A 72,089-nucleotide genomic window follows, 5' to 3' on the forward strand; every position below is an offset into this window, starting at 1 on the left:
TCAATAGATTTAGGCTCAGGATCCTCATTTTCTTTGCTATTTCAATAGCAATATTATAAGCAAAATTATTGTCGACAACTATATTTTCTTGGTTGCATCTTTTTCTGAAGTAACATAACTTATTGAGATTTCTTCGTTAGCACCATTTTCAAGTACCTGAACCTCTTCTGGGGTTTTTTGATTAGCTATATCTTTGGCCTCTTCTGGGGCACTTGCCTCCACAATATTGTCATCTTGAATAATTGATCATTTCCTTTTACGAGAATTTTTATCTTTGGAACCGATTGGCCTTTCATGTAACACCCCCTTACTCGAGACCGTTGTCGGAGTCGAGCACGAGGCTTTAACAGACATAAATTATCATTTAAACAACTTCAAACAATTTATTTCACCTTTCGTAATAAACTGTCCATCTGCATCACAGTGGCTAAAAAATTCATATATCAAGTTACAAAACTTGAAATTCAAATCCATAAATTTTCCCTGAAACTATACTCATATATCTATTTACTAATTTTTTTTCAGAATTTTTGGTTAGGCCAATTAGTACAGTTTATTAGTTAAAATTTCCCCTTTTTCAGTGTTTGACTGCTCTGACCTCTGTTAACTTCGAATCACTTTTCTCTCTGTACAGAATTTAGATGACTATGATGTTTGTTTCTCTTAAAATTAGACTCAATAAGGAATTTATACATATAAAGTATGACTCCTAATTATTTTTTTACAATTTTTAGTGAATTTATAAAGTCAGAACAGGGGATTCAAAAATTGCTCTGATCCTATTCCACAAAAACTCAAATTTCTCATAAAATACAACTCATTTACCTGTTTTGTTTCTTTCATATGAAAAATACTCAATAAGCTTCAATTTCATATTTTATTCATCATACAATTATATCTCTACTATTTTTAGTGATTTTTCAAACTCATGTCATTGCTGCTGTATGATACTATTTTATAGCAAATTTCACCTTTTTATGAATTTCCATAGATTATATAACACATTAAGCATACATAACACCAAATATGCTCTTGATTAGCCATTGGCCATTCCAATGGCTAACCATTACCAAACATTTTCTTACCACCCAATAGCCATATCATAAGATCATATACACAAAATGATTATAATGCTATACATGCCATATTCAAAATATACAAGCCACTATACCAAAATGGTCTTCGGATAGTGTGAGCGAACCTCCGACCGTTCCCGATTTTTGAGCTGGCTTGTCAAAACTACAAAGAATGGAAAGGAGGGAGTAAGCATAAATGCTTAGTAAGTTCACATGTAAATAGCAAGTAACATAATCATGCAATCCAACATAAAACATCATTTGTATAAATATCACCAAGACATTCATGTTACATTTGCATTTACTATCTTACCACGATTTCCTCATACCAAGTTCTCAACCCGAGGGTTTAAACGCATACATGTCCAAATTTTCTCATTCACCACACTTACCAACATGTCACCTTTGTCTTAAGTATTCTCCTTATTCACTTAAGATTCGCCCGTTGAACACATCGGAATATAATTTGGATACACGGATTGCATGCACATAAGTGCCATACCTGTAGCTAGACAAACTCAATAGCCTGCGGAAATTATGTAGCCAAGCTATCATGTAACCCGCCCATAAGCGAACTCGGACTCAACTCAACGAGCTCGAGCGTTCGCATCCATAAGTGAACTCGAACTCAACTCAACGAGTTTGGATGCCTAGTTACATCTCACGAACTCGGACTCAACTCAACGAGCTCGGAACTCAAATATCCTAGTGACATTCACTTGTATCCTAATCTATTCCCAAGGTTGAAATGGGATTTTCCTCAATCACGCATCTTTGCTGTCTTCCACGGAATGTCGGAACCGATACTTGATAGCATTTCATATTTATCAAGTAGCTCACACAATTTGCATATTACTAAATAATAATCCAAAAAGCATAATATTTCATGATAATAATCATCATATCATATAAATAACATTAAATTACTTAAAATGACAACTATGTTACTACATTTACACATGAACTTACCTCGGTACAAAATGTTAGAAATCGAGCCTATTCCTCGTAAACTTTATTTTTCCCTCGATCACAACTCGAATCTTGTTTCTCTTGATCTAAAATAAAAAATTTAGCTTATTTAATACTCACATTTATTAAAACAGTCCTTGACTCAAACTTTGGAAAAATTACATTTTTGCCCCTAAACTTTTACATATTTACACTTTTTCCCCAAGGCTCGGAAATTAAACTTCATCATATTTTATTATGTTTTATGACATGCTCATCATTTTTCCCTTCTATGGAAACATCAAATTCTCACTCTAACATGTACTTATGAATATTGGGTATTTTTACCGATTATGTAGTTTTACTCATTTTCACGTAAAATTACTTTTTTAACACAATTTCAAGCTTCACATTCTACCATAAAACATAAAAATAAACACATTTCACCTATGGGTATTTTTTCAAATATAAATCCTAGGTTAAATTATTGCTAGAATAAGCTTAATCAAGTTATCTGGACTCGAAAAACGTAAAGAACATTAAAAACGGGGCTAAAATGGACTTACAATCGAGCTTGGAAGCTTGAAAAACCCTATCTATGTCTTCCTCATGTGAAGGCTTTTAATTTTGTTTTTAATTCATTTTAATAACTAAATGACCAAAATGCCCTTAATTAAAAACTATGGTGTTTTATCTTCCTTTAGGTATTTTTGTCCAAACTGGTATAATGGTCTAATTACTATCCAAGGACCTCCACTTTAAAAACCCATTACTCACAAGTACTTATTACCTTTTTGAACTAGAACACACATTTTACAACTTTTGCAATTTAGTTCTAAATATTAAATTGGACCCTCTATCGATAAAATTTCTAAACGAAATTTTCACACAATCATGAAATCATGCCATAGACCTTAAAATGATAATAAAATAATTATTACTATCTTGAATTTTTGGTCCCGAAACCACTATTCTTATTAGGCCCTAATTCGGGATATTACATTTCACGCTTCAGTCGTGGATTACTTTCTTTTGCACTAACAATTTGCCTTATTGGGATATCAATTCGTATTGGAGCATTTTCAGCCGATATGTGAGATTTTGTAATTCTCTTTAGGTCAGTAAATAAATCTGGCAGTTGATTGGCAATGTTTTCCAAATGTATAATCCTTTGAACTTCTTGTTCACATTGACTTGTACGAGGATCTAATTGAGATAATGATGATCCATTCCATATAATTTCTTTGACCCGTTGTAGTTTCTCTTCCCCTAATGTTGGGAATGTTGTTTCATCAAAATGACAATCAATAAATCATGCAATAAATAAATCTCCAGTTAATGGTTTTATAGAAGGAGATTCAAAACCAACATATATTCCCAACCTTTTTTGAGGACCCATCTTTGTGCGTTGTGGTGGAGCAATTGGAACATATACTGCACATCCAAAAATTCTAAGATGGGAAATATTTGGCTCCTGACCAAAAGCAATTGTAATGGGGAGTACTTATTATAACATGTTGGCCTTAAGCGTACAAGTGTTGTTGCATGCAAAATAGCATAACCCCAAGCTGTAACAGGGAGTTTTGTTCTCATGAGTAATGGCCAAGCTATTAGTTGGAGGCGTTTGATAAACAATTCAGCTAAACCGTTTTGTGTATGAACATGAGCTACAGGATGTTCAACTTTTATCCCAATTGACATACAATAATCATTAAAAGCTTGAGATGTAAACTCACCAGCATTATCAAGATGAATAGTTTTGATTGCATAATCTGGAAATTGTGCTCTTAATCGAATTATTTGAGCAAGTAGTCTCGCAAACGCCAGGTTGCTAGTCGATAATAAGCACACATGTGACCAACTACTAGATGCATCTATTAATACCATAAAATATTTGAATGGTCCACATGATGGATGAATGAACCTACATATATCACCTTGATTACGTTCCAGAAATGCAAGAGATTTAATCCCAACTTTAGCTGGTGATGGACTAATAATCAATTTTCCTTTAGAACAAGTGACATAAGATAAATCCTTGAATTCAAGAATCTTTTGGTTCTTTAATGGGTGTCCAATTGAATTCTCGATGATTATTCGCATCATAATAGATCCGAGATGGCCTAATCGGTCATGCCAAATAGTAAAAGTATGTGGTTCTACAAACTTCTGGTTTGTAGTAACATGTGACTCAATTGCACTAATATGTGTATAATATAAACCTGATGAAAAAGCAGGTAGCCTTTCCAAAACATATTTCTTTCCACAGTCAACATTTGTAATATATAGATATTCAACATTTTTCTCATTCATAGTCTCAATATGATATCCATTAAGAAGAATATCTTTGAAACTCAATAAATTTCTTTGAGACTTAGTGGAATATAAAGCATCATCAATGATAAATTTTGTACCTTTAGGTAATAATTTAATAGCTTTTCTAGATCCTTCAATAAGTTTTGAACTACACGATATTGTATTAACATGGGCATTACTCATTGTCAAATGAGAAAATTATTATTTATCTTTGAGTATCGTATGTGTTGTAGCACTATCTGCAAGACACATGTCTTTATTGATTTCGAGTCCATCGAGATTTTGTTGAATATTCAAATTCTTCATAAAAACAAACAAAATATAATATGAGAAACATTGCAAATATTTTTTAAATATATAAATTATTCTTTATGCAAGAAAATAAAATATACTTAAAACAACATAAAAATGTCAAAATAAAATCAATTTTTCTAATGATTCTCAAAGAAATCTGCCCCATCTAGGTGAATTATATTATTAAGGTCATTAAATTTATCCCCCTCGTAGGCATGGTCAATTTTAGTATTATAGTGAATATCTTCATCTTTTGCCTCCATTTCATCATTTTGGGATATAAAATTTGTCTCCATATGCTTTCCCTTCCTTTTAATGGATGCTTGATAAAGTTTCACTAAATGCTCAGACGTACGACAGGTATGTGAGCAATGCCCCTTCATACCACATCGGTAACATATATTCTCAACAATCTTTGAAGGATTATTCTGACCACTTCTTTCTTGTTTTTCATTGTTATTCTTTTTCTGGTGGTTAGAAGTATCATTGTTATGAACACCATGATAACGATTACTAATACGTCCTTGACCACGTCCCCCACTACGTCCACAACCACGGCCACAACTTCTATATTTTCTATTTTCATAATTATTGTGTACTGCTACATTCACTTCAGGGAATGGTGCAGAACCAATGAGACGAATTCCATGATTTTTCATCAATAACTCATTATTTTGTTTAGCCACCAAAAGGCATGAAATCAATTCAAAATACCTTTTAAAACCTTTTTCACAGTATTGCTGCTGCAGGAGCACGTTAGTAGCGTGAAAGGTTGAAAATGTTTTCTCTAACAAGTCCTCATCAGTTATGTTTTCTCCACATAATTTTAGTTGAGAACTAATTTTGTAAAGTTCTGAATTGTATTCACTTACAGTCTTAAAATCTTGCAACCGTAAGTGCATCCAATCATAACAAGCTTTAAGGAGTATCACGGTTTTTTGATGGTCAAATTGTTCTTTCAAATTTTTCCACAACTCAATAGGGTTTTTCACAGTGAGATATTCCATTTTTAATCCTTCATGCAAATGATGACGGATGAAAATCATTGCTTTTGCCTTGTCTTGATTAGATGCTTCTTTATCTGCTAATATATATTTCCTAGACCTTTAGCATCTAGGTGAATTTCAGCATCTAACACCCATGACAAATAATTCTTGCCTAAGATGTCTAAGGCCGCAAATTCAAGTTTGGCAAGATTTGACATTATAATAACTTGAATCAAAATAAAAAATAATATTAGTAAAATAATAAGTATTCTCAATCGTAAAATAATTCAATTATATATACTAAATTTGCTAAATAATAATATGTATGTCAAATATTGGCATAAAGAGGAATAGTCATAATAATAACTTAACACAAATTAAATTAATTGAAATTTCTTTTAATAAAAAAATGTATATATAATTATCATTATTAGATTTTAGTTGTAAAAATAAATGTGCAAATGTTACCCAAAGTAAATATTTCATCTAGAAAATAAAATAAAAGAATTATAAAAATATGTATACAGTATATAGTTTAAGGGAGTTATACGGGCAAATTATATAAAGACGAAATGACTTGAACTTCACTATGAACTCGTAGAAGCTCATGCTGGTAACGTGTTATGAAATAATGAAAGGAAAGAACAAACTAAAGAGAAAATATCAATACAATGAAGTAATATAATAGAAGATAAACAAGAGAACTTTTTATTTTATTTATTGTGCATCCCTACAAACCTTGTACTACAAGTCATGATTTATATGTTACGAATTCATTTTTCTCATTTCGTTTTCGCACAAATATCCATTTATATCCTACCGGCTTTACATATTTAGGTGTTTTTACTACAAGTCCAAAAACCTCACGTTTAGAAAGTGGATTTAATTCTACTTGAATTGCGTCTTTCCATTTTGGTCAATCTTTTCTATTTCTACATTCCTTAATAGATTTAGGCTCAAGATTCTTATTATGCCGCCTCACCATTTAATTTAGGTTTATTTATTTCTTAAGTTGTTCCTTATTTATTAATAAGCCATTTAATCACTTAATTACTATATTTAACAAATTTTGTATCTATTTCAATTTAGTCCTTTGTAATTAATTAACTATCAAAGCGTTAAAATTTTTCAACAAAACTTTAATACTACCATAATAACACCCTATAAATATTTATAAAAATATTTACAGCTCGGTTTATAGAAAAGAGATCCCAATACCTGACTTTCTAAAACCACTTGGCTTAGGGTTTGACCACTTGAACATAATAAATCATTATAAAACATAAATTACCAATTCAAAAAAAATTTTAAAACCATATTTGACTTGTAAATATTAAGTAATAAAATTTATGAGCTTACTCGCCAGATTTGGTGGCCTCGAACCACTGTTTCCGACACCACTGAAAAATTGGACAGTTACAACCCTATTCTCAAGGCACAACTGGATTGCAGACAGAGTCTTTTCATTAAGCTCTTTCCATTCTGTTTGATCTAGATTCTCAGGATTTTTCTTGGTAACGACCTTTTTCAGGTTAGTCTGAACTAAAATTGCCATCATCCGAACTTGCCACAGATTAAAATTTGTGACACCATCGAACTTCTCAATATCAAACCTTGTTACTGTCATCTCTGAATGAGATGATCTACGAAAATTGAACTAGCTCTGATACCACTTGTTGGGGTTTGACCTGATTAAACAACGAACAAGTAAAAATAGCGGAATAAATTGAGAAATTGAACATATAAATTTAACTCTTCCAAAGAAGATAGAAAAAACTATGGGAAAAGATAATTTTACTATAATGGAAAAATAATGAAAAGTATAAAAGATGGAGATAAAAACTAAACATTAAAACCTGATAACAAAAAACACTCAAAATGTAAATACAAAATTCTCCAAAAATGTTATGAGTTCTAATGTTTAATAGGTGTGTTTTCTAAGGTTGTGAAAAAGCCTATTTATAGGCTAAATTTATAGTTCAAATAATAAAAAAAATAATCTAGACTAATCAGAGTTCGATTGAAACACATAAACAGAGTTTAACTGGGAGATTATCTCTTAAATTTGACTAAGTCATACTCAACACCTTATAAATAAGTGATAATTTCTTCACTATTTTCCTTAAAAAAAAAGTTAATTTTAATCCCATATTGACTAAAGAATACTCTTATAACTCACTTCACTATTTTCATTAAAAAATTTATTTTTAATTCCACACTGATTAGAGAATACTGGATAACTCATTTCTTCACTATTTTCATTAAAAATTAATTTTAATCCCTCATTGGCTAGAGAATACTCCCAGGCTCCAACTTACCCTATAAAAAGACTCTCATATCTTACATTTACCTTATAAATAAGTAACACTTTCTTCATTATTTCATTAAAAAGTTAAATTAAAAAGTTAATTTTAATCTCACATTCACTAGAGAATACTCTCACGGCTCACTTCTGCACTATTTTTATTAAAAAATAATTTTAATCAGTTGAAAAGTTAATTACAATCTCACATTGGCTACAGAATACTTTCAAGCTCACACTTACCCTATAAATAAGTGCCAATTTCTTCACTATTTTTATTAAAAGTTAATTTTAATCCCACATTTTAATCCCACATAATTAAAACATAAAATATTAAAATCTATTATCTTTTAAAACTTAAGTATATTTTTCAAATATTGTTTCATCAATAATTTTAATTAATATATTATTTAAATAATAACAATTTTATAAAACACATGAGTAATCCGTACATCGCATGGGATAGAAAACTTAAATATTATATAATATAAACATAGGTTTTAAAAATAATTATATTATATAACTAGTTTTTTCACCTTGCATTTACTGTATGTATTAATGAAAATATAATTAATAATTTTGTGTAAACTTTTTCAACATGTATATTATTATTAAAGACCGTACTTTAATAAAATTATAATGAAGTTGCTAACTTTTTGACTAATATATTTATTTTAAAACAAAAGAGTTATAAATTTTTTAATATTTAATTTTATAAAAAATCCATTAACAAATTCTAACATTTGAAAGGATAATAATTCCTAGAATGTTTGCAAATAATAATATTATATTTCAAAATGGTTTAGAAATTCAAAGTAAAATTTCATGTTACTCGCAAAAGAATTTGACAAATATGTATTTTAGACAAGTAATTTTAAAATAGTTTGCATAAAAATTTGTTCCAATTGCTTTATTTTGAAAACAAATTTTTACAAATGCAATTAATTTTTATTGTTTAACTGATATTAATTTTAAATTAAAAATATGATTTTAAAACTGGTCTTTTTACTACTCAGTTTCCAAGCTTATATTTAAATCATTATTTTCAAAATAACAGGACTTTATTTAATTAATTATTTATGGAAAAATGACATTTTTTAATTATGTTTTAAAGTATGTGAATTTTATGTTAGATTTTATTTATTTATTTTTCCTTTAAAATAGTATTTCAAATATTCCAGAAAATTGTATTTGAAATAATTTTTATTAAAATTTAAATATATAAATAAATGTCTTTAAAATACTTAAATTGGTTTAATCTTTCTTTTCAAATCACTGATGTGTCAACAATACGTAAAGCCAAATCAGGCTTTTATTAAAATAACAAAGTTAAAGGCTTAAATTAGGAACAATATTTTAGAAGTTGCTTACATAATGGTCAAATCTTTTAAAATATTATATAATGACCTAATATTTATAAAAGTGCTTAAATAAGGGGTTTTTCACGCACTTTAATCCAATTTGTAGTAATAATTAGGTGAATGTTGACGTGTTTAGAATAAAACACAGAACAAGCTGAATCAAAATTATATCCTTATTTGTTGCTTTATAAAAAATATTTAAAAAAAAGAATGAGTGTTATTCGATATAGATATAGATAGATGTTATAATTTTTTAATACGATAATTTAATAAATATATAATTATAATAAGGAATAGTTTTAATTTATTTTACTAATAAATTTTAATATAAGATATAAATTTAATATTTATTTAATATTAAATAATTTGATTTTATTATCTATATAGCCATTTTAATATATTACCTTTTATTATCATTTTCTACTTTGTTTTGTCGCCACTCTAAATTTCGAGCAATTTATTAAAAAGTCATTTTATATCATTATTTACCGAAATGGGCCAATTTTTTGATTATTTACCGGAAAGGGTCATTTCCCCCGAAAGTGCGTCCACGTCGTAGCGAAGTCGGGGCGATGTAAAGCAAAAGCGTCCTTGGGGGAGCGTTTTGTCCACGTCAGCACCAAGCACTTCCTTGAGGGTGCGCTTTGTGCTGATGTGGACAAAACTCTCCTCTAGGGACGCATTTTGCCCTTTTTTTAAGGTTAGGGTTTTTCTTATTGGTGTAGGGTTAGGGTTTAGTTTAAGGTTCTTAGGGTTTAGGGTTTTAGTGTTTTTTAAGAAAAAAATTAATTAAATTAGGGTTGAGTGTTAATTAATTAAATTAACTATTAAATTAAAAAAAATAACTAAATTAGGGTTTAGGGTTTTTAGGGTTTATTAATTAAATTAACTATTAATTACGGAAAAAAGCTCTCACGTGGACACTCTTTTGCTACAGTAGTATCTGAAAAGATAATTTTAAAATGTTTCTGAACAAATAGTGTCAAAATGTTTAAAGTAGGATGCACTGTCAGCAAAATTATGGAAAAAAGCTCCAACGTGGACGCTCTTTTGCTACAGTAGTATCTGAAAAAGTCTTAGACTATAAATGAGTCAAATTTCATTCTCAGGTTTCATAAGTTACAACAAGAGAAATTAAGGCTAAAGTAAAATAGAAACTGAAGATGAGTGAACGTATTAGTGTTGTTATTTACTATGATGGTGAGGTCCGTGACACCGATAACGGTATTGTTTTTTATCGAAAAACACAGTGCTACTGGTTTTTAACCAGAACATAGATTTGACAGAACTTCATAAAAAAATTAGGCGTAAAATCTTCGGAACAGCGCCAATGAAAGTTTTATCTATTAAGTATCGATTTTGTACTTCGGTTGATCCCATGAGATATGACTCATTCGACATCAAAGGTCCTCGTAGCTTGGAAGCAATGGTGCAGACTCATCTCGCTAGTGGATCACCCTATCTTAAGTTATATGTACAATTTTCCTGTTCGAGAGAAATACATGACCCCTACCCGACACTCCATTAGTGGGTGGCAATACATGGAAGCGCTCGTGTTTGGTAGCAGTATGGAATACACAACCCCTGCACGACACTCCATTGGTGGATGGGACATGCACCTCGGTGAGTCGATGTTTGATACTAGAAATACTTACTGGAGAATGACATCAACTTCTAGTGGCTGGCAATCCACATCGGATTGGGGACGTTATGAAACGTCTAGAAGAAGGGATGATATACTCCCTACTACATCCACCGGCGAGGGGATCTCGTTCATTGCAGATGATGAGTTCGATGTGGATCCACCTCGAGAGCCCAGCCCCGATGGTACAGAAGTTGGATTATTTTCTGAACCGGAGCCTGTTCCAACCATACCTGAAGATGTTGCAGGGGGTTCAAATGAAAAAGAAAAAAATTCACGATTCAGGGCGTACTCGCCTCCAACCCATATACATAATGTCGATCTATCTCAAGATAATGCGTTAGAGTTTCTAGATCTACCACACAGAAGGTGTGACCGTACAAGTTCGTCATTGGATTCGAGTGAAATGGAAGTTGGTAAGAAGTTTTTCAATAAAGATAGTTTTCTTGGTACATTGAAACAACATAGCATCATGAACGGGGTTAGCTACAACGTGGTTAAATCCAAATCCTATAAGTTTAAGGCCAAGTGTGCAGTGCAAGATGATATATATTCATGGAAAATCACAGCCTCATTGAGAAAAATGGCAGGCTTGTGGGAGATAAAAAAGTACAAAGGTCCACATACATGTGTTGGCGGTAAAGTATCACTAGGTGTTTAGGGTTTTTGAATAATACTGTTATTACGTAATGTTGCATTATTTAACATACTTCGTTGATAGATGTTTCACAATATCATCCCAAGATAGATTCAGATATATTAGATAGCTTAATACTACCGACGATGAAGGCGGATCTGAAGACTTCAGTGCCGGTCTTAATTGTAAATGTTCGTAGCCAATTGAAGTATACGCCCTCTTACCGCAAGGTTTGGATAGTTAAGCAGAAGACGTTGGAAAAGATACATGGTAGGTGGGACGCTTCATATAATGAAGTGTGACAGTGGTGTTAGGTGCTAGAGAGATATGTCTTAGGTTCCATACCAGACCTTGAAATGACACCTGCATACTACAACAACCGATTGCTCTGTGGATGCCAAGTGTTCAAGCATCTATTCTGGAGCATTAAGCAATGTCGTGATGTATTTATATATTACAAGTCATTGATACAAATTGACGGTACCTTTATGTATGGTAGATAAACCCATCGGCTATTGCTAGTTGTGGCATAGGGTGGCAGTGGGAGAATCATTTCAATTGCGTTTACAATAACACCGGGGGAGTCAGCTGATGACTTGGATTTCTTTCTTTCTAGGTTAATGAGGCATGTCTGCCCCCAACCTGATATATGCGTTATATCAGATCGGGGCACTGAAATACTAGTCGCAATTGAGCGACAAGGAAGCCAATGGCATCGTACACACCATCGGTATTTCCTAAGGCATGTTGCGTCCAACTACTACGGGCAATATCAATCTACAACTGAATGACGACAAGTGACCAACATGGGTATTTAATCTCTATTAATATAATTTTATTTGTAATATTCAATTTATTCTGAATGGAAGAGTGGTATGTAATTTTCGCTATCAACTTATATTGGCAGGGTATGAGATAAGTAAGAACCGTTTTTATGAGATGTTAGCGGTTTTACATTCAGTTAACGAAGAAGGCACAGACTACCTTTGTAACAAACCTTTCGAACAGTGGACACAAGCATACGACGACGGTCTACGATATGGTCATATGACATTAAACCGGCTGAATGCATAAATTCTGTTCTAAAAGGAACACGTTATTTACCGATAACAGCCGTTGTGCGGAGATATATTTTTGTTTAACGGCACTATTTCCAAAGCGAGCAGCGAGTTATAAAGGCCAAATGTAAGGAGGCCATATATGGTGCACGACGGTATTGAGAAAGATTAACAAGGCAAAGGCACGAGCCAACACCATGCACATAGTGTGTTACGATCGCGACAACCTATGGTTTCCTGTGACGGAGTTTGACAAACCGAACCAAGGTATTATTGGTGGGCAATATCGTGTACACTCGAGAAATAGGACATGCGACTGTGGGGTGTTTGACACACTATGTTATCCATACGCTCATGTAATTGCAGCTTGTCAGAATCTCTGTCTGGATCCCATGACGTATGTCGACCAAGTGTACAAAATAGAATACATGTACAACGTGTGAAGACACTTATTCCCACCGATCCTAGATGAATGTAAGTGGTCGTATAGATCGGTTGCTCCGTTTAAGCTGTGGATAGAGAATTACATCACAAACCAAAAGTTCGACCTTACTCGACTAGAATACGTAACAATATGGATATCCAAGAAACAACAAACCAACAGAGGTTGTGCGGATGGTGTAGGAACCCAGGCCATATAACTTGATCATGTCCAAATCGAAATAACTGATAGTTGTTGTAATAAAATTATGTTGCATTATTTATATTTTATTAAAATATTAAAAATATTAAAAATGTTACCGTATTCAAAATAACATTTATTTTAATAAAAATTATTGGCTAATTTAAAAGAACATTTATTGTATTAAAATTAAAAAAAGTAAAGTACAATTAAAATATTAAAAACAACTTTTATTTTATTAATTAAAACTATATAAAAAATAAATATAAAAATAATAAAAAATATTGACTAATTTAAAAGAACATTTATTTTAATAAAATTAAAAAATTAAAGTAAAATTAAAATATTAAAAACAACTTTTATTTTATTAATTGAAACTATATAAAAATTAAATATAAAAATAATAAAAATATTGCCTAATTTAAAAGAACATTTATTTTAAAAAATTAAAAATTAAAGTACAATTAAAATATTAAAAACAACTTTTATTTTTTAATTCAAACTATATAAAATTTAAATATAAAAATAATAAAAATATTGGCTAATTTAAAAGAACATTTATTTTAATAAAATTAAAAAATTGAAGTACAATTAAAATATTAAAACAAATTTTATTTTATTAATTGAAACTATATAAAAATTAAATAAAAATAATAAAAAATATTGCCTAATCTAAAAAACATTTATCTTAATAAAATTTAAAAAAAGTAAAGTACGATTAAAATATCAAAAACAACTTTTATTTTATTATATGAAACTATATAAAAAGTTTCTACAAATATATTAAAAAATCAATGTTGGTGCCAGTCGAAATCAGTGCCACATGGGGGTCATCGACGATTACGCACTGGATTCCTCCTTGGTTCAGCTTCCGACAGGGGTTATAGTTGTTCCGGTGGGAATTGTGGTTCCTCTGGTAGGGGATCTGGTTGTGGGTGTTGGGAAGATGACCCACCTTAATAGAATAATGAATGCGGAGGTATTTACATCACCCATGGTGGAGGTGTTTAAATCCTATAAGGCGATAGGGAATGGTAAAAAGAAGAGCTCCCTGACGGCGCCTCGTGCGATCCCTCATGCGACAGCGGCCTATTGATCGGCGGTTGACTTGGAGTAATTGGGAACGAAGATGAACGGGGTCATGTATCCCAACCTGCCATAGGACCAGGAAAAGAAAACATAAAAGGGTTAGGATACATATAAGGGCTAGGATACGCAACTGGCATAATCTGAAAAGGCTGTGATATGAGTGTCGTCGGTTGAAGTGTTGGGCCAGGTGGCTGTGTAGGCACTGTTGATGAGCCCGATGATTGTATGGACGCTGCTGATGGGCCCGTGTCGTCATCCCTTCTTCTTGGATTTAAAGTGCCCGTCGTTTCCTTTGCACACGAATTTGCCGTCGCCTCTCCTCTTCCGATAGTAAATGTGACTTGCCATGGATCCTAAACCATGACATATATTCCGACACGCATGCTAACTCAGGAACGATAATCGATTCCCAAGTAGGTATATAGTCATACCGATTTTCCCACATTTCGATATATTTTGACCAGTGTCTCGACCAATCCGTATTCAATAGCCGTAAGTCGACTTTGTGCTCATCATCAAACACCTCAGGTGCCACGGAATCGGTTGTTAAAATTCAAATTGCTGCAATACTCTATCTGAATGGTGCTTCTCCATGATAGCATAGTTGACCAATGGGACCTTCACATGCCAAATGTTCTGATTTTGAAAAAATTCATCCAGAATTATTGCTCGAATTGCCGAATCCTTGTATGGTGTCCATTGAAACTATATGAATATGATAAAAATATTAGTTAAATCCTAAATACTAAATCCTAAATACTAAACACTAAATACTAATACTAAATACTAAATACTAAATACTAAATACTAAATACGAAACGACTATTTTATTATGTATATATATTTTATTTAATACTTGCTTATGCTTTCGACCGTTGGTCTAATAGAAGCCGTATATCTTTAGAATATGTGGGTATTCCAACATAACTCGCTGAATGGTTTCACCTAACTAAATAATTTTTTAGCATGCAGTTATATTTTAAATCTACGTAATAATTGTAAAATCTAATATAAAATTTACCTCGTTATTAGTGAGAATGTATATGGGTGGTTCACTCGAGGACGTAAAAATGGAAAGCGAAACCGTGCCCATGATTGCAGTAGTGATAGGCATCCTCCGATTTTGGCTTTATTCGATCTCGTCGCCCCGCACATCTCCCGGTACAATGTTGCTAACACAATAGACCCCCAACTTAATTCACCTGCTCTCTAAAATCAACAAGTTTTAGCAGCCATCTCAGATGTACGCGGTTTCGTGACAAGTCCGGCATCAGATAACCTCCAATCATCTCAAGAATGTATGCCCAAGCATATTGTATTCTTTCTAATTCAGTCGAATCATTATCCGGCTCCGAAAATGTGTCTCATAACCAGCCCATCTCGATCCGACCTCTGTTAATATTATCTAGAATAGCACCCAAAAGCTCGTAGCATACGGTTCCCCAATCAGCAGATTGAGCAGACCCATGACTGCGTACACATCGGCCTGCAATCCCAATTGCATTTGCACGTCTTCTAGAGTGATAGTACACTCTCCGCATGGAAGATGGAAAGTGTGCGTCTCGGGTCTCCACCTCTCTATCAACGCACTGATTAGTTTCAGGTCTAACTTGCACCCCCGGCCTATCATGGGCACGTGTTAAAAAACCGCTTCCCGCAGGTAATTCTCTATCAATAGCGATGGAGGACCAGACATATTACGGATATAGCATTGCAACACTCGATCTACAAATTGTTATAAAAAAATTATAAAATAAATATTAATTAAAATTGCATAAATGAAAAAAAGTTAAATACTATTCAAAAATTAATTAAACTTATCACTTACCATTGTTATTTGATCGACAAAGATGTGTTTCGTATCGAGAAGAATTAATTCTTCGACCATTGCTAACATGATCAAATATTTTTGTAATTTAAAAAATAAAACTAATTTAAAAAAATTTAAACAGAGCTTTTTTGCAAAAATTAAAGAGAGCTTTGACAAAAATTGAGAGAAATTTGAGAGAATTTGGAGAGAATTGTGAGAGAATTGTGAAAGGACTATTGTGTGAAAAAATGAAAGCGGGAGGGGCCTTTTATATATATATATTTTTTACCGTTGGAGTTCAAACGGTCAAGTGACCATCGGAAGCTGGACAAAACGCTCCCCCAAGGACGCGTTTTGCTGACACGTCCCCTGACTTCGCACTGAAGTGGACGCACTTTCGGGGGAAATGACCCTTTCCGGTAAATAATCAAAAAATCGACCTATTTCGGTAAATAATGATATAAAATGGTTTGCTTTAGTAAATTGCCCCCAATTTTCAGACATATATCTCATTGCTATAGTAACGAGCCTTAACATTGAGCTCTAAATCAAGAAATATCAAATTCAAGGTTTATATAAAAAGTTAAAAATATGTTAATTTTTTCAATATTTTATTATACTTTTATAAGATATTTTTGTGAAGTTTAAAATTCTGCAGATAGTGTATTAAATAATTTTCTTAAAGAAAATAGTTGTTCGATTATTATCTTTTAAATAGTAGTTTTAACTTTAAATTATTTTATTTTAAAATATTGTATAAAAATTAAAAAGAAAGATATATTTAAAATATTTTTGAGTCAATTTGATTAAATTCACTTAATTCAATAACATATAAAATTAATTTAAATATAAAATTATCTTTTATTTATTTATTTTTTCCTTTCTCTTTTGTTGGGGTTTATTTGGAAGCGGTGAAAGTGGAATAATGATGATACATCATCAGATGATTGTAGAAAGAAGGCGGTAGATTATCGAAAAGAAAGGGTAGAAAAGAATAGATATAAATATAGGAAATGAATTCTTTTGATTGGACTAGGCATCACTTCTTGTATTCGATGTGGATAAAAGATCTTCATATGTTATACTATTCAATTCTCGAAGGTGAATCGATTTGATAGCCTAGATATTGTTATTCATGATATTGATCTGATTCAATGTCATTGAAATGTAAGTCATTGATTGAATTTACAAACGACAAATTTATCATCTCCATGAGATTAAATCCCGAGTTATTGCGAAGTTAAAAAAAAAAAGAAATTATGGAAGTAAATATTCTCGCATTTATTGTTACAGTGTTGTTCATTCTAGTTCCTACCTTTTTTTTACTTATAATATACCTAAAATCTATTAGTCAAAGTGATTAATTTGGATGAAGCCTGACTTTTTATCAAGGAATTGAAGAAAAAAAATTCAAATCTCATGTCTTAAATAAAATGAATGGACTAGAATTAACAGTATCCTACAAAACTCGATAGTATGGTAGAAAAAAAAAACATGAATCTTTCTATCATACAATGTATATCTGCATACATGTCCATATCTAATTAAATATATCTACTATATATAGTATCTCAATTTTATTTCTTGGCTTCATCTATTTTATTTATGTTGATTTCAATTAATCTGAAATAATTGGAAGGTAAGTCTTACAATTTTATAATTTTTTCATTTTATGGATTTGATTTTTTTGGTGGATACCGAGATCCTTCTTAAAATAATTAGAAATGAAGGAAAAATGGAATGGAATAGGCATATATTAATTAAATTAATAATAAAAAAAAACAAAACAAAACCAAGTAATTTTTTTTCTTGTACATTCCGAAGAAGTAATTCGTTGGCAGGGTTTAACGTATGTTTTCTTAGGAAACACGAAACCATTAAGTTTGGGTCAATGTATCTACCGAGTTAGTTCCCTTTCTAACAACTGTGATATATCCATACCATATATGAAAAAACAAATTTGCAGGTTCCAGTTGGTTCTTATAATCAAAATTTCCCTTTTATACTAAAGTTTTCCATATAATCCAATGTCCAAATAAATAAATACAATCTGTCAAGACCTATAATCCAAAGTCTTTAATATAAATAAATACCTTCTCTCTCATTATTATCCATCCACACCTTTCTTTCCTTGGGTGTATTTTTACGATGACCGCCATCACCATAGAAACTCTCAAAGAGCAGCAGCAGATTATCCAACAACAAAGCGAGTCAGCCGCGGAATCAACTCAGCCGTTGCCCAGTCTGGATGAAGTGGAGCAAATTCTGGGCTATGAGTTTAACAACAAACGGTTATTAGAAGAAGCTTTCACGCATGCTTCTTTAGGACTGGGTTTCTCCAATGAGCGGTTAGAGTACGTGGGAGATTCTGTCCTTAATTTACTCTTCACCAAACAGCAGTTTTTTGAATACCCTGATTTGCCACCGGGGGCTTTGACTAGGCTACGAGCCGCCAATGTCGATACCGAAAAGTTGGCTCGTGCCGCCGTCAAACATGGTTTGCATCGCTATTTGCGCCATAAGAAACCTCTTCTCAAAGAACAAGTAAGCAATCGAAACTCTTTTTTGAATAAAATTAATTTTAGATAGAAAAGGAATTTGTTTGATGAACCCAAATTTCACAATTTTTCACTTTTATGTATATTTGTTATATAAATATTTTTATTCATTTTAAAAAATTGGTTTGAATATAAATACTCGAAGTCAATATTTGTAGGGTGTTGAATATTTTTGCAGTCATAATAATCGTAGTGGTTAAGTTTGTTGAAAGTTTGAAACCATCTTCGAATGTGCTTTTTTACGAGTAACTAATTTAAATTGTTAAAAATGTATAAATAAAAAAATTTCATTTTAAGGGCTCGTTACGTACAGTAAAAAAAAGAAAAAGAAAAATATTAATCATTTCTCCCTAATTTTTAAGCTAAGAGACGTAATCTCTTGGTTATGTAATTGTCATTACACGTTCATTGTGGAATATTATAATAACCAGTTGATACATAGTGGCCGACTACCATGACTATGTTTGACGTAGACTATGATATATATCATCCATTTTTGTCTTAATTATGTTGTAAACTAAGGTTTGTAGCTTAGTTAATTGCTTCAAAGGCATATCCAGTGTTCAACCGTTGATTTGTAGCATAAAAATTAGCAAATAATAACTCTCCCAACATAATCAGATTCGACAATTTTCTGAAGAAATACAACGATATCCACTACATTCTAATGGACTAGTTGACGTGCCAAAAGCGTTGGCTGATCTTGTGGAATCCACCATCGGTGCGGTTTTCATTGACACCAATTGATCCATTGATGTTGTTTGGAAGGTACCTATTTCTTTCACTTATTTTTACTTAGGTCGGACCTTTTTTGTAGTTAGAATATGGTATGTGGTCATATATATAAATTTTGTTTTTGAATACTGTAATAGGTGTTTAAGGATACTCAATCCATACAATGAGGGTAGAAATAGATCTTCTCGACAAAAGTGAGAGGATACGAATAACTGTTGTATGTATATTTATTTTCGATTTTGATAAATGAATTTTTTCCACAATAATAAAACAATTGCTGTGGATTTTTTTTCCACAAATGTCATAATAGTGTCGTAGTGGATAGTGATTCTTATCTTTGGTAAGCAAGTGTGAAAGAATGTTTATTACACTTATGTGAAAGCAGTGCGTGCGAATGGAAGACATCCCATATGCATAGTAAATGTGCAATCCTTGCATCTGTATGCATACTCAAACGATCTTACGTACAAGAAGCACCGCATAAAGTGGGCTGTCAGGGGTTAAAAAATGGAAATCCAAGCTCATTTGCTTGATACGGAAGACTGCGATACTGAAGCACATCAAAGGCCCAAGGAAGCATCATCGACAACAATTTTGTAGGAGAAACCACTACACATATGTTGAAAGAGAGAACATCTGAAAGGTTTTGCAGCCGACACATCTTCAGAAATTCAGCACGCAATGTGAAGAATAGTAGATTGAGGATAGGACAGACCCATTGCAATTGCAATATTTATCATCCTTAATAGTAAAACCATGGTGGGATCGTAAACATATTGAAACTTCTCCCAACAATCACATTGAAACTTGACAGTATAATATTTGTTTTTGTTCATCATAACAAAAAAACAATTACATTTTACCTTAAAATTTTGAAGTTTATCTAATGTTATGCTAAAATTAAAGTAGAATCAATATCAATATCAATTTTGACACCACCATACCTTTTGTCGTTTTAAAAAAATTTGGAACAAAATGCAATGCTTTTGCAATTCAAAATTATATTATAAATATTTGTATTTTAACCACTTTTGTTTATACGATGGGTTCCGGAATTAACAGGAATGTCGTCCTCCCACCTGCCTGAAATCTTGATCAACACGATCTTATATATTTTGGTTATTTGGCTAATTTAAAAATGTCTCGTTTTTTAATTGAATTTGTAAGTAATTCTTTTAAGATAGTTATTATGCTAGACCAGCCATTGTTTTCTTATTGTCATTGTTAGGCATTTAGATGACATCTGTAGCTTCATTGAGACAATTTTATGTCACTATGCACCAAGGATTTGATATTGTATGTGTGTATGGAGGGATGAGTGGAAGTGGTTTATCAAGAGTCTTCTTCAGTCACTAAGGATGGTGAAAAAGAAAACAATAGGACCACTCATTCAGGTGTTTTGGAATTCACAACAGATGAAGGGTTGGTCGAAATTCCTCCCTATATATGGAGTAACTTGTTCCTTGTGGACACTCCAAAGGCTCCGTTTGTTGAGGTTCGTTATGTGCGACTTGCGAAAGGAACATATGCTAAACTTCAACCCAATGGAATTGGCTTTTCTGACTTATCCAATCACAAGGCTATTCTTAAAACGAGCCTTCGTCAGCATGGTACCCTTTCTCAAGATGATGTTCTCACCATTAAATATGGGGAGTTGACATATAGGTTACATGCTCTTAAGCTAAAACCTTCTACAAGCATATCTGTCCTGGAAATAGGTATTGAGTTGGATATAGTCAAACTAGGTGTTGAAGTAGAAAGGACTGATCAGTGTGTCTTACAACCACTTGTGTTTGGTACATCAGAGTTTGGATTGGTTCAGGAAGGAAATTACATGTACTATAAGTTCTCAATTGGTGAAAATACCTAGGAAAAAATTGCCTGTGATGATGTCAATCTAGAGGTAAAGATAGATGCCGAGACAAATGGTGGAGATAGGTAAAGATAGATACCGAGACAAATGGTGGAGATACCGATCTTTATATATCGAAGCATCCCCTTATATTCCCAAACCAACACTAACACGAATGGTCTTCCTATAATTTTTGTTCAAAGACTTTGATCCTAAGTTCCAAAGATAGGAACTTAGGTGCTGGTACTTACAGCCTTGCTGTCTATGGCTTCAAAGGAACAACCAAGTACCAAGTTTCAGTGCATGTTCAGGAGAACAGCAAGCGTAAGGTGGGCCAACAAGCCATGTATATATTCATCTTTGATGGAGCTGGATACTTTGGAGTGTCGGAATTGCAAGCATTTTGTACCAAGTAGGATTATAGCGCTCTATGAAGCATACTGTAGTTGTTGGGGTTTTTGAAAATTTATCTGGAGGAAGTATGAAGCTCAGTCTGGAACTTAAGCAACAACGTAATAAATCCGGATAAAGAATGAAGAGAACTTGAAATTCAAGTCAGGAGATTTGAGCTTGAAAAACAAAATGAAAGCAAAGAAAGAGAGAGTATTTTTGGATGAAATTCTAATGAATTTTCATTACCTTGAGTTAAGGCTAAAAGCCAATACATATACCAGACACAAGCTGGTCAAAATGAACAAATTTCACCTAAGCAAACACCTACTACCACTAAGCAACATTGAAACTTGTAAAACATTGCTTGTACACAAAGATAAATTGATTTATTAGTCCATCAGCACCTAATTACATCAAAAAACAATGTCAACTTAGTTTAAATCTGACTGAATTACAAAACAATATTTAAGGCAACTAAACAGAATGAAATACGATAGCAGTAATGTGCTTCAGCATCTGCATGCATACTTCATGTGCTGAAAGTATGGCTTGATTTGCTTCTCTATACTTCATCTGGTGACATTACAACAACTTAATCTTTTGCAGTTACATATACTTCATCTGCATAACTTGTGTTGCATGGTTTGCTCCTTGGCTGCTTCATATGCTGCATGCAAGCCAACTTCAACACTCCTCCTTGGCTTGCATGTTGCATAGTTCTAACTGAACCCTTTACAATCAGCCTTGCTTTGAGTTTGTTCAAGCTACCATCAGCATTTTGCTTGGCTTGAAACACCCTCTTCAGTCCAATAACCTTCTTGTTTGCTGGTCTAGGAACAAGATCCCAAGTCTGATTCTTGTAGGTCATGCTTATCTCATCGAGCATGGCCTGCTTCCATCATTGTTGAGCTTCAGCTTTTTCAAAGTTGCTTGGTTCAACTGCAACCATTTGAGCTCTCTCATAAATCTCAGCCAATGGTCTACTGCTTCTGACTGGTTCATCATCAATGTCTATTTCAGGACCATTTTGATCAGCTTCAGTTTGATCTATTGCAAAATCTTCAGAGACTTTATCTTTGATGCTACAATCTGATTTCTTAGAATCTCGAGTTCTTTTCAGAGAAAGCTTATCGTTAACTTCAATAGTTTCCCGAGCTTTAGCTTTTTAGCCTTATTTTCTAACTCTTGTAGCACTTTTTTCTTTGCAGCTTCTACTAAAGCCAATCGGTCTTTGAGATTCTTCAGTTATTCTTGTACTTGCCTCAGTTGAGATTCTAAATCTGCAATACGAGTGCCAAGCTTCTTTTGGTTCAATGGATCAGATTGTGTAACACCTCTTGGTGAATGACGATCTCCAAGCTTAGGACTACTATGATCAATAATGGGTCGGTAATGTAAAGGTTCTAAATCCAAACTCGATGGTCTAACCTGATGCGTCCCTTGAGGAGATTACCTTTGTGGCATGTTTACAACAAAGCTTTTGTCAGCCATGGTCACTAACATGAGCTTGGATCTATTTGAATCACTGATCAAGCATTCTTTGCCTTTAAATACTACTGAATATCCTTTTTGAAGCAGTTGAGCAATGCTAAGCAAATTTCTATCAATTTCAGGCACCAACAAGACATTTGTAACAAGTTTGGTACCTGTAGGAGTGTTTATCAGCAAATCTCATTTGCCTTCAGCTTTGATGAAGTGTCAATTTCCAACCTTCACCCTTGTTTTGAAGCTTCTGTCAATTGTCTTAAAGATAGCGGCATTAGGGGTCATGTGGTTTGTGCAACCACTGTCAATTAGCCATCCTTCTATGGTTTTTGATGAGCAAGAGATAGCAAAGACTCGTTCTTCTTGATCACTTTCTTCTTCTGCCATTTGAGCTTCAACTCTTGGCTGTTGAGTTTGATTTGGCCTCTGTCTGCCTTTGTTTCTACAGACTTTTTCAGCATGGCCCATGCTGTTGCAGAATTTACACTGCACATCAGGCCTGAACTAACATACTTCACCCGAATGACTTACCCTTTTGCAGTGTGGGCAGGGTGGATATCTTTTTTCACTATCTATTTTAGGCTCATTTGACCAGGTTTTCTTCCCCTTGTATGTAGAGGAGTTTGAGGCTGGTCTACTTTTGGCTTGGAAGGCACATTCACGATGCTCTTACTGTCTGCTGGCTCTCCTTTGCTCTTGAGCATAAAGGGCATTGATCAGCTCTGTCAATGAGATGCTGGTCAGATCCCTTGAATCTTTTAGGGATGATATTTTTGCCTCATACCTCTCTGGTAAGGTTGAGATCACTTTCTCCACTATCCTTACTTCACTAAACTGTTCTCCAAGCAATCTTATGCTGTTTACCACAGCCATAATCCTATTTGAATATTGTTTGATAGTTTCTTCCTCCTTCATCTTCAAGTTCTCGAACTCCCTTCTCAAATTCAAAAGTTGTTGTTGCCTTGTTCTTTTAATCCCTTGGAACTCCTCCTTCAACATGTCCTAGGCCTGCTTTGGTGTCTCATAGGCCATGATCCTTGTAAAGATCACATCTGACACATAATTCTGGATGCAAGACATGGCTTTATGCCTTTTGGTTCTTTCATCTGAATGTTGTCTGATCTGAGCCACTGTTGGATTGGCTCTAAGAGGTACTGGTTCAACATCTGAGTTAACAACCTCCAATAGGTCAAATGTCTGTAGGTAGGTCATCATTTTTACTACCCATATGTGGTAGCCTTCTCCATTGAACACTGGTGGCGTTGGTGAAAATCCTGATGAAGACATGGTTCTACAAGTCTACTAAGAATTTGGCTTTAGATACCAATTGTTGGGGTTTTTGACAATTTATCTAAAGGAAGTATGAAGCTCAGTCTGGAACTTAAGCAACAATGTAATAAATCCGGATAAAGAATGAAAAGAACTTAAAATTTAAGTCAAGTGATTTGAGCTTGATAAACAGAATGAAAGTAAAGAAAGAGAGAGTATTTTTGGATGAAATTCTAATGAATTTTCATTACATTGAATGAAGGTTAAAAGCCAATACATATACCCACACAAGCTAGTCAAAATGAACAAATTTCACCTAAACAAACACCTACTACCACTAAGCAACATTGAAATTTGTAAAACATTGTTTGTACACAAAGTTAAATTGATTTATCAGTCCATCAGTACCTAATTACATCAAAAAACAATGTCAACTTAGTTCAAATCTGACTAAATTACAAAACAATATTTAAGGTAACTAAACAGAATGAAATACGATAGCAGTAATGTGCTTTAGCATCTGCATGCATACTTCATGTACTGAAAGTATGGCTTGATCTGCTTCTCTATACTTCATCTGGTGACACTACAACAGCTTAATCTTTTGCAGTTGCATATGCTTCATCCGCATAACTTGTGTTGCATGGTTGCTCCTTGGCTGCTTCATATGCTGCATGCAAGCCAACTTCAACAATAGTAGACATAATGTTGTTTGTCCATATGTTGATTGTGGAACCGTACTTAGGATTTAGGATGCCAAAAATCATGTGCATTGAGACAAATGTGGGCAACCTTTTCAACTGGGAGAGATAGAGAAGCACATGAAAGTGTTTCATGACCCATTTAGGTGTCTTGTGGAGTAGCCCTTGAGAAGAAAGACATGGCAGGCCACTCTTTTCTTCAGAAAATTTATTTTTAACTTTTTTTTTAATTAACTAGCGCAATATTACTTCCACTTCTTTAAAATTTCTTTCAGAAGTGGAACAGAAGCTAATTCATGAATCCGGTAACTGTTGTTCCAGTTCTTTGAGAATGTTGCATAATGCGTTACTTTTATTAGAGCGTCTCATTCTGTGCCAGTAACAGGATGAGATGCCAGCCCACTAGCTCCCCTCTAAGCTGGCTGATGATGATTAGTACCAAGCGTGAATACTTATTGTAAATTAAGTTTTAGGTGTTTTGTTAGGTTGCTAATACAAAGTACATTATTAAACATTAGGAGATGCTAGTGCTGTCGATATGTTCTAGATTTGTCTAGCAAAATGAAAGGTTTGAAATAGTTGGAAGTGTTCATAAAAGACAACCTTTGATGACTGACACCCCATTGTAAAATTTCTAGAAACTCACTTAAACATTTTGGTTTGTCCTTTTCAAAGCACGAGGTTCTGGATATTGTATATTTAAGGGGATCCATCAGGTAAACAAGTTGATCCCTATTAGTAAATTAAAACTAAATAATAAATGTTGATATATATTTTCTTCAGTAGAAAATTTTTAACTTGTATCAAGATGAGAAAATTGAGAACTGGGTGGCTGGAAATTGGAAAGACTAATTGCAGATTTCATTTCTTGTTGATCTAGAAAACTTTTCTTACTTTCTTTTTACATGGACAGATGCAACACCAAGCCTCAGATTGCTCAGACAGATGCAACACCAAGCCTCAGATTGCTCACTGCGCATAAATACATGTCAATTTTGTGGAGACATGGTTCAAGCTGGAAGCTCCGCTATGGATGCTCATGACAGATTAAAAGGACTTTCAGAGCATGAAAGCATTTGTAGCTCAAGGACTGCTCCGTGCAATTCTTGTGGACGTTCTATAATGTTGAAAGACATGGACATCCACCTGATTGAAGTTCACCAGAACGAATGTCAGGCCAACATCGCCATCCAAAGTTAGCTCTTATTTTGCAGGTAAAAAGGAAAATCATTATGTAGCTGTTGACATATATATGCATGAATGAAAGAAAACAGATATGTGATTATTTGTGTATAGTGCAAGAATTATGCAATATACAAGATATGTATCATGTGAATGGTATTGTTTTTTTATGTAGTTTCACATACTAATGTGGGTTGAGAAACTTCATCAGTCAGTATTTCTACAAATGGTATATAATTGTCCATGATGAGAAGTCGGAGTACAGAACAATCTCAACTGCAACTTGCAAGAGATGGTGGCCCTGGGAAAGGCAGATTTGTAGCATAGTTGCTTTTCGGTTGGGGAGTAAAGTCCCTTAAAGCTTGGTCGGACTTCAAAGGTGAGATATCAGCTTAGGAACTTGTCATTTTGTTTGTTTTGTCATTTCATGTTTGTCTGGCTGTTAACAGCTAGGGATTATTGATGTGATGCTTGATCCCAGTGATAGTGTAAATTTAGATAAGACCTGATTAAATAATATGAGAAAATGAGTGAAATATAGCATAAAATATGAAAATGCAAAAAAAAAAAAAGAAGTATAATGTGAATTATTGATACGTTTATGTAAATATAAAAAAAATTTAAAATAGTATATGACCCAAAAATGTATGCTTTCTGTCACAACAATTATAAACGTTAAGAGCAAGAAATTTTCTTTGGGTTTTTGAGTCAATAGTTGATGAATGTAATTAAAATTTCTTGTTCTCTAATTATTTTCACCTTTACTATTTCCTTTGATCAAGGTGCTTTCAATTAAAAAATAATATTGCAGTAATGAATATTAAGACATGAGCTAATAAATATCAGTCATCTTTTAACAGCTTTAATTTATGCAAGAAAAACTGAAGAAAATGCAAAGAAAATAACTTAATTTCAATGTTAAGGGAGAAACCCTTAAGCCCCCAAGCCCCCAACAGATGTCAATTGTTGCAGTTTTGCATTGATAAGATATTTGAATATGGTGAAGGCAGATGCAGAATGCAAAGAAAATAAATATAATGGAAGGTAAAATTGTAAATATCTTGAGACAAATCGGGATGGGTTTATCCTAATTCACATCCCACACTAATTTTAAAATGAATCCAGTCCCACTTAAACTCCATTTTCAGTATATATATATATATATATATATCCTATCTGTTCAAATGGCAACTACAGCAGCAACATGCAATCTGCCATGCAACCATGCACAAGCATGCAAGTAACCCGGATGAAATGCAGTAGCATGCAAGTGACCAAGCAGTCCAGCAGTAGTACGCTTTTTTCCACTATGTAATCGGGGTTAATTAGAACCTATGATAGTTGACTTTTTGTTGTTTTTAATGTAACTTTTGTATTTGCTAAGGATTCACCAAATACTTAGCTGATTTGGTAGGTTTTAGGTAGTCATTATGCTGATTTAACAACTTATTTACTTGCACAAGCAAGCTTTGTTTTCTTTCAATGTAACCCTTCTACTTGTGTACATGTAATTTAAACTATTCAAGTAATGAGAGTTGCCAATTTGTTCTCTCAATTGTTCATCCAAAATTTGCTTCTGTTTTTGAGCTTCCAAACACAAAAATTTATATGTTATTGTTTTGTTAATCATTTTGATTAAAACTTAACAAATGGTATCAAGAGCCTATTGTCTTTGAAGGCCTTGGTTGTACGTTGTTTTGTGATTGACTCGCGTTTGAAAGAAGAGAAGCATGAGTTGCTTTTGTTGGTTTGTTTCGTTGCTGCAAAGATGAGCTTTTCACCACCTCCTCCACCTGTTTTTGCTGGTGAAAACTACAACATCTGGGCTGTGAAAATGAAGACATACCTGCAGGCACATGACCTATGGAAGGTTGTTCTGAATGACACAGAACCACCACCTTTGAGAGCTAATTCGACCATAGCTCAGATTAGGCAGCATAATTTAGACTGTGCCAAGAAGTACAAGGCCATGTCATGCCTTCAAAGTGGAGTTTCAGATGTGATCTTCACAAGGATAATAGCCTGTGACACTCCAAAGCAGGCCTGAGACAAACTCAAGGAAGAGTTTCAGGGATCAAAAAAGACCAAGCAATAGAAGCTAATCAACTTGAGAAGGGACTTCGAGAATTTGAGGATGAAGGAATCAAAAACTATCAAGCAGTATGCTGACAAGATCATGGCCATAGTCAACAGTATAAGACTGCTTGAAGATGATTTTAGTGACCAAAAGGTAGTTGAGAAAGTCATAACAACCCTGCCAGATACGTATAAATCAAAGATCTTTTCTTTGGAGGACTCGAGGGACCTATCAGCTATTCCCTTGACAGATTTGATAAATGTTCTCTATGCACAAGAGCAAAGAAGAGCAAACAGAATGGAGGAGCATTCTGAAAGGGCTTTTCAGGCCAGAGGCAGAGAAAGCTCAAGCGTGAGCTCAAGTTTCGAAGGCAAGAAGCCTTGGACAGAACAGAAAGAGAAAAGCAAGAAAGATGCTGCCAAGAAGAAGTTTCCACCTTGTGCTCATTGTAATAAGACTACTCATCTTGAAAAAACTGTTGGTACAGGCTAGACATTCAATGTAAAGGCTGCAAACAACTTGGCCATATTGAAAAAGTGTGCAAAAATAAACCAAAAGTATAGCCACAACACCAAAATCAAGCTCAGGCTGCTGAGGATGTTGAAGCACAGGAAGAGCATGTCTTCACAGCCTCCTGTTTTGCAAGCTCGAGCAAGGTCAAAAAGATATGGCTGATTGATAGTAGATGTACTCACCACATGGCTTTTGACAAAAGCATGTTCAAGGAGCTAGACACCACCTCTGTGTCCAAAGTCAGAATTGGGAATGTTGAGCTCCTCGAGGCCAAAGGCAAGGGCAAGGCTGTGATTAGCACCAAGTCAGGTAACAAAACCATTTCTTAGGTTCTTTATGTGCTTGGCATTGGCCAAAATTTGCTAAATGTTGGTCAGCTATTGAAGAAGGGTTACTCTCTCTCTTTTGAAGGTAAAACTTGTATGATCAAAGATGTTACTGACCAAGTGTTAGCAACAGTAGCCATGAATGATCGAACCTTCTTTTTGGATGTGAATCAGCTAGAACCAAGAGTACATGCAGCTTAGGCTGATGGATCAAGTTTGTGGCACAAAAGGTTGGGGCATGTGAACTACAAGTCACTTGGCTTGCTACAAAAAATGAATTTGGTTGAAGATATGTCTAAGATCGAGCCTAAGAAGGATGTGTGTGAGATCTGTAAACTTGGAAAGCAGACCAAACTGCCTTTCCCTATCAACAAAGCTTGGAGAGCTCAAAACAAGCTCCAACTGGTCTATACAGACATCTGTGGACCTATGAAGACCACCTCCTTGAATGGCAGTAGATATTTTGCACTGTTCATTGATGACTGCACCAGGTTTTGTTGGGTAAACTTCTTGAAACAAAAGTCAGATGCAGCTGATTTCTTTTGCAAATTCAAGGCATTGGCTGAAAACCAAGCCAGTTGCAATCTGAAATGCTTAAGATCAGATAATGAAACCGAATATGTGTCTCAGAGGTTTCAAAAGATATGTGATGAAGCTGGGATACAACACCAACTGACTACCATTTACACACCACAGCAGAATGGTATTTGTGAGAGGAAGAATAGGACAGTCCTCGATATAGCTAGGTGCCTTCTGTTTGAGGCCAAAATGCCTAATAATTTTTGGGCTGAGGCTGTAAACACATCTGTCTATTTATTGAATAGACTTCCAACAAATGCAGTTAAGGGCAAGACACCTTTTGATGCTTGGTTTGGACAAAAACCAACTGTCTCACACTTGAAGGTGTTTGGCTATTTGTGCTATGCACTGGTGCCAGCAGAGAGGAGAACTAAGCTGGAAAATAGGTCCATGCCAGGAGTGTTTGTTGGCTATAGCGGTGTGAAGAAGGGTTATAGGATCTTTGATCCATCGACCAAGAAGATTAGGGTGAGCATGGATGTGAAGTTTAATGAAGCAAGCTGATGGAAATGGGATGGAACTGATACAAGTCTGCTTGAGGAAGATCAGAATGGCCTTAACTTGCAGTATGCTGAGATTGAAGCTAAAGCTGAAGATGATTATGATGATGCACCTGTTAGAGGTACTAGGACATTAACAGATATCTATGAAAGGTATGTTGTGACCATGGTTAAGCCCTCCTACTATGATGAAGCTGTAAAAGAGAGCTACTGGCAAGAAGCTATGGAAGCTGAATTGAGAATAATTCACAAGAATGACACTTGGGAGCTAGTTAATAGACCAGCAAATAGAAAAGTTATTGGTGTCAAATGGGTGTTCAGGACCAAGAACAATGCAGATGGGTCACTGAACAAACACAACGCCAGGTTGGTTATGAAGGAATATTGTCAGCAGCAAGGAGTCGATTTCTTTGAAATCTTTGCACCTGTTGCAAGGTTGGACACCATAAGGCTATTGTTTGCCTTGGCAGCTTAGAAATAGTAGAAAGTGCATCAATTGGATGTCAAATCACATTTCTGAATAGATTTATCAAGGAAGAAATCTTCATTGAACAGCCTGAAGATTTTAATGTCCCTGGTAAGAAACACAAAGTCTACAAGCTCAAGAAGGCCTTATATGGCCTAAAACAGGCACCAAGGGCTTGGTATGACAGGATAGATGCCTATTTTTCAAGGCTCGAGTTCACAAAGAGCATAAGTGAGCCTACTCTTTATGTTAAGAAGGTTAGAGAAGAGACTTTGCTGATTGTATCCTTGTATGTTGATGACTTGCTAGTAATTGGCGGTAAAGGTGAGCTGATTGAAGACTTTAAAAAGCAAATGCAAGACATTTTTGAGATGACTGATCTTCGTTTAATGACATACTTCCTTGGTATGGAGGTAAATCAGGAAGAGCAAGGCATTTTCATAAGCCAACAAGCATTTGCACTGAAAGTTCTAAGCAAATTCAGCATGTCAAAGTGCAAGCCTGCTAGCACTCCTGTTGCACTAGGAAAGAAACTGTCAAGCACCAGTGAGCATGACTGAGTGGATGAAAAGGGGTACAAGAGCTTGGTTGGTTACCTACTCTATTTGACAGCAACAAGGCTAGACATCATGTATGCAGTTAGCCTTCTCTCGAGATTCATGCTACTGCTGCATTGTTGCACATTTTAAAGCTGCTAAAAGAGTTCTAAGATATGTCAAAGGAACCTTAAATTTTAGTGTGAAGTTTGAAAGAGAAGAGGAGCTAAAGCTTGTTGGTTATTCAGACAGTGATTGGGCTAGCTCAATTGATGATATGAAGAGTACATCAAGCTACTTCTTCACTCTAAGTTCAAGTGTTTTCAGCTGGATTCAAAGAAACAACAGATAGTAGCTCAATCCACTGCAGAAGCTGAATACATCGTAGCTGCTACTGCTGTTAATTAGGCTATTTGGCTTAGAAAGCTACTAAATGATTTGAATGCTAATCAAGCAGAGGCAATTGAGATCAAAGTTGACAATCAGTCAGCTGTAGCAATTTCCAAGAACCCTATGTTCCATGGCAAAACGAAGCATTTTAATATTAGATATCACTTTTGTGAATTAGGCTGAATTGACAAAGGAGATTAGCTTGGTCCATTGCTGTTCAAGGGATCAATTTGCTAATATTTTGACCAAGCCATTGGCTGCTGCAAGATTTGAGTGTTTGAGAAAGGAAATTGGAATTAGTTGCTTAGTAGCCAAGGATGAGTGTTCAAAGATGGCAACTAAAGCAGCAACATGCAATCTGCCATGCAACCATGCACAAGCATACAAGTAATCCGGATGAAATGCAGCAGCATGCAAGTGACCAAGCAGTCCAGTAGCAGCATGCAAGTGACCAAGCAATCCAGTAGCTGTACGCTTTTGTCCACTATGTAATCAGGGTTAATTAGTACCTGTGATAGTTGAATTTTTGTTGTTTTTAATGTAACTTTTGTATTTGCTAAGGATTAACCAGATACTTAGCTGATTTGGTAGGTTTTAGGTAGTCATTATGTTGGTTTAACAGCTTATTTACTTGCACAAGCAAGCTTTGTTTTCTTTCAATGTAATCCTTCTACTTATGTATATATAATTTAAACTATTCAAGTAATGAGAGTTGCCAATTTGTTCTCTCAATTGTTCATCCAAAATTTGCTTCTGTTTTTGAGTTTTCAAACACAAAAAATTCTCTTTTATTCTTTTGTTGATCATTTTGATTAAAACTTAACACTATCGAATCAGATGGAATTGAAATTCATTGGTTTCACTTTTCCTCATTCCTAATAAAATCACGTTAAAATTAATTGAAAATGTTAATCGGTTTCATTAGAGAGTAAAAGTGATATTTAACCATATATATATATATATATATATAAATTAGTAATTTTCGATTCAATAAAACGATTTAATTTTATTTCCTACTTAATTTTTCATTGAAATGAAAATTTATTTTAAAATAAGGCTTATTTGATATATTAAAAAATTATACCCCATTTAGCATCTAATTTTATTCTATTAAATTTAGATAAAGGTAATAATTTTAAACAATAAAAATGAATATTTTAAAGTTTTTATAATTAAGAAAGAGATGGATTGTTTGGATTCAATCCAAACTTTCATAAATCAATATATATATATATATAATTTTATACAGCTCAAATTGACTAAATTTTTGGGTTCATGCAAAAAAATTTACGATACTTATAATTTAAATATAATTATGTTATTTCTTCATAATATAGTTTTGATATTAAAACAACAAGAATACCTTAATAGTTAATACGCTTTAGATAATGGCCTAAAATGTGAATTAATATATATATATATATATAAATATATATAATTTATAATATAGTTTTAATATACGCTTTATTATTTATATTATAAATTATATATATATTACTTCAAGCCTATATTAAAACTATATATATATAACAGTTAATAGTAGCAATAGCATATATTAAAGGAAGAATTTTATTATGTAAGAAAATAATATTTTTGAGTTGATTAAAATGGTTTGATTTAATTTTAATATTTTCATAATGAATTTGAAATAAAATTAAATATAAAAGTGATACGATGAATAAAGAAGATAATTATGTGAAATAAAATTATAAGTATTAATTAGAATTAGTTTTCAATTAAAATATCAAAAACCAAAAAATTCATTTTGGTTTATTTGATTTTCTAAATAGATTTGATTTATATTCTATTTAAGTGATTAACTCGATTTATTTGATTTTCAGTATTAAAAAACCAAATGCGACTTTGACCCGACAAACAACCGTTATGTCTTCTTCGTTACCACCAATCAATGTACAATGTAATATAATATTTAATAAAAAAAGAAAGAAAAGGAAAAACTGCTCCCCTGCATCAGTTGATGTTAAAAATAAATAAATAAATAAATTCTTCCTACCTGACCTGATATCTCTGTTTCCTTTTATACTCTGATCCTTTGCCTTTACAGAAAACAGACAAAGATGGAATGTGCAAATCCCACCACCATATCTTAACCTTCCACTTGATTTCCTTTTCACACACCTTTGATTTTCTCTCCTTTTTATTTAATTTTTTTTTCTCAGTTTCCAGGAAAGTGGTGTTTGTTGATCGTTGAAGCAAATAAAACATGGCTACTCTAAACGATATCGGGGTTGCAGCAGCTATCAATATTCTCACAGCATTCGCTTTCTTTTTAGCATTTGCAATGCTTCGGATTCAACCAGTGAATGACAGGGTTTACTTCCCCAAATGGTATATCAAAGGCTTAAGAAGCAGTCCTTTGGTGAATGGAAGTGCGTTTGCAAGCAAGTTCGTGAACTTGGACCTGAGGTCATACACCAGGTTTCTGAACTGGATGCCTGCCGCACTCCAAATGCCGGAGCCTGAGCTGATCGACCATGCCGGATTGGATTCAGCTGTTTACTTGAGGATTTACTTGTTGGGGTATGTATTTGTATTGAAACACTAGTAATAAATCAGAAATTGGTTTTGATCATGATGGGGCTAGTGGGATGTTGGTTTGGTGGCAGGCTTAAAATATTTGGTCCCATAGCATTGATAGCATTTACGGTGACGATTCCAGTTAATTGGAGCAATAATACATTGGAGCATTCGGGTTTAACATACAGCGATATAGATAAGATCTCTATATCAAATATTCCGATTGGATCGCATAAGTATGCTTTCTCACTACACTTTACTAGTTGAATTAGTTTTCTAAATAATCATATGACAAAATAAATTGTTGCTTCGTTCTTCTTCTTTTTTTAATTATTAACTGTAGGTTTTGGACGCATTTAGTACTGGCATATTGCTTTACGTTTTGGACATGCTACGTTTTGAAAAGAGAGTATGAGATAGTGGCAGCTATGAGATTGCATTTCCTTGCGTCGGACCAACGACGCCCTGACCAATTTACAGTAACCTCTATTTCTATTACTTCTTTCATAAGAGAATCAAGTCTAGATTTGATAAATAAGGTGAATTTTTATAAAGTCTACTTTTGAACCCACTCACATTGAAGCAGATAAGTAATTATGTGGGGTTTAAGAGAATCCTACTGCTATGAAGATTTAAATTATGATAAAGAATGAAGTCCAGTTCTTGTTCTGTGACATCATTTTGTTGGTATAAAGGTACTGGTCAGAAACGTCCCACCTGATCCCGATGAATCAGTTACTGATCTTGTCCAACATTTCTTCCTTGTCAACCATCCACATCACTATCTCAGTCACCAGGTTTGGTCTCTTACATCAACATTAAAAATCATATCATCCGCCATAACCTTTTCTTTGTTGCAGCTTGTTTACAACGCTAACAAGCTCTCAGAATTGGTCAATGAGAAGAAGAAAATTCAGAATTGGCTAGACTTCTATCAAAATAAATACAAAAGGAATCCCTTAAAGAGACCTTCATTGAAGGTACTCATTTTTTTTTTTTTTGGTAAAATATTTAGTTTAATATTCAACTCAAAACAAAGTTCATTTGATGAGTTTCTCTCCATCAAGCAGACTGGTTTCCTTGGCCTTTGGGGAAACAGAGTAGATGCAATCGATTTTTATACATCCATTGTTGAGAGATTATCTAGAGATGTAAGTAGCATTTGGTTAGATTATAGTAACAGTGGTAATAATATGGAAGTATGGGCTTAAGTATCTGTTCCTTTAATGACTGTTGTCAGATATGTGGTGAGAGAGAGAAGGTTAGTAGCAACACAAAATCAATCATGCCAGCAGCATTCGTTTCCTTCAAAACTCGATGGGGAGCTGCTGTGTGTGCACAAACCCAACAATCTAGGAACCCAACTACGTGGCTGACCGAGTGGGCTCCTGAACCACGAGATGTTTACTGGGAAAACCTAGCCATTCCATTTGTTTTTCTCACAATTCGAAGGCTTATTGCTGCCATTGCATTTTTCTTTCTTACATTCTTTTTCATGATCCCTATAGCTATTGTACAATCGCTTGCTAACATTGAGAGCATTGAGAAAGCGCTTCCCTTCCTCAAACCCATAATTGAAGTGTGAGTTCCTTTTTCTTCTTCATCTTCTTTCTGCTCATACCTAGCATAAATTACCAACATCCATGTTTCATGCAGGAAATTCATAAAGTCATTCATCCAAGGTTTTCTTCCTGGGATTGCTCTGAAGATATTTCTTTTGTTGCTGCCTACTATATTGATGATGATGTCAAAGTTCGAAGGATTTATTAGCCTATCTGCTCTGGAAAGGAGATCTGCAAGTAGATATTATTTCTTCCAATTTATTAATGTTTTTCTTGGGAGCATAATAACCGGAACTGCGTTTCAGCAACTTAATCATTTTATCCACCAATCTACTAGTCAGTACGTTCTCATATATATGCCTTGTAATTTATAGTACAATTGCTCGATTAGCTTATGACCATCCTCTCTGTTTGCCATTGCCTTACATGTCTCCTTGTAGGATACCAAAGACAATTGGGGTCTCAATTCCAATGAAGGCAACATTCTTCATTACTTATATAATGGTTGATGGTTGGGCCGGAGTTGCTGGGGAGATACTGAGGTTGAAGCCCCTGATAATCTACCACTTAAAGAATTCCTTCTTGGTTAAGACCGAAAAGGACCGGGAAGAAGCAATGGATCCCGGGACCGTTGGCTTTAATACCGGCGAACCTCAAATACAACTTTACTTCCTACTCGGTCTTGTTTATGCTGTGGTGACTCCGATACTGCTTCCCTTCATAACAGTATTCTTTGCCTTGGCTTATGTCGTATACCGTCATCAGGTAACAACTAAACTAATATCCTTATGCCAACTGTTTGTTCCATTTTCTCCTAGAAATTCTTGCTCTAATACATACCGAAATGAACTTGTAGATCATAAATGTTTACCATCAGGAATATGAAAGTGCTGCAGCATTCTGGCCTGATGTTCATGTCCGTGTCGTTGCTGCCTTAATCGTCTCACAGCTGCTACTAATGGGATTATTGAGCACTAATGAAGCTTCTCAGTCGACTCCATTGCTTATCACCCTTCCCGTATTGACCATATGCTTCCACAGATTCTGCAAAGGGCGTTATGAACCAGCTTTCGTTAGATATCCTTTACAGGTTAGTTGTACTGATCTAAATTAGAAGCAAGATTTTGGTATTTCTTTGGTGCTTCTATTTTTCCGTTGCAAATGCGAATATTTGAACTTCATACGTGGGGGATGATAATCAATTAGGCTAAACTCCAAGTTTTGCATTACTTATAAAAGGGAAACGAAGTAAAAGGGTTTTTTTTTTTTTTTCCTTTATGTACACATTATATTACAACTGGAATTCATAGCAACTCTTCTGGGTTTATTCCAGGAAGCAATGATGAAAGATACATTGGAGCGAGCAAAGGAAGCAAACTTGAACTTGAAAGGGTTCCTTCAAAATGCGTATATCCACCCGGTTTTCAAATCTGCGGATGGCAGTGATAGTGAGAGTGAGAGTGAGTGGGAGCGTTCCCCAGCACTGGTTGCAACAAAACGCACGTCGAAAAGGTTTACTCCAATGCCTAGTAAAGACGGTGGATCATTGCTCTCCCTAGACCAAGTTAACGATGAATGTCTAAAACCTTAAGACTTAGGCTGCCTTTGGATGAGCTTTTTTCACCAGTGAAGTACAATTGGGTACTCAACCTCACTAGTCTGCTGCTTGATTCACCAGTCTAGTGTAGTGAAAAAGAAATTCAATCTCACTGCAATCTCACTGCAATAGTGAAACGGGACTAAAGCAAAGAGCAGCAGTTAAAGGCAACTGAGAAAATACCCATACTTCTATTTATATCATTTTACCATTTTATCCTTTAAATTTTGGCCTAAGTTATTCCCCAATCTTATTTGTTTTCAGATTTGGGAAGAAAATAACCAAATTCATTGACAGATAACTACGAAAGCTCTTCAACTATAATGTTACTATTTACGAAAATAATATTTATTATTGTTATAAAAGAATATTTAACTATAAAAAGTTAAAAATTATTATCATTTTATCTAATAAATAATTTAAATTGATTATATAATTCATTAAAATATTTATAATAAAATATTAAAAGATACATTTTAATATTTTATTAAATGAATTTATAAATTCACATATTTTAATAATTTTATATAAGTAAAATAATTTAAAACTTCTATTATATATCAATTCTAATATGATGTCCTTAATAGTCATTTTTATTTTCACCTCACTGCTACAATTTGCGTTTGAATCCAAACACACACTCCATCATTGTTTCTAATCTCATCGCTAAAGATCTAATCTCATCGCTACAGTAACTAATCTCACCGCCACCGCTATTTTTAACCTCATCAGAGGTAAACACACCGCCCATCCAAACTAAGCCTTAGAAGGTCGATTGTTAGATATTGGTTCACTCCCGCACTGTATATGTGTGAGGTCTTTAGGAGGTTTTAAGTGGTTGAATTCTCCTCACCCTCGGCCCCATTCTGATACCATTGTAAATGATAATTAAAGAAAGCAATGAAGAGAAATTTCTTTCTTAATTTTTATTTCGGGGGTTAAATTTTAAAATCTTCAGATTTTACTTTTCCAACCAAATTTTAATAACTTTACAGCCAAAGGTATCTTTACAAAGCTTCCAACCGAGAACCATCACCAGTGTCGGCGTCTCTCCCTCTTCGACGGTGAGAACTCAGATGACTTGTGTCTTCTCCTTTTATCTTTTGTTTAATAAATTTGTTCTGAATTTTAGAAAATTTTCTTTGGAAACCCCCCCCCAAAAAAAAAAAACTCATGTACAATTTTTTAAACTTTCCATAATTGAGCTTGATTGGTTTGCAACAGCAAAATTCATTCCAAATCTGAGTTTTTCATATTTCACTTCTGAAATCAGGCATATTTTTCATAGATTTGAGCCCTTCTCTTCTTCGTTTTGTAATATGAATTTCATCTCTACTTCTCGGTATGAAATTATCAAATTTGTTTAATTTTCTCTGTTTCTTCTTGTTTCACTACTGTTCTCTTCAATGATCTGCTACTTCCTTGTATCCGTGAATTGAAAAGAAGCTAATGTAGTTAGCTTGTGCCATGTGTTTTTTGGAAGCCAATTTTTTGGTTGAATCGATCAACAAATCTGGGAACATAAGCTAGATATGTTTTATAGTTGAATGGCATCTTCATGGCTCTAAGCTGGTAAGGTGGGATTAGAACCCCATAAGCCTTCGATCAGGAAAGTCTTCCACAAAAGTTCTCAATTGAAATATGTATAAATATAAAAGATGGGTTGGGTTGGATCCCATGTGCGTCTTTTTGAATTTGACTTAACATTTTATACATCTTTTTTCTTGCTTATGCCACTATATATGGATTACAATTTATAATATACCACAAATTATGTAAATTTTAACATCTTATATAAATTTATAATTTAATGATTTATAAAAGGGTAAAATTATAATTTAATTTTGATATTTGAATTTGTTCACTTATCTTAATTTAGTACTTAGGTTTTGTTTTTGTTAAGTTGATACCTAAATTTTTATTCCATCCACTATATTGACACTTTTTTTAATGGTGTTAGATTTGAAACATGTGGTTTTATGAAATTATGTCATGTATCAATGATAATTTATCATCCGAAAAGTTATTAAAATATTTTTCTAAAATAGATTATAAATTATAATTAAAAATTATAAACTAGCAAAATTACCAAAAAAATTTAAATCAAAACTTTTTTCTTACTTCATTAACTTTATTTTTCTTTTCATTTTTTAATTTCTTTTCCTTGACTAATTATCTAAAAGGTCCATTTCCAAACATATTTATGAAAATGGACCGATTACACCATTATTCACTGAAAATGGCCACTTTTTGCAAAACGCGCCTATGTGGCCGCGTTTAAGGGGGAAATTGCCATCAAAACCCGCCCCCAAGGGAGCGTTTTTTGCCACGTCAGCGTTTGCTTAGTGTTTTTATATGTTAGGGATATTTGCATGTTTAGTTCTTAGGGTTTTTTAGGGTTTTTAAGGTTAGGGTTTTGCCAAAATAAGTTAGGGTTTAGTGTTTAGGTTTTTGTTAAAACAAATTAGGGTTTAGAGTTTTAGTAGATTTTAAAATAAATCAGATTTAGTGTTATTTTATAAAATTATTTAAATTAAGGTTTAGGATTGTTAAATAAATTAAGTAAATTAGGGTTTTAGGGTTTTAAATAAATTAAGTTAGGGTTTTAAATAAATTAACGTTTTAAATAAGTTAAATTAGGGTTTATGGTTTTAGATAAATTAGAGTTTTAAGGTTTTAAATAAATTAAATTAGGGTGTAGGGTTTAGGGTTAAATTTAATTAAATTAGGGTTTATTTTTTAACAAAATTGACTATTTTGTACCTTGAAAAAATAATTCTGAGAACACGTTTCTACACAAATAGTGTAAAAAAACGCTTCAAGCATGATGCACTGTCAGTAAAATTACAAAAAAAAAAAAGCTCCCATGTGGACACTCTTTTTCTACAGTAGTGTAATACCCCGAAAATTTTTATAGTAAAATATTATCCTTGATATAGTAAAATAAGGAAATAAAGTGACAAAAAGGGAAATTCAAAACAGGGGAACCCGAAATCATTCTGACATTGTCTCACAAAATTCATCATATCTCATGATTTACAAATCCATTACTTACACCGTTTCTTCTATAAGAAACTAGACTCAATAAGATTTAATTTCATATTTTATTCATCCTATAATTTGAGTTTTACAATTTTTGGTGATTTTTCAAAGTTAGACTACTGCTGCTGTCCAGAACTGTTTTAATGCAATATATTAATTACCATGTTATAACACCCTTATTTTCTTTTTCTACACCATTTCTCATCACTTTATCTTATTTTCTCTTCACTAACATATCAAGAACATAGGACCTTATGTAATAAAACTATACTATAACATTATTTCCATGCTTTCTCAATAATAACAACTTAAAAATATATTAAAATCTTGATGTACTTACCTTGTTCTCTTGATTCCAATCTTTAATTTGATTTTCTCTCCTCCAGCTTCTATTTCTTGAATCCAACTTGATATTCTTGCTCCCCATCATCTCCTTGCTATCTTTCTCTCTTGATGGCTATGGAAATTCTTTCAATATTTAGGTGAAAATAATGAATTTTTGGAGGAAGGACTAAATTGTAAGAAAAGGAAAACTTTCTTTCTTCTTCTTCTTCTCACGTTAGTTGCATGAGAAATGGTGATCCTCCCCCCTTTCTTTCCTTACACACATATATATATTAAATAAAATAATAATAAAATAATAAAATATCATTTAAAAATTAATTTAAAGTATTAATAAACTAATATTTATTTATTTAATTTATCTAAAATATCTCCAACATCATCATTGTCTCTAGATTTCTCTCTCTTCCAATTGACCATTTTGCCCTTTGTGATCTTTTAAAATTCCATTCTTGAGTCAACACTTAATTTGGTAAAATTGCAATTTAGTCCCTCATAATTCTTCACCTATTCAATTTGGTCCCAATTCATCAATTTTTCTTGGTTCTAGATCATTCCATCCTTAAAATATTTTCACTATTAGTCCTTAAACTTTTCATATTTACACTTTAATCCTTCAAATTTTGAGTATTTACTCTTGGGCCACAAAACTTTTCTCACTTTTACAATTTAATCCTTTCTTGAATCAATATGTTATTATATACTTCCCAATATTGACATAACTCAAAATTTCCCTTTTTGTCACTTTATTTCCTTATTTTACTATATCACGAATAATATTTTACTATAAAAATTTTTCGGGTATTACATTTCTCTCCCCCTTAAAATAAATTTCGTCCTCGAAATTTCCTTGTATTCTTTTGATCATGAATTTCATTATTTCTATAGTTTTATAGTTTCTTTTTGCACATATTTACCCAGTTTATCATTTATATCCATTCTCTATCCTTTCATCTCAAATTTTATTTTCAATTCAATATTTCACATTTGCCTCTCAGAGCTTTTACCAACAGAAATAGAAGATAATATCATATGTATCTTATTATCAAGTGTTTTATCACATATATTGGCTTGGAAAACCAAAGAAAGATAGAGTAGTACCACTTGTGAATCAATCAGACTTGTGATAATTTCTGTCTATTAGCATATTTATCCAACCTTTCCATATATTGATTATAGCATCCAAACATGAACAGTTGTACATACCTCTGAAAATATCAGTACATTTAAAATACCCGTATAAAAATCCCCAAAAATTTTTACTGTAATATACCTATTTGTAACAGATATATTCAAATATTTAATTTATTTACCAATCCGTTGACTAGTAAAGTCATGAATAGTTTCACCATCATTCAGTTCACTGAAGAAACTAATTGGAAAGGAATTTTCAGTTAACCATTCAGTAAATACCATATTTGAACAAATCGATTTTCCTATAAATAAGTTCTTTATTTAACAGTGGTACTGTATATCCCAGCTAGTTTTCAGAAAAATTTTGATGTATCTATTCAGAACCCATCTTTACCTATTAACTCATTCTCAATTCCGACTATATTATCAATTGTTCAACCATTGAACTTTTCACTTTCCACTTCTGAACTTAATCAATATAAATCTCATGAATTTCATTGCATATAACTATACTAGTAAAGGGGTATAGATCGCAAAGTCTCATAATTTAATTGTCATATATTTACTCATATAACATTTATCATTCTCAAGTACTATAAAACATTTATTCGTACTTTTACGAGTTCTTCTTTATCATAACTAACTTTTTTACTCAGAGATAATTATTTACCTCGTAACGAAAATTGTTTACTTTTTACTTAGCAGATGCCCAGTAGACTAGGTAGAACACTTCGGATATACGGGGCTTATACAGAGGTGCATTATTATGCATTATTAAACAGAGAACACTGAAGTGCTATACAGAGAGTACGAATGTGCTGAATGTGCTAATACTTAGAGAGCACTAACGTGCTAGTAATCAGAGAGCATGCTGAGGTCCCTTAATATCCTAGTAGTTCTAATCTTGTCTACTTGGGTAAATTATTTCATGCACGCATATCACTTTTACACCTTTCGCATAATACTTTCACATGCTTTATAATTTAATCCTTGTGCCAATAATCCGTTTATTAATGTCTTCTTTACCTTTAATACATGTAATATTTTTCAAAATTCACTATTCATCTATAATTTACTAATAATCCTTATCATGTACTTCATATACCACTTTTATATATTTTGCAATTTAGTCATCAGCACAATATTTCATGTAGCAATATAATTTACTTTTAATAATACACATAACATTCATCATCAACATGTATTTATTCATACCTTTATGAATTCCGATTCATTCTAATTAACTTTTTACTCATATACTTAAGTATCATTTTTAGTATTATCAGAATTATCTTAGGTTAGAAAGCATCTCATTTTATAAGTAAAACAAATCTCATCGGAGTCGGGAGATATCATACTTATCACATATTATAATGACATGTGTTTTCAGACTTCACATATACTATGTTTGGTTCGAGAACCGACTAAACCGTAGCTCTGATACCACTAAATGTAACACCCCCTACCCGTATCCATTGTCGAAATAGGTACGAGGCATTACCGGAGTTTACTGAACATTTTCAAATAATTCTGAGTTATTTATTATTTATATTTTGAAAATAATCATAACGTCTCTTTATTGGGCCCTCGAAGCCCCAAACAAACATTAAAAACCAATCGGAATTAAATCGGGATTATAAAAAAAATTTCGCAAAATCTTAAATTTTATTTTCATCTAAGTACTTACCATTTCAATGCTTTTTATAATTAAACAAGTTACCATTCAATCAATAGTTTGTCACTTGTCTAAGCATCAAACCACACCATTGTTAGTATACTTGCACATTTTTCATATAAATTCAACATTGATATACTTAGTTTCTCGACATGTCACACTTGAGTTTAATAATTGTCTTTACTTACATAATTTCCTTGTATCAACATATCAATTATAATCATATATGTACATGTCATGAAACATATCATTCTCTTACCGTTTCTTCATAAGTATATATCATTCATTTCATTATATCAATATTTCATGCTCCATCATTTTCATATATTTTATGTATATTTATTAGGTAATAGCTTATATCAAACTTAATATAAATTATATTCCATGTACTTATACTTATTTCGTTTATCTATCTTCATAATTATTTCATATAACCATTCGTCATCTGATACATATTACCTGAATATCAATTGTTCAACAAATGTCATAGCATCTCCCATCCACGGTCTTATTTATCTTTGACATGATGCCATAGTGTCTTTCAACTATGGTCTTACTCATTTTCTGTCAGGTTGCCATGGTATCTTTCAACCATGGTCTTATTCTTTTCATGTCATGTTGCCATGGTATCTTTCAACCATGGTCTTATTCTTTTCATGTCATGTTGCCATGGTATCTTTCAACCATGGTCTTACACATCTCATATCAGGTTGCCATGGTATCTTTCAACCATGGTCTTACACATTTCATATCATGTTGCCATGGTATCTTTCAACCATGGTCTTACACATTTCATATCAAAGAGCACACTCCCGCGAACCTCACCCTTACAGTGGGATTACAAGTCCAGGCTAAATCCCCTGTAATATAAACTCATAGAGTATTGTCGGGATTACGGTCCAAAGCTAAATCCTCGCAGCGACAATTACTCTAATGAGCTTGGATCTGAATTACCAATCCAGGCTAAATTCATACCCTAATTCGGATTACCCGTCCGGCTAAATCCATTTTACACATATTCTTGGGAGGGCTATATCGGGATAGGATCACTCGTCCTGCTAGATCCTTTTACCGTCAATTCCTTTTCGAGAGATCCATCGAATTTTCCTTTCATTCAACAGGATTTCTTCCCATTTTATAAAATATATCAATGTTTCATAAATTTCCATATAATGAACATTCAAATCATATTCATATCAAAACATGCATTTCAAGCATTTAAGAATATAATTCAAGTTACGAACTTACCTCATTGCTTGTTTGTGTTTATAATTTCATTAATCCGATATCTTTTATTTTTCACATAGAGTCTCATATTTGAGTCATCCGGATCTTTATAAACAAATTTAATTATCATTTTCATTTATTTCATATTCTAATGCATTTAATTAATGCTCTAGGCAAAATTACCATTTTGCCCCTAAACTTTTAATTAATGACAATTTCATCTTTAGGGTCAGGAAAATAAAATTCTTGCAATTTAATCCTTATTTCCAGCTATTATTCTCATATATATTGATAACAGTCCATGAATTCTATAAAATATCAGAATTTTTCATAATTTCAACACTTTTCAATTTAATCCCTAAAACATGTTTTCCCCCGATCTTGAACTAAATTAATAATTTCATTCAATTTTGTAATTTAAATAATAAAATAATCCATTTCATGCAATTTGGTCATTTCTGACATTTTTACAAAATTGCCCATAAATTTTTACTTTTATTCAATTTAGTCCCTGAGCCTAAAATATGCAAATTAGTCATGCTAGATGAATATTCATACATATTTTTCCTCCTCCTCCTCTCCATTCCACACCCTTAATGTAGATAACACACTTGTAAGTAACATTATCCATAATTTTTATTATTTACTTTTATGAATATTCAAGCTATCTATGTGTGTCATAGTCACTAAATTATTTATATCTGGAGCTATACAACTCCAATTTAAGATCCGATAATTTTACCTGAAACTAGACTAATATATATTTTTACCATAAAATTTTCAGAATTTTTGGTTCAGCCAATAAGTACAGTTTATTCTTTAAAGTTACCCCTGTTCTGCTGTCTGACAGTTCTGACCCTTCTTCACTAAAAATTAATTATCTCATCGTACAGAATTCGAATGATGTTTATGTTTGTTTCTATTGAAAATAGACTCATTTAGGATTCTAAACATATAAATTTAAGCCCCTAATTATTTTTATCCAATTTTGTTATGATTTTACAAATTCAAAACAGGGGAACCGGAAATCATTCTGACATTGTCTCACAAAATTCATCATCTCTCATGATTTACAAATCCATTACTTACACCGTTTCTTCTATAAGAAACTAGACTCAATAAGATTTAATTTCATATTTTATTCATCCTATAATTTGAGTTTTACAATTTTTTGTGATTTTTCAAAGTTAGACTACTGCTGCTGTCCAGAACTGTTTTAATGCAATATTTTAATTACCATGTTATAACACCCTTATTTTCTTTTTCTACACCATTTCTCATCACTTTATCTTATTTTCTCTTCACTAACATATCAAGAACATAGGACCTTATGTAATAAAACTATACTATAACATTATTTCCATGCTTTCTCAATAATAACAACTTAAAAATATATTAAAATCTTGATGTACTTACCTTGTTCTCTTGATTCCAATCTTTAATTTGATTTTCTCTCTCCTCCAGCTTCTATTTCTTGAATTCAACTTGATATTCTTGCTCCCCATCATCTCCTTGCTATCTTTCTCTCTTGATGGCTATGGAAATTCTTTCAATATTTAGGTGAAAATAATGAATTTTTGGAGGAAGGACTAAATTGTAAGAAAAGGAAAACTTTCTTTCTTCTTCTTCTTCTCACGTTAGTTGCATGAGAAATAGTGATCCTCCCCCCTTTCTTTCCTTACACACATATATATATTAAATAAAATAATAATAAAATAATAAAATATCATTTAAAAATTAATTTAAAGTATTAATAAACTAATATTTATTTATTTAATTTATCTAAAATATCACCAACATCATCATTGTCTCTAGATTTCTCTCTCTTCCAATTGACCATTTTGTCCTTTGTGATCTTTTAAAATTCCATTCTTGAGTCATCACTTAATTTGGTAAAATTGCAATTTAGTCCCTCTTAATTCTTCACCTATTCAATTTGGTCCTAATTCATCAATTTTTCTTGGTTCTAGATCATTCCATCCTTAAAATATTTTCACTATTAGTCCTTAAACTTTTCATATTTACACTTTAATCCTTCAAATTTTGAGTATTTACTCTTGGGCCTAAAACTTTTCTCACTTTTACAATTTAATCCTTTCTTGAATCAATATGTTATTATATACTTTAATATTGACATAACTCAAAATTTTTTTTGTCACTTTATTTCCTTATTTTACTATATCACGAATAATATTTTACTATAAAATTTTTGAATATTACAATTAGAAAAAAAAAGCTCCATGTGGACACTCTATTTTGAAGGTGTAATAGTGAAAATTTTATAGTAAAAATGATAATTAAGGAAAATTGATGAATTAGGACCAAATTGAATTGGTGAATTATGAGGACTAAATTGCAATTTTACCAAATTAAGTGATGACTCAAGATTGAAATTTTAAAAGATCACAAAGGCAAAATGGTCAATTGAAGAGAGAGAAATCTAGAGACAATGATGATGTTGGAGATATTTTAGATAAATTAAATAAATAAATATTAGTTTATTAATACTTTAAATTGATTTTAAATGATATTTTATTATTTTATTATTATTTTATTATATATATATATATATATATATGTAAGGAAAGAAAGGGGAGGATGATCACCATTCTCATGCAACTAACGTGAGAAGAAGAAGAAGAAAGAAAGTTTTCCTTTTCTTACAATTTAGTCCCTGAGTCTAAAATATGCAAATTAGTCATGCTAAATGAATATTCATATATGTTTTCCTCCTCCTCCTCTCCATTCCACATCCTTAATGTATATAACACACTTGTAAGTAACATTATCTATATTTTTTTTATTTACTTTTATGAATATTCAAGCTGTCCATCTGTGTCACAGTCACTAAATTATTTATATCTGGAGCTATAGAGCTCCAAATTAAGATCCAAAACTTTTCCCTGAAACTATACATATATATCTTCTTGCCATAAAATTTTCAGAATTTTTGGTTTAGCCAATAAGTACAGTTTATTCTTTAAAGTTACCCTGTTCTGTTGTCTGACAGTTCTGACCCTTCTTTACTAAAAATTAATTATCTTCTCGTACAAGATTAAAATGATGTCATATTTTGTTTCTATTGAAAATATACTAATTCAGGATTATAAACATATAAATTTAAGCCCATAATTATTTTTATCCAATTTTTTATGATTTTACAAAGTCAGAACAGGGGAACCCGAAATCATTCTGACCCTATCTCACAAAATTCATCATCTCTCATGATTTAGAATTCCATTGCTTACATCATTTATTCTATAAGAAACAAGACTTAATAAGATTTAATTTCATATTTTATTCATCATTTAATTATATTTCTAAATTTTTTTATGATTTTTCAAAATTAGACTACTGCTGCTGTCCAAAACTATTTTAGTACAAGATATTAATTACCATGTTATAACACCCTTATTTTCTTTTTCTACACCATTTCTCATCACTTTCTCTTATTTTCTCTTCACTAACATATCAAGAACATAGGACCTTATCTAAGAAAACTCTACTATAACATTATTTCCATGCTTTGTCAATAATAACAAACTTAAAACATATTGAAATCTTGATGTACTTACCTTTTCTTATTGACTTCAATCTTTAACTTGATTTTTCTCTCTCCTCCAGCTTCTATTTCTTGAATCCAACTTGATATTCTTGCTCTCCATCATCTCCTTGCTATCTTTCTCTCTTGATGGCTATGGAAATTCTTTCAATTTTCAGGTGAAAATAATGAATTTTTGGAGAAAGGACTAAATTGTAAGAAAAGGAAAACTTTCTTTCTTCTTCTTCTTCTCATGTTAGTTGCATGAGAATGGTGACCATCCTCCCCTTTCTTTCCTTACATATATATATTAAATAAAATAATAAAAAAATAAAAAAATATCATTTAAAAATCAATTTAAAGTATTAATAAACTAATATTTATTTATTTAATTTATCTAAAATATCTCCAACATCATCATTGTCTCTAGATTTCTCTCTCTTCCAATTGACCATTTTGCCCTTTGTGATCTTTTAAAATTCCAATCTTGAGTCATCACTTAATTTGGTAAAATTGCAATTTAGTCCCTCATAATTCTTCACCTATTCAATTTGGTCCTAATTCATCAATTTCCTTTGTTTCTAGATCATTCCACCCTTAAAATATTTGCACTATTAGTCCTTCAAATTTTCATATTTATACTTTAATCCTTCAAATTTTGAGTATTTACTCTTGGGCCATAAAACTTTTCTTACTTTTACAATTTAATCTTTTCTTGAATCAATATGTCATAATATACTTCCCAATATTGACATAACTCAAAATTTCCCTTTTTGTCACTTTATTTTCTTATTTTACTATATCACGGATAATATTTTACTATAAAAATTTTGAGGGTATTACAAGTAGTTCCTAAAAAAATAATTTTGAGAAAACGTTTCTGAACAAATAGTGTCAAAAACGCTTCAAGCAGGATGTAGTATCAGCAAAATTACGGAAAAAAGCTATCACGTGGACTCTCTTTTTTCTACAGTAGTTCATGAAAAAATAATTTTGAGAAGACGTTTTTGAACAAATAGTGTCAAAAACGCTTCAAGTAGGATGCACTGCCAGCAAAATTACAGGAAAAAGCTCCCACGCAGATGCTCTTTTTCTACAGTAGTTCTTGAAAAAATAATTTTGAAAAGATGTTTCTAAACAAATAATGTCAAAAATGTTTCAAGCAGGATGCAATATTGGAAAATTTTCTAAAAAAACTCCCACATGGACGCTCTTTTTCTACAGTAGTTAATGATTGGCCTTAGGCTATAAACGAGGCAAATTTTATTCTCAAGATGCAAAGTTACAGCAAGTAAAATTAGAGAGACTAAGTAAAATAAAAATTTAAGATGAGTGAACGTATTAGTGCTGTTATTTACTATGATAGTGATGTCCGTGACACCGATAACTGCGTTATTTTTTTATCAGAGAACACAACATGAATGGTTTTTAACCAGAGTATAGATTTTACAGAATTTCATAAAAGAATTAGGCGCAAAATCTTCGGAATGATTCCAAGTAGGGTTTCTTCTATTAAGTATCGATTTTGTGTTTCGATTGATCCCGTTATAAATGAACCATTTGTTATCAAAGGTGTTTGTAGCTTTGAGGAGATGGTGCAGACTCATCTTGCTAGTAAATCACCCTATCTTGAGTTATATGTTCAATTTTCATCTCCAAATGAAACATTTGCGACTTCAACATCAACTGTTGTTCAAGAGGAATACACGACCCCTAGCCGACACTCCGTTAGTGAGAGGCAGAACATGGAAGGGCCCATGTTTGGTGGCAGTATGGAAAACACAACTCCTACATGATACTCGGTTAGTGGATGGGACATGCACATCGGTGGGTCAATGTTCGATGCTAGAAATATGTATTGGGGAATGACATCAAGTTCTAGTAGTTGGAAATCCACATCTGATTGGAGACGTTATGAAATATCCACAAGAAAGGATGATATACTCCCTACAACGTCCACCTGCAAAGGGACCTCATACGTTGCAGATGATAGTGGGTTGGATGATGAGTCCGATGTGGATCTACCTCGAGAGCCCAGCCCCGATGGTGTAAAAGTTGCATTATTTTCTAAACTAGAGCCTATTCTATCCGAACCTAAAGACGTTGAAGGGGGTTCAGATAAAGAAGAAGAAGTTATTTGATTCAGGGCGTACTCGCCTCTAGCCTATATGCATAATGTCGATATATCTGTAGATGATGTGTTGGAGTTTCCAGATCTACCATACAGAATGCGTGACCATACAGGTTCGACATTAGATTCGGGTGATTTGAAAGTTAGTAAGGAGTTTTCCAGTAAGGATAGTTTTCTTGGTGATTTGAAACAACATAGCATCAATCAGGGGGTTAACTACAGTGTGGTTAAATCCAAATCTGAAAAGTTCAAGGCCAAGTGAACAGTGCAAAATAGTACATGTTTATGGCAAATCATGGCTTCTTTTAGGAAAAAGACAGGCTTGTGGAAGAGAAAAAAGTACAAAGGTCCACATACATGTGTTACCAGTACAGTATCACTGAGTGTTTAGGGTTTTAAATAATAATGTTATTACTTAATGTTGCATTATGTAACGTACTTCATTGACAGGTGTTTCATAAGATCATCCCAAGATGGATTCAGGCATGATAGCTAACTTAATACTATCGATATTGAAGACGGATCTCAGGACTTCTGTGTCATGCATAATTGCTAGTATTTGTAGCCAATTGAGGTACGCGCCCTCTTATCGCAAGGCTTGGATAGCTAAGCAAAAGGCATTGGAAAAGATGCATAGTGGGTAGGACGCTTCATATAATGAGGTTTGGCAGTGGTGTCAGGTACTGGAGAGGTACGTCCCAGGTTGCATAACAGACCTTGAAACGGTCCCTGCGTACTACAACAACCAATTGCTTCATGGATGCCAAGTGTTCAAGCATCTGTTCTGAAGCTTTAAGCAATGTCGGGATGCATTTTTGTACTGCAAGCCATTGGTACAAATTGACAATACCTTTATGTATGGTAGATACACTCATCGACTATTGCTAGTTGTGGCATAGGATGGCGATGGGAGAATCCTTCCAATTGCATTTGCTATAACACCGGGAGAGTCAGCTGATAACTGAAATTTCTTTCTTTCTAAATTAAGGAGACATGTATGCCTCCAACCTGATATCTGCGTTATATCGGATCGGGACACTGGAATACTAGCCGCAATCGAGCGACATGGAATCTTATAGGATCGCACACACCATCGGTATTATCTAAGGCACGTTGCATCAAACTACTACGGACAATACCAATCTATGACTGAACGAAAACAAGTGACCAACATAGGTATTTAATCTCTATTAATATACTTTCAGTTGTAATATTTAATTTTTTTAATAGAATATTGGTATGTAATTTTTGCTGAGATCAATAAAGACCGTTTTCATGAGATGTTGGGGAATTTACGTTCAGTTAATGATCAAGGCGCAGACTACCTTTGTAACATACCTTTCAAACAGTAGACACAAGCATACAACGGCGGCCTACGATATTGTCATATGACCACAAACCTGGTTGAATGCATAAATTATGTTCTAAAAGGAACGTATCATTTGTCGATAACCTCAGTTGTATGAGAGACATATTTTCATTTGGCGCCACTATTTCCAAAGCGAGCAACAAGTTATAAAGGCCAAATGCAGGGAGGCCATGTGTTGTTACGGAAGGTATTGCAAGAAATTAACAAGGCGAAAGCATGGGCCAACACGATGCACACTATGTGTCACGATCACAACAACCTATGGTTTCATGTGATAGGGTTTGACAAGTGGAGCCAATGTATTACCTGCGGACAATATCGTGTACACCTGATAAATAGGACTTGCGACTGTGGGACGTTTGACGTACTTCGTTATCTATGCACTCATGCAATTGCAGCTTGTCAGAATCTCTGTTTGGATTTCGTGAGATATGTCGACGAAGTGTACAAAATAGAAAACATGTACAATATGTGGAGACACATATTCCCACCGGCCCCAAATGAACGTAAGTGGTCATCCGTATCGCTTGCTCCGTTTAAAATTGTTACCGGATAGAGAATTGTATCACAAATCAAGAGGTCGACCTTGCTCGAGTAGAATACATAATAATATGGATATCTAGGAAAGAATGAACCAACAGAAGTTGTGTGGATGGTGAAGGAACCCATGTCATACAATTCGATCATGTCCAAGCCGAAATAGTTGATAATTGCTGTTATGAAACGATGTTGCATTATTTCTATTCAGCCTTATTTAAGAGAACTTATATTTTATTCAAAATATAAAATTAATTTACTACTAAAATATTAAAAATAACTTATTTTTATTAAATGAAACAATATAGAAACAATTTCTACAAATATTTTAAAAAATCAATGTATATGACGGTCGGAATTAGTGCCACATGGGGGTGGACGATGATTACGCGTTGGATTCCTCCTTGGTTGCTCCTGCGAGGGTTTTGGTTGCTCTAGTTGCGGGTGTTGGAAGGATGACCCACCTTGGTAGAATAAAGAATGTGGAGGTGTTTGCATCACCCATAGCGAAGGTGCTTGAATCCTATAAGGCAATGGGGAATGGTAATGAGATGAGCTCGGCGACGGTGCTTCGTGCGATTTTTGCGGTGGCAATGGCCTATATATCATTAGTTGAGTCGGAGTCATCAGGAAAAGGAGATGCACTGGGCCATGTATTCCAACATGGCATAGGACTGAAAAAAGGAAACATATAAGGTTAAGATACATATAAGGGCTAGGATACGCACCTGGCATAATCTAAAGGGGCTGTGATGTGGGTGTCGTCGATTGAGGCATTGGGCTCGGTGATTGTGTGGGTAGCGCTGTTGATGGGCCAGGTGATTGTATATGCGCTGTTGATGGGTCCGTGCCGTCATCCTTTCTCTTTAGATTTAAAAGGCCCCGTCGTTCTTTTTCCATACGGATTTACCGACGCTTCTGCTCTTCCGATAGCAAATATGGCTTGCCATGGATCCTAAACCATGGCATGTAATCTGGGGTGCACACTAACTCTGAGACGATGATCGGTTCGCGATCAGGTACATAATCATACTGATTTTTTCAAATTTCGATATATTTTGACTAGAATACTAGCCAATCTGTATTTGTTAGCTGTAAGTTGATTTTGTACTGGTCATCGAGCATCTCAGGTTTCTCAAAAATTGATTATCAAAATCCAAATTGTCACAACACTCTATCCGTCTGGTGCATCTTGATAGTAGCATAGTTGACCAATGGGACCTTAATATGCCAAATGCTCTGATCTTGAAAGAATTCTTCCAGAATTACAACCCGTATTGCCGAATCCTCGTATGGTGTCCATTGAAACTATATGAATGGGATAAAAATATTAGTTATATACATAATACTAGATACTAAATACTAAATATGAAACAACTATTTTATGTATATATATTTTATTTAATACTTACTTGCACTTCCAACCGTTGGTCTAATAGAAACCGTATATCTTTAAGAGCTGTAAGTATTCTAACATAACTCACTGGATGATTCCACCTAATTAAATAAATTTTCAGCATATAATTTTATTTTAAATCTATAGAATAATTGTAAAATCAAATAAAAATTTTACCTCGTTATGAGTGGGAATGTATATGGGTGGTTCACTCGAGGACATAAAAATGGAAAGCGAAACCGAGCCTATGATTGTAGTAGTGATAGGCAACTTCTAATTTTGGCTTTATTTGGTAGCATCGCCCATCACATCTCCCAGTACAATATTGCCAACACGGCAAACCCCCAACTAAGTTCACCAACTGCTCTAAAATCAACGAGCTTCAGTAGCCACCTTAGATATACGAGGTTTCGTGACAAGTCCGGCATCAAATAACTTCCAATCATTTCAAGGATATATGCCCGAGCATATCGTATTCGTTCTACTTCAGTCTAATCATTCCCCAGCTCCGAGAATGTGTCTCGTAACCAACTCATCTCGATCTAACCTCCGTAGATATTATCTAGAATCACACCTAAAAGATCGTAGCTAAGGCTTCCCAATCAGTAGATTGAACGGACCCGGTGAGTGCGGCCCCATCCACCGGCAATCCTAATTGTAACTGGACGTCCTTTAACGTGATAGTACACTCTCCGCATAGAAGATGGAATGTGTGCGTCTCCAATCTCCACCTCTCTATTAACGCGCTAATGAGTTTCAAGTCTAACTTGCACCCCTGGCCTATAGTCGCCGCGTGCCAAAAACTCGCTTCCCTCAAGTAATTTTCTATCAATGGTGATGGCAGACCATACATATTACGAATATAACATTGTAACACCCGATCTACAGACTATTATAAAAAATTATAAAATACAAATTAATTAAAATTACATAAATGAAAAAATATTAAATAATATTTAAATTTTAAAATAAACCATTACCATTTTTATTTTTTCGACGGAGATATTATTATGATCGAGATGAATTAATCACCCGACCATTGCTAACACGATCAAATATTTTTGAAATTATAAAAAAATAATACTAATTTAGAAAAAAATAAAAGTAAATAACTAATTATAAAGAGCTTTGAGAAATACAATGAGAAATTTGAGAGCTTTAGGGAGAAATTGTAAAGATTTTTTACTAAATTGTAAATAAAATATGTGTGAAATAATAGATTGGGGGATTTTATACTTTTTTTTTATCGTTGGACCCCTCCAACAGTAAAAAAAAAAAAAATAGCCATTGGGGTTCTGTAACGCCCCAAAATTTCTATGTCTGTTTTTATGAATATGTAACACGAATATATGTCTGCTTTAGTGGCTAAGTGTTCTGGGGGTATGTGGGAGGTCCTAAGTTCAAGCTATGGCTTTGGCAGATTTTGAAATTTTTCTAAGTTAAGCTTCACTCTTGTTCAGTAAGCTTTTATTTAATTGTTTGCAAAACCATATCAGAATGGGCTAGCTGGTCTAGTGGTTAAGTGCAGTGTTGGTGTGTTGGAAGATTGTGTTCAATTCTCTGTGATGGCAAGGAATAGTATTTTTTTTAAAGTTCGGCCAAAGTTGTGCTGAACTGGGATTCTGAGTGGTGGATGTGTAGTGGGAGTTGAGAGAGAAAATTAAGGGATTGAGATAGGGAAGGTAGTGGGATTTGAGTAAAACAGTTTTCCAAAAAATTCTCTCTGCAAAAAAAAACTGATTATCTTCTCCTCCACTTCTTCTTTTTTATTTTTTTTCCTTTCTTTCTCTTCTTCTCTATTCTTTGCCAAATTCTTTCCCCATTCTTACTGTTGTTTTCTTTTTTGTTTTTTTTCCCTACTATCATTGTTTTGCATCTCATTCTCTGGCACTTTTTCGTGCGCTATCGATTAGTGTGGTAAGTACCATTTTTCGTTTTGGGTTTTGGATAGTGGTTAATGGAATTTGTTTTGTGTTTAGAAAAGGTTACACGGCTGAAGTTATTCGATCAGTGCCGTGGTGGTGAAGAGAATTCGTTGTTCGATCTAAGGTAATGGTTTTTCGTTCAATAAATGAATACCCCATTTCGGGTTTAGTTTAATTCAATTGTTTAGGTGATTAATGGAGTGAAATATCAATCAATTTTAGGTTGGAGATTGATTGGAGCTGCTTTTACTTTGAAAATGATACAGGTGTGCACCCGAAATGTAAAAAAAAGGTTTTGGCGAAAGTTGAAAACCCTACTATCGATGCCACATGGGTGTGTGGTTGCCCGTGTGGTAGGCCATATGCGACCACACGGTTTTGCGATCGACGAGGCCAAGCCCTGTGCGCAAAACATAGCCATGTGACGATCAAGGCCAAATTAGGTCGTGCAGGGTATACAGGCGTGTGGGCCCACACGGGCAAGCCACATGGGCGTGTGAGCCCATGTTCACTAAATTGATTGCTAAGGTTGCATGGGTCGCCCAAGTCAACTATGAACCTACTGTAGGATCGGTAAGTATCACTTAGACCCCTAATTGTGTGAAATGACTGTTTGATTTATATATATTGAACATGATGATAGTATACATGTATACCGAATTGGTTATATGTACTGATATTATGAGATAGCATGTCATGATTTGTATGTTGCATTGCATGGGTTTGGGTTGATTATATTTGGAGGAACTCTTAAGCCTAATATACTGGCAGCTCAGCTGCAAATTACTATTTTGTGCCGCATTCGGTACTACCTGGAGTGTAGGGATGGGTGGGTTGATTTAATCCCCACATTGAGTGTAGGGTTGGATGGAGATGGTGTGTAGAGGCTGGTTGGGTAGGACCTTGTTACTGAATACTGCACGACTGCTACTATACTGAGATGGGCTAAGGCCCAAACCGTTACTGATACTAAAAGAGGATTAGGCCCAAAACTATATTTGACTGTGCACTGTGTCTACTATTGTTTGTTTTCTGTGAGATTACACACTGAGTTTACGTAAACTCATCCTTCTTTATTTAATGTGCATAGGTAATCCCTAGACCTAGACGAATTAGTGCAGGCGAAAGACTCGACGGTGACCACAGTTTCTGGACTTTACGTTTTTTGTAATTTATGTTTTATGGTTTTATTATTATTGGGATGTAATTTGAAGACTCTTGGGATTTTTGCTTAAATTTGATTTGATTTTTTTATTTTTTGTATAATTATAATTGCTAGTCGTAGCCAGTTCGGTATTCAAAAGCTAACGTATTTTTTAAACTCACGATTACTTAAACTGTTTTGTTTTAAAAGCTTCCGCAACAAGAAATATTTTAAAGCAAATGTTTTAAATAAGTAAAACGATTTCCTTTAGAACTAATAAGAGATAAAGATAGGTAATAACATGGAAATGATTTTATTGTAATAATTTAATTTTCAAACACACTATCATATGACATCGCCAGATTTGACCATAACATTTAGGCCGGGTTTAGAGTGTTACAGGTTCAAAAATTGCCAGCAAAGCGTGCCCTCAGGGGATTGATTTTTGCCACGTCAGCAAAACGCGCTGACGTGGAAGCGTTTTGCTGACATGGCAAAAAACACTCCCTTGGGGACGCGCTTTGTTTGCAATTTCCCCCTTAAACGCGGCCACGTAGGCGCGTTTTGTAAAAAGTGACCCTTTCCAGTAAATGATGGTGTAATCGACCCATTTCCGTAAATACGCTTGGAAATGGGCCTTTTTAGGTAATTTAGTCCTTTTCCTTCTTCATTTTCTCCATTCTTTTCTTTTTTTCATACTCTAATCATTACTATAACAGTGCCGTCCATAGCTTTCTTCACCTGATCCTACCACCAAAACACTTCCCTTTTCCTCATTGTCTCAAATCTTGTCTTGTGTTTCCTAGAGAATCTCTTTAAAGGCTAAAAATAAAAAATTGATTTTTGGGTTTTCAAAACTTCGATCTTCACCACAGGCTAGGAAGGTTGCTTGTGAGGCTGAGAGAGGGCTAAAGGACCAAAGGGTGCATGTCACAGAAACAATATACTCTCTCAGTCTTGTGCTTGTAATTTTCTAGGTATCCCATATGCTAAGCTATATCAAAGTCGAATTTTAATTTCCAGTTTTGATTTTTCTGATGGTTCTATGGAAATTTGTATAAACATTTATGTGTGGATTTTGCAAATTTGGTTGAGTGTTTTACAAAAAAAAGTTAAATAGTGAGGCTCTAGATTATTTTGAGTTCTCTAGGTTTGGGTTCCAATTTGCAAAGGTTTGAGTTAGTTCAAAATTGAAATGTCTTTTATTTTGGTTCTGAATTGTTTGGAGTGATAATGGTGATGAAAACAAATTTGAAGAAAGAAGACAATGGTGAAAGAAATGAAGTTTTGAAGATGATGAATATTAAGAGATGAAGATGAGCAATTATTTTTGTAATTTTTTTAATTTTGTAATATATTTTTTATTTATTCATTTTTATTATTTATATATATTTAAATTTTTTAATAATTTTGTATTTAACTTTTAGATAATGACATATTTTGATGTTACTAATTGCACGTGTCGTTGTTTAATACATTCTAAATTTTAAGGGTGTAAAAGAAACACCAAATTAGTTAATAGGAAAAAAAAATTTCTAAGTGTTAATTTGAGATTAAAAATGTAACATCCCTTAACCCTAATCAGTCGTCGGAACAAGGCTACGGAGCATTAACGGACATTTCAGAACAAATACAAACAATCACTTAATATTAACATACACATCATAATTTAATCATAATATCCCTTTATTGGGCCCTCAATACCCAATTCATGTGTTAGAAACAAATCGGGACTCAATCTGAAACTCAGAGAATTTTTCATGAAATTTCATAATTTTCTTTAAGTGCAGGGCTCTCAAGCCCGTGTGATCAAGGGACACACTTGTGTGACCCTATGACATGCCCGTGCTTCAGGCCGTGTCCTAACCTGTGTTACTCTTTGACTTACCTCACACGGCCAAACCACAGGCCCGTGTGCTAGGTTGCGTGCTTCACACGGTTGAGACACACGTCCGTGTCTCTGTCCATGTGGTAATACCTGAGCATTCTGTTTTAAAATTTTAAGTTGCAGGGGACACACGACCTAATCATATGCCCATGTATAAGCCGTATGTCTCACATGGTCTAGTTACACGCCCATGTGCCATGCCGTGTGGACTCAAAATAAGCATTTTTCATCAATTTTTTTTTATTGGAAACTTAGAGAATTTTTCATGAAATTTCATAATTTTCCTTAAGTGCAGGGCTCACACGCCCGTGTGGTCAAGGGACACACCTGTGTGACCCTATGACATGCCTGTGCTCCAGGCCATGTGCTAACCTGTGTAACTCCCTGACTTACCTCACATGGCCATACCACATGCCTTTGTGCTAGGCCATGTGCTTCACACGACACGGTTGAGACATACGCCCGTGTCTCTGCCCGTGTGGTAATACATGAGCATTCTGTTTTAAATTTTTAAGATGCATGGGACACACGGCCTAATCACACGCCCATGTGCAAGCCGTGTGTCTCACACGGTCTAGTCATACGCCCATGTGCCAGGTCGTGTGGACTCAAAATGAGCATTTTTCATCAAGTTTTACCAACCCTGCAAACTTAAACCACAAACAATTCAACAACCAATTATTCGGCCAATCTAATACATAATCAAATACATCCAAATCATGCTAAATAATCAACCTAATTAAGCTAACCAATGTTTACTCATAAATATGTCACTTATATTATTCAAATCAATCTAATAGTATACTATTTAAACCGATTCTATTTTTCACACTAATTCAAACCAAAACTTACCATTTGATAATATTAAAACATAACACATAAAATCATATGTAGTCAAACAATTTCATATTATAACATCATTTACAATCATTTTCAAATATGACTTACACAAACAACCTGGGTACATGCCATATACCAAAAAGAAAAGTACTTTACCATAATGAGTTCGGGATCAGCCTTGGATGCTGATTCGACATTTTAACTTTAACCTAACCTGTGCATGGAAACAAACCATACGCTAAGTGTAAACTTAGTGGTATTTCTATAATCTGAATACTTATTAAACAAGAAATTTCAATATTTATATATATAAACACACATAACAAAAATCATTCAACAAATAATCAATTTCATAACACATCATTCATAACACTTTTGATTCTCATCTCCTACTATTTCAATCTCATAATTGATATTCAAATAACTTTTCTCAATAAGATACACATATCATTTCACTCATATCAATAACCATTTCATGAATCCATTAGTTCATACATTTCAATTTCATAACTTAATTCAATATCCCAATCCAATTCATGTTCAAAATCATCCAATATCATTCATATTGTAAATTTATTTATTTACCCCTATTAACAGGACTCGGACTTTGGCGGATACACGGATCCAACCAAAACACACCAGTATGGCACTCAGTGCCTCATCGGATAATTCGAAATAAAAGATTGACACCCAATGTCTCATCGACCTTGCCGAAGTAAATTGGTACCCAGTACCTCATTGAATTTATTCGAAGTAATAATTTGACATCCAGTGTCTCATTGACTCGTGGTCGAAGTATCCCTGAACACTCCCAATCATTTGGCATGCCAACTATATCTGACTCACCCTGATACCGTTAATAAGGTTTCAAATCACTTTTCAATTTCCAATCAATATATATTCAATTCAAATAATCACAAATACTCATATTTCAATTCAATTCAATTAATTAATTTCATTACCACAATACCAATACTTACCTTAATTCCACTTACCATACACATTAAATAATAAATACTACAACAAAGAATTAAATTTAGATTATAGAAATACAAACCGCCATTTTCGAGCTAATCCTCGTTGACTTTGTCTTTTCCTTTCCTAGTAGAGGTCTTCGGCTCAACATTAGCTACGAAAATCGAAACAATTAAAATTTATCAATACACACACAATTTCACATTAAGTATTTCAATTTATACTCAACTTTTGCTTAAATTCTAATTTAATCCCTAACCAAAACTAATTTTATTTATTTATTTATTTTTACAATTTGTTCTATATTTTCATTCAATTAACACTTAAAACTAAATTTAACTCTCTAATTTCACCATAATCCCTAATTTTGAAGTTCTCTCAATTTAGTCTCTATTACTCAAAACTTATGATCTGTTTTACAATTCAATCCTTTTCTCAATTTAAACTTGAAATTTTATCAATTTAACCCCTAATTCTTCAATTTATTCAACATGAACAACATCTAAAAATTCACTAAATTTCAAATTTTCAATATAAATCAAGTAGTATTTATCACTAGGATTCCAAAAACTCAAAATTACAAGAAAAAAGCTAAATTAACTTACCAAATTAAATTTAAACGTTGAAATCCCTAATTTCCCTTTTTCTTTTTCTTTCTATTTTCTTTCTTTCTTTTCGTGCCTTCCTCTGTTCTTGTTCTTCTTTTCTTTTGTTTCTTTATTTCTTTATTTCATGTTTCATTTTAATTATAATAATATAATAATATAATATAATAATATTTTATAACATTTACTTAAATAATAAGTAAATAGATAAGTATTATTTAAATATATGTATTTTATTTTACCGCATATATTTTACTATTACCACACACTTATCACTTATGGCTTAATTTCTAATTTAGTTCCTTCAATTTTCTCCATTCTATAATTCAACTTTTACCCTATATTTAATCTAGCTCTTATACCTAATTACTCTTAATTCAAGTTAATTCACCTAGTCAAAATTTAATTAACGATTATTAACTAACTTCGTAAATATTTTTAATAAATATTTACAAATCTTTTACAAAAATAAAGACGCGAAAATACACTTTCTAATAACTGTAAATTTTGAGTCTTTAAAAAAAAATCTTAAATACCAATTTAAGAAAAATAAGATACATTTTGAGAAGTTGATAGGAAGTATCTTCCTACATGATTTTGGCTATTAATATATCGTCAATTACAACTTATGATGATAGAGTGAAACAAGAAATTGCAGGGACCATATTTTGGAGTTTTAGTAAACTACAATCTCAACTATTGCCCAAGTTGTCTGGACATGAAAATGAGTGTAGAAGATAAGCATATATTTTAAAAACAAAGTGAGAATAATATAATTAATTACTATTTTGAGAGTTTAAAAGATGAAAAACGAAGTATATCAGAAAACAGAGAAGAAGTTGAATGAAGAAAACAATGGAAGTTGATTTGATTCATGGACAGAGATATTAGGGATGTAGGACATGGAAACAAGACATTACGTCACAATGTCCTCATCGACTTTGGCTTTGTGCCCACTTCATTTTGTTCTTTTCCAATCAAGTAGCCAAGTACCATTACAATCTTGGCACATGTTTCCTCCCTTTCAATGGCTATTTAATATCCTCATCGATTGATAAGTGGCTGATATCCCAAATTCAAGGATTGGTGGGTTCCATAAACCCATGTGTGCTGTACCAATCATATTTTTTTGCGTTTAGGTAACAAGGAGCCAACTTTTATAATTTTTTTATTTTCATCATTGAAAAATACAAATTTCCAAATAGGGCATCACCTTTACAAAATATTTTCATTTTAGTCACCTATTGTTAATCTAATATTATTGTTCACTCATTTTAGTACATTTTCATTTTGGTTACTCATTTTATCTTTTAATTTCTTTTATTTTATTTTCTAAAAGGAAAAAAACTTGAGTTTTTACATGAAAAACCATTTTATCTTTTTATTATTTTTAGAATTAATTAAAAAAGAAATGAGTGATTAAAATAAAATTTATTAAATTTGGGTGACTAAGATAAACATACAATAACAATGAATTAACGGAGGTGACTATAATGAAAAAAAAATTGTAAAGTGTCCTATTTGCAATTTTTTATTTATTGTGATCAAAATGAAAATAATAAAGGTTTGATGACTAACTGTGAAATTTACCCTAAGAAGAAATAAAAAAAATGAGGAAAAACGAGTTAAATGCCAATAATGTTTTTATATTTTATGTCATGTCATGTCACATCACAATTTTGGGTAAAGAAAGTAACGTTACCTGTGTTGTGTTTAGTTATTTTTTCCTCTTCTGCTAGATATTTTACATTTACCGAAGGGAGCAGTAGACGTTAACGAAAGTACTGTTTTAATATTCGACATTAATGGGCATCTTCATCCGCGGTATTAAACTATATTAGTATTCAATTGAATTAAGTCGAATCGAGTAAAAAAATTTTAAGTTATTCGAATTCATAAATTTTATTTTAGTAACCAAGCTCAATTTGAAATTTTTTCAATCTCGAATCGAGTCAAAAAGTTTCTAGTCAAGTCAAGTTAATGAATCCTATTATTTATACTCAATGTTGTGTTTACATGGACCGATTATTTAACTAGTAGACGAAGTACAAGAATATTTAACTACATAAATAATATAATGATAACTTAATTGTTTTAACTTTTAACTTTAGAAAAAGAAAACATTTATCAACACGACATAGTTTTGCCTTTCTTATTCGAATTTTCAAATAACTCAAATTGTGTAATTTATTTTCGAGTTAAACTGAAAAATTTACTTTTTTATTCGAGTTTATCTGAATAACTCAATTAACTCGAACTATTTAATTCAAAAAATTTTAATAAATTTTTTGAATCGAATCATATTTTGTTCACCCATAATCACAAACTCAACTCAAAAGATTCGAGTCACTTCAATTATTGTTCAAAAATTATAATTATTTTTATTAAGTTATTTGATACATAATTATTTAAATTTCAAAAGTAAATTTATGTGAAAATCAACTCCATTTAAAAATTAAAAGCTCCATTAGTACAAAATATCAACCTATTTTAAATTATAAATTAAATTTGAATAATTTTTTATTAGTAAACAATAATTCGTATCAAATCAATTTTATTTGAAATTATAAAATCCTACTCAAAGATGGGCTCCTTGGTAAAAGGCATATTTATAACTATATGGGGAAAAATATTGTTTTATACTTCAATGGTAAAATTTAAATATATATATATATATATACATATAACTTGATAAGAGTTTAGTATACATTTTAAAGTTGATTTGTGAATTTCTTCCCTTTCAAGTTATTTTTGTACTAAAAAATTATGTTATATAAATTTTAGAAAATTAATATATTTGTCTTTCTATTTTATTTTTGTTGATACAAGATACAATAAGGGAAGAGATAGTGATGGCTCTGTGGAGGCTGGTTCATTTAAAGACGCGAAGAGCCAGAAAGGGACAACAGGACAAACGAACTGAAGGAGAGAGGAAGGATTTGTTCAGAATAACTTTAAGATTGAAAATTTTGATCTCTTCTTCATCTTTAGAAGGGTATTTATAAGAGAAGTTCTTTTGTCCAGTAGTGTGATGTGGCAGAATAAATACTTAGTCCCATCAAATACGTAAATAATATTCAAAGACATGAATGACGTGCATTGTGGGACCCGGGACCCATTTTGTTTTACATTCAATCAATATGAGGTTGTTACGCCTAAATAAACTCCTTATAGAATTGAGAGCATGTTCACACTTAAGAAGTGTTCACACTTAAGAAGTGTTCACACTTAAAAATAAGTGCTCATCTCATTATTGAGAAGTAAAGGGAGGGCTCACTAGGGGTGTTTGTCTAGCAGGTAGTCCTAATAACGAAAGGGTGTCGCTCCTCTAGTTTGAACAAGTGGTCAATTAAGACACTACCTTAAGTGTAGTCCACAGAGAAGTCATCACTTTCAGTCTTGCTAGCACATGTCTAGGTAGCAAAGGGATTTAACATTTTTAAAGGATAAATATTAGGTTTTTTGGTTTAAATATAGCAAAAAAAATAATTATTAAAATAGATATATTTTAACGTAGTTTCTTATAATGTATTTTTTTAAATATATCTCGACATTCAGAGGTGAAGTCAAAAATTCTTTTACAGGGATCGAAGTAAGATTATAAAATTTTGGGAGGGGGCAAAGCTAAAAATCTTGAATTAAAAATGCTTAAATTAAATTATTAACTTTTCAAAAGGACTAAAATTACAATTTTTTTAAATTAATCAAAGGTTAAAAAAGACTAAAATGATTTTTCTTTTAATTTTGGGAGGGGTTATAAAGCAAATTTCTCATTTAACCAAAGGAGCCAAGTGTAACACCTCGATACCTAACTTGATCGCCGGGTTCGAGTTACGAGATGTTAAATCCATTTCCAGAGTGACTACAATAATTAATAATCAATTTAATTGTTAGAAAAAATCCAGTTCGAAAACGATTTTCTAGCACAGCAGAATTTTTTTTGAAAACTGAGCCAGTTTATGATATTTATAGCAATAAACTTTTTCCTGAAATCGTACACATGTTTTAAACTAGATGGATCTTAGACGTTCCCGACTTTCAACCAAATTCGACTTTCAACCAAACAGTCTTCTCGGCTATTCTTATACCACAAGCTGCTTCGAGTGTGGGCTCGAACAAATTCAAATCAAGCACAAAATCAAAAATATTTTCTTTACATTCAGTGGGAAAGTATTTCTCTCTCTATAGTACCTGATATAATTCTTATTCTTAGATAATAGAATTTAAATCCATTTTCAAACTTCAATTATTTAATTAAACAATAATTCAAAAAACTTCAATTAATTCTTAGGTCATTTCTATACTAAGTGATAAGCCATATTCATTTTCGAATGTAACTCATTTCTATCCATTTTTGTTCATTTGATTCATCATTCAACGGATTTCATAACGACCAATTAATTTAACTCCATTTTCGAACTTTAATTATTAAATAAATAATAATTCAAAAAACTTAAATTAATTCTCAAGTCATTTCCATAGTAAGTGAGAAACCACATTCATTTCCGAATGTAACCCATTTCTAACTTTATCATTTCTATCCATTTCTGTTCATTTGATTCATTATGCAATTCATTCCTGGTTTCAACGAACTAGCGAAGGGGTTAAGTGGATGTATGTGATTAGGGCTCAAATGGTTTATAATTAAGTTTCAGCTTTTCATTTATTAATTATAAACTTGTTTAGTCACGAAGTCATTTATTAAACTTGTTTAATCTCTTGGGATAAATCCATTCTCCCAATATGATCCTATTTTATCTCATGGTAACTATTACATCTTCCTTCATGAAAAGTCAATTACTATCATATAGTAATTAAGCCATTCATCGCAAAAATAAACGATTCGTGGATATGTTTACTTTTCATCATCATGTAATGCCAATGAGATGATATCATTTACCCATGTTTTAGGCTATGAATTCCACTATTATGAATGATGCTACATACTACAGAAGCCGTATACCCAACGTGTAATGACCTGGTTTCTAGTGGTATCAGATATTATGATTTAGGGACCCCTTCTTTATAAACCGAGTCCATAAATATTAAATAAAGATATTTAAGGAGTTATTATATAGATGAATTGAAATTTGGATAGCCAATTTTAGCGAAATTATGATTAATTAGGGCAAAAGACTAAATTATAAAATCCAATCACTATAGATTTTAATTAGAAAATGCTTTGGGACTTAAATAAAAATTAACCAAATATTCAAAATGATAATTAAATCATAGATTTTATATAATTGGTGGATAATGATGTGAGAATCCACTTAGATTGATTAATTCAAGATTAATGTGATTTAAGCATAATTAAGTTAAATAAAACAAGATTAATTATGTTTAATTAAAGTATATAAGTTAAGAAAGCGGGAAAAGATGAATTTCATCTTCTTTTTATTCTTCATTAATCCACTGTAGGAAAAAGAAAGAAAAAAACCTAGTTGAAGCTTAGAAACATTCAGCCATAATTGGTAAATGCAATTAAGTAATTTTCTTGTAATTTTTATATATTTGAGGTCTTAAGAGTTTGATTTAACTAGCCCATGTACCAATTTGTAAAGCTATTAAAGTTTTAAAAAGTTTCTGTTATTGATTTCTTGAAGAATTAGGTGTTAAATTGATAGAAACTAAGCTTACATTAAGAAAAGAAATAAATTGTAAAGTTTAATTAATTGTTAGTTTAGTACATTAGGGACTAAATTGAATAAAATTTAAAATTAACTTGAAATTTCAGTAGGAATAAGAAATAGGAGGTCCCTAATGAGTAATTGTGAAACCGGATTTCATCTGAAGCTTTAAATTGAAAGTTATGTTTGTCTCGAGTTTAGGGACTAAATTGAATAAATTGGAAAATATGCTTGATATTTTGATTGGTCCTGATTTGCATGGAAATTGATAATATTAAATGTTTTATGATCTCATTTAGCTAAAGTTGACATAAAACCATCGAGAGGGAAAGGAAAATCAAAAGTCAATGACGAATAATTCGAAATTTCGATTTGTGTTTCTATGGTTCGGGAACTATTTCATTTTGCATGTTCATGTCCTTTTTTCATTATATGGAGTTTGAGGTGAGACTTGATGATTATTTGAGCTGAATTGATGTGATTAAGATTGATTACCGAGATAAGGACTATATTAAATAGAATAAAAGTTTCATGATTTGATTGATATTTGATAATTGGTATGAAATTAAGTTGAAGCACGTTGTGTTACATGATAAATCGATGATTTGATGATAAATTGAAAAGAAAATAATGTGAACTGATTTATATGTAATGAATTAGAAATTGGTTACCCTATTAACTGTTCGGACCGAGTCAAATATAGTTGGCGTGTAATACAGTTAGATTATTGATTGAAAACCGTCGTTGTCGGGCAACCCTGGGTGGTAGATTGTATATAGTGAGTCATAATTGTCGAGAAAATCGAGGTGGCACATTAATCAGGTTGAGAAAGTTATTGTTGTTGGGCAATTCAGGGTGGTATTGTGTACATGTATAGCGTCATTATTGGTGGGCAACCTAGGGTGACATGTAACACCCCTAACCCATTTCCGTCGCCGGACTAGGGTTACGGAGTGTTACTGTACAAATCAAAACAAGTAACTTCAAATCAGAATAATAATGCTTTTTAATATTAAATATTCAAATCTCATACAAATCCAGTAAACATACACATTTGGGCCTTAATTTGAACTTTTGAGGCCCTAAAAACAGTTTGGGATCAAAATGAGACTAATTTGAAACAATTCAGAAAAATCTGAGGAAAAGTTAGAAATTTAGAAAACAGGGGTCACACGACCATGTGGCCAGGTCATGTGACATAGCCTAGACCGTGTAGTGTTTGAACAATAAGACACACGGTCGTGTCCCAACCCATGTCTTAAACCGTGTAACTTACTGACTTAGATCACACGGCCGTGTCGTAGGCCGTGTGCCCAGGCCGTGTGCACCAAAACATACCTTGAAAATCAAGTTTACAAAATATACTTACTTGAGACATAAGCCTACCATTTACCAACCAATTTCTTACTTAAAACACACCTAAACAAGACCAAAGCATGCCAAAATCACACATAAATCATACAATTCAAAAGCTTATCCAATGTAATGCCCCAAAATTCTTATTTCTGCTTTTGTGAAAATGTGACACAAATGTGTATTTACTTTAGTGGTTAAGGGTTCTGGGTGTGTATGAGAGATCCTAAGTTCAAGCCTTAGTTTTGGAAAATTTTGATATTTTTCTGATCTAAGCCTTATGTTTGGAGAGTGGGCTTATATTTGATTATTTGTAGGAACATATCAGAATGAGCCTGCTGGTTTGAGTCTAAGGGTGTGTTATGTTGTGTAGGAGGTCTTGTGTTCGAATCCCTGCGCGAGCATGGGTATTATTTGTGTTATCAGATAGAACTTCTGTTGAACTAAAATTCTGAGAAGTGGGTTAGTGGGAGAGTGAATTTAGGGATGTGATATCACATCTTTGATATTTTTCTTTTTTCAAATTTCGGTTTCTTCCCAAAATTCTAACGTGATTTTTATTGCTCTCCTCCCTATTCTCTGCTTCTAAAATCTATTTTTTCTTTTCAATCTGTGTTTTCTTTTGCTCTTTCAATTCGTGCTTCGCTCCACGGGGTTTGTTAATCGTCTTGGTAAGTGGGATTTTCTTATTCGGTAACTTGAAGTTTCTTTTCCAAATGTTGATTTGGGTTATATGTGTTTCGGGCAGCAGCGACTCGAGGAGATCGTAACTCTACTCCTACAGGATCGTAGTTTTAGTTTGGTGTGTTAGGGCAAGTGGTAAGTGCTTGAATTAAGTTGTGGTTGATTTCGGGTATTCAGTTCAATCGGGTGTAAAGACTGAAATTGAGCATTGTTGTGTCAGTTTTTAGGTTCTGGAGGCCTTAGGAGTGTTTCTACATCAAAATGATACCAAGTGTGTACCCAAAACGTAGAAAAATAGGACTTGGTGAAAGCCGAAAAACCCTTCTGCCGGCACCACACGGCCATGTGGTAGGCCATGTGATCGATGAACATGGCCGTGTGATAGCCGAGTGGGCCTACACGGGCACGTGATATCTGGGTCTGGTCGTGTGATCTACACGGGCAGGCTACACGGGGATGGGGGCTATTGTACTAAAATTTTTTGTAGGGTCGCACGGGTTATCTTAGTCTACTATGGGCCTATCGTGGGGATGGTAAAGGCTTACTAAACCTTAAAACTATTTTTTCTGTTAGAATGATAAATTGTTATGAGCTTGTCTATGTTTTTATCTGTTATCTGTTTACGAAAGCATGATTTATTTGTTAATTCTGTAAGCATGTGGTCTTTGCGTTGAAAATCTAGAGACATTATCTGTATTGTGAGAGGTGTATTATCTACATTGATCACAAGAGTCTAAAGTATCTCCTTACTCAGAAGGAGTTGAACCTTAGGCAGCGTAGATGGATCGAGCTGCTCAAGGATTACGACTGCACGATAGAGTATCATCTTGGTAAGGCAAATATGGTGGTCAATGCTCTAAGTCGTGGGGCAATGTTTGCACGTCTTAGTCTATTCGGTGATGGGAGTCAGTTGGTCGAGTTACAAGTTAAGCCAACTTGAATTGAGCAGATTCAGGATAAGAAGTTAATGGATAAGTCTCTGAGCTTGAGGTTTCGACAGATTGAGAGTGGTACTACTGCTGATTTTGGGTTAAACAGTGATGGTATGTTGTGTATTCGAGGACGGATCTGTGTGTCGAATTATTCTGATTTGAGGCAGTCTATTCTGAGGGAGGCGCATAGTAGCCATTATGCTATGTATCTCGATGGCAATAAGATGTATCGAGATCTCCGTGAACTGTACTGGTGGTCGGGGTTGAAGCGTGAGGTTACTGATTTTTTAGTGCGCTGTTTGACTTGTTAGTAGGTTAAGGCCAAGCATCAGTTACCTTCGGGTTTGCTACATCCAGTCAAGATTCCCTTATAGAAATGGGAACGAGTGACTATGGACTTCGTTAGTGGGTTGCCCTTGACACCATCTAAGAAGGATTCTATTTGGGTCATCGTAGATAAATTGACCAAGTCTGCTCACTTCATTCCGATTCGAACTGATTATTCTCTGCAGAAGCTAGCGAAGTTGTATATTTCTGAGATAGTTAGACTGCATAGGGTTCTAGTGTTGATTATTTCTGACAGAGATCCTCGTTTCATATCTTGGTTTTGGAAGAATTACATGAGGCTCTGGGTTCGAGATTAAACTTTAGTACTACGTTCCATCCTTAGATCAATAGTCAATCTGAGAGGGTGATTAAGATACTGGAGGATATACTTCAGAGTTGTGTACTTGATTTCTGAAATAGTTGGAAGGATTATCTGCCGCTAGCTGAGTTCGCCTACAATAACAGTTTCAAAGCTAGTATTCAGATGGCACTTTACGAGGCTCTGTATGGTCGTAAGTGTCGTACTCCTTTGTGTTGGACTGAGTTGGGCGAACATCGAGTTTTAGGTCCTGAATTGTTTTCCGAGACTAAGTTTAAGGTTAGATTGATTCGGGATCGTCTAAAAGCGGCTTCTGACAGACAGAAATCGTATGCAGATCTGAAGAGGCGCGATATTGAGTATTCTGTGGGGGACTTTATGTTTCTTAATATTTCTCCATGGAAGAAGATATTGAGGTTCGGTCATAAAGGCAAGCTAAGCCCTGGATTTATTGGGCCGTACCAGATTGTGAAGCATGTGGAACTAGTTGCCTATCAGTTGGAGTTACCCCTTAAACTGGACCGTATTCATGATGTGTTTCATGTCTCGATGTTGAGGCGGTACGGATCTGATCCATCTCATATAGTCTCGGTTGAAGATATCGAGGTTCGGCTGGATTTGACCTTTGAAGAGCAGCCGGTTCAGGTTCTGGAGCGAGACGTTAAGGTTCTGAGGAGAAAGCCCATTCCTTTAGTAAAGGTTCTATGGCGGAATCATAGTATTGAGGAGGCCACGGGAGATCCTGAGGACTTGATGCGTCAGCAATATCCTTATCTGTTCTGATCAGGTAAATTTTGAGGTCGAAATTTCTTTTAGGGGGTAGAGTTGTAATGCCCCAAAATTTTTATTTCTGCTTTTGTGAAAATGTGACACAAATGTGTATTTGCTTCAGTGGTTAAGAGTTCTGGGTGTGTGTGTGTGAGGTCCTAAGTTTAAGTCCTAGCTTTGGCAAATTTTGATATTTTTTTGATCTAAGCCTTGTGTTTGGGGAGTGGGCTTATATTTAATTATTTGTAGGAACATATCAAAATGAGCTTGCTGGTTCAAGTGGTAAGGGTGTGTTGTGTTGTGCTGGAGGTCTTGTGTTCGAATCCCTGCGTGAGTGTGATTAAGAAGTGGGTTAGTGGGAGAGTGAATTTAGGGATGTGCTATCACATCTTTGATATTTTTCTTTTTTCAAATTTGGATTTCTTCCCAAAATTCTAACATGATTTTTCTTGCTCTCCTTACTATTCTATGCTTCCAAAATCCATTCTTTTTTTTCAATCAATATTTTCTTTTGCTCTTTCAATTTGTGCTTCGCTCCATGGGGTTCGTTAATCGTCTTGGTAAGTGGGATTTTCTTATTTGGTAACTTGAAGTTTCTTTTCCAAACGTTATTTGGGTTATATCTGTGTTTTAGGCAGCAGCGAGTTAAGGAGATCGTAATTCTACTCCTACAGAATCGTAGTTTTCATTTGATGTGTTGGAGTAAGCGGTAAGTGCTTAAGTTAAGTTGTGGTTGATTTCAGGTATTTGGTTCAATCGGATGTAAAGACTAAAATTGAGCGTTGTTGTGTCGGTTTTTAGGTTTTGGAGGCCTCAGGAGTGTTTTTGTATTGAAACGATACCAGGTATGTACCTAAAATGCAAAAAAATTGGACTCGAGAAAAGTAAAAAAACCCCTTTGTCGA

At 33.3% G+C, this 72,089-nt stretch overlaps 2 protein-coding genes and 1 pseudogene across 4 annotated transcripts; all 3 read left to right on the top strand.

Moving 5' to 3' along the window:
* The first annotated feature begins 18,048 nt into the window (after positions 1–18,048).
* On the top strand, positions 18,049–20,304 carry LOC108472927 (ribonuclease 3-like protein 3). 2 transcript variants are annotated; one of them, XR_008274148.1, is made up of 3 exons: positions 18,049–18,685; positions 19,321–19,467; positions 19,572–19,733. XR_008274148.1 is itself a non-coding variant. In XM_053021134.1 (3 exons), the coding sequence occupies exons 1-2, from the start codon at positions 18,290–18,292 to the stop codon at positions 19,444–19,446; spliced, it is 522 nt and encodes a 173-aa protein (XP_052877094.1). In that variant the 5' UTR covers positions 18,049–18,289; the 3' UTR covers positions 19,447–19,467; positions 19,820–20,304. The 2 variants fall into 2 exon arrangements, 1 of the variants encoding a protein (XP_052877094.1); XM_053021134.1 differs by lacking the exon at positions 19,572–19,733 and adding an exon at positions 19,820–20,304.
* Positions 20,305–20,476: 172 nt separating this feature from the next.
* Positions 20,477–28,363, top strand: LOC108471430 (uncharacterized; annotated as a pseudogene).
* Positions 28,364–33,676: 5,313 nt separating this feature from the next.
* Positions 33,677–37,745, top strand: LOC108473050 (CSC1-like protein At3g21620). 2 transcript variants are annotated; one of them, XM_017774614.2, is made up of 11 exons: positions 33,677–34,244; positions 34,331–34,477; positions 34,585–34,720; positions 34,937–35,038; positions 35,102–35,221; positions 35,312–35,392; positions 35,482–35,822; positions 35,898–36,143; positions 36,244–36,568; positions 36,660–36,893; positions 37,137–37,745. In XM_017774614.2, the coding sequence occupies exons 1-11, from the start codon at positions 33,928–33,930 to the stop codon at positions 37,392–37,394; spliced, it is 2,307 nt and encodes a 768-aa protein (XP_017630103.1). In that variant the 5' UTR covers positions 33,677–33,927; the 3' UTR covers positions 37,395–37,745. The 2 variants fall into 2 exon arrangements, with proteins under 2 accessions (XP_017630103.1, XP_017630105.1); XM_017774616.2 differs by having other exon boundaries at positions 36,681–36,893.
* Positions 37,746–72,089: the final 34,344 nt, after the last annotated feature.

Source organism: Gossypium arboreum, chromosome 11, assembly GCF_025698485.1.
Source record: "Gossypium arboreum isolate Shixiya-1 chromosome 11, ASM2569848v2, whole genome shotgun sequence".
Taxonomy (NCBI): Eukaryota; Viridiplantae; Streptophyta; class Magnoliopsida; order Malvales; family Malvaceae; genus Gossypium; species Gossypium arboreum.

Excerpts from the sequence above, each read along its gene's own strand:
- LOC108473050 (XM_017774614.2), top strand. The coding sequence starts at position 33,928 with ATGGCTACTCTAAACGATATCGGGGTTGCAGCAGCTATCAATATTCTC. Across the intron at positions 34,245-34,330 it reads TTGAGGATTTACTTGTTGGG|GCTTAAAATATTTGGTCCCA; the intron begins GTATGTATTTGT and ends GTTTGGTGGCAG. Across the intron at positions 36,569-36,659 it reads ATGTCGTATACCGTCATCAG|ATCATAAATGTTTACCATCA; the intron begins GTAACAACTAAA and ends ATGAACTTGTAG.
- LOC108472927 (XM_053021134.1), top strand. The coding sequence starts at position 18,290 with ATGACCGCCATCACCATAGAAACTCTCAAAGAGCAGCAGCAGATTATC. Across the intron at positions 18,686-19,320 it reads AACCTCTTCTCAAAGAACAA|ATTCGACAATTTTCTGAAGA; the intron begins GTAAGCAATCGA and ends CAACATAATCAG.